This window comes from Hermetia illucens, chromosome 2 (assembly GCF_905115235.1).
Source record: "Hermetia illucens chromosome 2, iHerIll2.2.curated.20191125, whole genome shotgun sequence".
Lineage (NCBI taxonomy): Eukaryota > Metazoa > Arthropoda > Insecta > Diptera > Stratiomyidae > Hermetia > Hermetia illucens.
Window position 1 is genome coordinate 55,644,008 of NC_051850.1, and position 72,089 is coordinate 55,716,096.

At 42.3% G+C, this 72,089-nt stretch overlaps 1 protein-coding gene across 1 annotated transcript; it reads right to left on the reverse strand.

Annotated features, from left to right (window-relative positions):
* Positions 1–6,789: 6,789 nt before the first annotated feature.
* LOC119649522 (protein commissureless 2) lies at positions 6,790–42,234 on the reverse strand. The gene is made up of 2 exons (XM_038051706.1): positions 41,354–42,234; positions 6,790–7,651 (listed from the first exon to the last, which is right to left on the reverse strand). The coding sequence occupies exons 1-2, from the start codon at positions 41,781–41,783 to the stop codon at positions 7,245–7,247; spliced, it is 837 nt and encodes a 278-aa protein (XP_037907634.1). The 5' UTR covers positions 41,784–42,234; the 3' UTR covers positions 6,790–7,244.
* Positions 42,235–72,089: the final 29,855 nt, after the last annotated feature.

The window sequence follows — 72,089 nt, forward strand, 5'->3', positions numbered from 1 at the left end:
TCCACTTCATGGTATAGCCAGCAATGCAATTGTCGCCGCTTCTTACTATTTGACCTATCCACTGCCACTTCCGCCTTTCAATCACAGTGTGTTTGATTATCTGTGTGCCGACCGAGTTCATCGTTTGAGATAGTGTTAGGCCAACATACTCCGATAATACGACGCAGACAAGTGTTGGCGAGGGCTTGAAACTTTTAAATAACACTGGAGTTCAGTTTCCATGTGCTACTCCCATATAGCAACACAGAAAGAGCACTAAAACAGACCAGTCTCAATTCGATTTTAGTGTTTAGATAACTGCATTTCCAGATTTTAGACAGGGCAGCGCAACCTGGACTCGTTTTGTTAATGTGTCGAAAAACATCCAATTCGATGCTACCGTCGCGGTCAATGTAGGAATATCCGCAGCGGAAACTAGCTTGTTCTCTGTCGATCAAGCTTTCTTTGGGATCTTAACGATCGTCCTCTTCTTCCACTCTCTGGGAAGGGAATCGGATTCCCAAGATTTCTATATGAGTGGAAGTAGCAGATCTGGAGTAACTGCAGGTGCGGCGATAATTAACTTTAGCTTTAGCTTTTAGCTTTACTCCGGTTGATAACATTGATAACCGAAATGATTATTTTTCTGCTCTGAGGAACAGTCCGTATCCGCATATTACGGTGACTAGCCACTTCATCCGCAAGAAGCGGAACTTGACCGGATGCAGTACGGTTAAGAACCATTGTAAAGTGTTCTTTCTACCACTTCAGTTGCTCGTCATCGTGGATGAGAAGCTGACGTTGACGTGCTTTACAGGACCATTGAATAATTTGCGACGACATACAAGCTCTTCTGTGATGCGGTATACATTTCTGAAATCATTGCGTTCTGCAACATTTTCCGCTTCCCTGGCCAGTGCAATTGCAAATTCTCTCTTGGCACGGCATACCCTACACTGAACTTCTCGGGATTTTGCTTGCTATAGGAATTCGGCCGCCATCACGCACCACGGTCTATTTCCTTCAATCCTTTCCGTTTCTATGATTCTTTACTCGGTATATATGCAGTCCGCTCGGCAAGATAGCTCTCCCACTGTCGAGCGCGAGGGTTGGATTGTATAAGCAGTCGATGTTGAACTTGAGGGTTGCAGCGACACAACCCTGCGGAAAGTGGCGAACGTAAGACGTAAGTGAACATAAGCGACCATCAGATTGTGGTCCATTTCTAGGCAATGCGAGCACCTCTCTTGTTACGCGCATCCAGAAGGCAACTCCGAAATCTACTGCTGATCGCGAAGTGGTCGATCTGATTACTCGTACGGTGTCGGTTAGTTGAAACAAAGCTGACCTTATGGCAGGCTCTGTGCTCGAACAATGCTCCACCAATGACGAGGTGGTGGAAGTTGCTGAAATCCTCAAACCTACCACCATTATCGTTACGTTATGTCAGAGTCCACCTTGGCATTCAGATCACCCATCACCATCCCAATATTACCCATCATCATCCCAATATCCCAATATCACCTTGAGGAAACCTCCCCTGAAAGCATCCTTCTTCACTACGTTGGAAGTCTCCGCTGGTGCGTAGCATTGTACAATTGTGATGCTCCTTAACCGACCGGTATCTTGCAATTAGAAATCAGTTAGAACCTCGACTCGCGGATAAAGACACGATCAAGTTTTAGAAAGCCAGCATTCTGGGAACCCCCGCTATCGTCATCGAGAAGCGTGTCCACATTTCCACATTCCAGAAATTAATCATATTTAATTTTCGATAGCCAAATGCCGTGTACGTGAGATTAGTTCCTATTCGAGGTGTTTTTGATGTTTCGGTAGCACTAAAGTTTCAAAATTTACTAGTTGCTGGCCAACAAATTTCTACCCGTTTAGTAGCGGGTTACGACAAGCAGGGAAGACTTTGAGTCTATTCTTAGACCCCAACACACAGGGCCAGGGATTGGTTGGATGTTAAAAAATGTTACGAGCATCGGCCAATGATCGGAGCTTAGATTAAAGCGGGGTTGCGCAGATTGTTGGTTTCTTTGTGTATTTCCCTTTTGTGCCAACGTTGATGATATCAGATATTTTACGATGATCATTTGGCCAATAGGTTGGACGGTCGCTTGATAACATAGATTCACAGTTCGTCAATATGGTAGCCCCGAAAGCGAGATCAGTTCGGAGCTCCGGTATGTGTTTTAAGCTCTATTCATACGATTCAACAGGTAAAGTATTCAGCACGGGGCGTGTCCTGCGGAGGACAGATGAAAATATTTACAATATCCAGCAGCTAGCGTGTCCAGGACCTAAGGTGTCGGATACAAATGTTTAATGGGAATTCTAGAAACTCCATGACCTTTCCGATCAGGACGCTTTGTAAAACTGACTAAAATCTGTCTGAACTGTTCTTGAGTCGTCTATGTTAATCCTCATTTGTACTTTGGGACTCGATACTGACCTAATTCTTGGGTTTTCAACTGTTATTGGCGCTTGGTGCCGGTATACTTCAGCTTTTCAAGTTGTTATCGTGTTATAAGAGAAAAGTACTAAATTGGCTCCTTTCCTCCTCCTCCTTTCCTCTTCAGCTCTAGCTAGGACGGTCGACTGCACTCGCACTCGGTTTGTGCCCGAATCCATCTGCTCAGGACTAGCGATTCTGATTGGTCTATCTTTCGAAACAGGGACACTACAAGGTATTAAAGTTGCTATCTCCGCACGGTCAGTCACGCCACTTGATAAGGCTTCCTCTTTATTTGGGTGCCCCGGTGTCACATCGGGTGTGTCAGCCATCGCTGCCTCTTTCGCTGATTGCTGCGGTGAACAACGCATTGTTGTGTTGGGCCCAAACGCATTTAGCTCTTTCTCCTTCTTGCTGGAAAAACGCCATCTACTCCGGGTGATTTTAGTGGTTTGAAGATTCTCACTACCTTAATCTAGCTTCCAATCACGCCTCTTTCGCTAGTTTCCAATTCACCTTATTCCTCTTCTGTCCGTTGTTTGGGATATCAAGCAAAATGCTATTGCCTTCTGCCGTTGAGTAGGCCAGCAGATGTATCCTGTCGTCTCGGTAAATGCCTCATCTTCCGTGTTCAGACATACATGCCTTTGGTTATAGCATTATATAGCCTTCATGCTTCTGTTATTTGTTCTATTCCTTCACATAATTCCCTAAAGCTTTTTCGTGTTGCTTTCTGATCGCGTTACTATTCGCCGTCAGTGTCCTTTCATACCTCTGCCAATCCCCGGTTTGTTTCGCCCGCTTGAGGAGTTTTCACACTTCCTTTCTCATCCTGGCTAGGTTCCTGCTCGAACAGGGTACGTTCCTTGATGACTTGACTGTCTTTACCGGGCAGTTGACCTCATAGGCATCAATGCCGACTCTGTTGAGGCCTTCTACCAGTGTTTCTTGCTCTATTTCACTGCTGATGTCATCGCTAACCTGTGGATGAGTTATGTTGTCATTCAGATTTCTTGTATAGGAGTCCGAGTCTGTGCTCCCAGGATTCCTTATTATTCTATTTACTTCCGAGTTGCCCCAATGTCGAATCTGATTCTTCTGTGATCTGACATAGAAGGCTCATCCGACACCCTCATATTCTTTACAAAACTGCTCATCAGAGTGCTTCCTAGAGTTATATCTAGTACCTCTTGTCTCGTACTGGTCACAAATGTTCGTGAGTTCCCTACATAATATATTCCTAACTTATTACCGAGGACGAATTCCAGAAGATACTCCTTCCTTCCACCTCTTCGAGTGATGTTGCTGCTTCCCCAGACCTTATGGTGGGCCTTGGAATCCACAGAGCTTTGTCAGCCTAAAAACTAATTCCGGTGGGATCTGGGTGTCGTCTCCTGGAAAGTATCCTGATGCCACAACTGCCTCTTCAGTTCTTCCCCCGGCTTCCAATGAGGCAATCTGAAGGACCTATGCATCTTAAGTTTTTTTTTTTGAGAATGATGCAGTCCCTTAGATTATCACAACAGGAATCCCAAATTACCTGCATACTTCCTCCTTGCAGACAGCAAATCTGCCTTCAGTACACCCAGGGTTCTTGAGCCAGTATGTGTATGTCCAATGTTATCCTTGGAAGTTGCTATTGCAATTACTGCAGGTGCAGCTTTGTCATGGTTGAGGCTTACCTGGGCTATTTTAATACTTACCATCGGCTTCGTTAGTACTTGGAGCCCTTCTCCAATGTCGGATTCTCCTCCGACATGGCACTTCCTTGCGTTTCCCTATCCGACTTGAGCTCTAGAAGGCCTAAATTAAAGTCATACAGCTTCTCTTCTTCTGTAAGCAGCAGGTCCACTTCTCTGCTTGGTCCTACCCTTTCAGCATCTGTGGCTTCCGCGATTCTTTCAGGGACCACGATAGGTTTACCACCCGATTTGCTCTCCGAATTATTATTCCTTAGTTTCTCCTAGTGCACATGTATAGATATACTATTCCAAATCTGCAATTGATGAAGCAGTTACGACGTTTAATTGCCTCCGGCGATCGTGAGGAATTTGCTCCCGCCCTACTACCTGCTTCTGCGGAAGCCCTGCATACTGAGCACCGACCAGATGGACCACATTGTGCGGGCATTGTTCCCCAGTATGGATTGATGTAAATAGCGCGGAAAGCGTCGTGGATTGCCCCCTTTTCACAATGAAAGAGCTCGAAGAAGCGATTCTCACTATGAAAAAGAGGAAGGCCCCAGATCCTGATGGCATCCCGGCAGAAGTTTACAAACTGGTGTTCCGCCAACGGCCAGAATTGCTGCTTGAAGTGTTCAACGCATGCTTGAAGGAGGGCATTTTTCCTTGTCGCTGGAAAGTGGCCAGACTCTCGTTGATCAGTAAGGATAAAGGAAACCCGGAGCTCCCGTCTGCATACCGACCGCTGTGTATGCTTTACACGGCCGGAAAAGTGTTCGAGAAGCTCATCAGGGGTAGACTCGCTGAAGCGATCCGTGCTGCTGGGGACTTATCCGCAAGGCAGTTCGGGTTTAGAACAGGGAAATCTACAGTGGATGCTGTTATGGAGGTCGTAAATGCGTTTAATCGAGCCGGGGCACACAGCCGCCGATCTCGACGGATAGTGCTCCTCATAACGCTTGATGTCAGAAATGCCTTCAATTCCGTAAGATGGACAGATATGCTAGGCACACTAGAGAACTCCTTTCACGTGCCAAGCTATCTCTTGTGGATATTGAGGGATTATCTGAAAGACCGCTCCCGGCTCTCTGAGACACTAGAGGGCCAGAGGAGGATGGAAATCACGTCGGGAGTAGCACAGGGATCTATCCTAGGGCCGGGCCTCTGGAACGCTTCCTTCAAAAGTCTACTGAGACTCGATATGCCCGAAGAGTCGCGCCTGGTCGGTTATGCAGATGACGTTGCGGCACTTGTTGCCGGACGCACTGTTGAATAGGCGCAAAGCATATTAATGCGACGGGAAAGCGGATAGATGACTGCTCACGGTTTCAACCTAGCGCTGAAAAAAACCGAAGTAGTCATCCTGACCAGAAGGAGAATCCCGACCTTGCGTCCCATATCGATCGGCGAGTTGACTATAGAGTCAAAACCAGCGATTAAATACCTTGGTTTAATGCTCTACTCGAAGATGAGCTTCTTCGAGCAAATCAAAGCAGCAGCGGACAGGGCTGCAGCTGGAGTCGCGGCCTTGAGTCGGCTAATGGCGAATGTCGGGGGCACTATATCGACTAGGAGACGTCTGATGCCCTTGACAAGGAGGTGCATCGTAAACGCCTGGCTCAAGTCCAGAGGCGGAGAGCTTTGCGAGTGGCGCCTGCTTATCGCACCGTCTCCGAACCGGCTGTGATGGTAATTGCAGGAGTGATCGCCGTTGCCCTCCTTGCCAAGGAGCGCAAAGCTATCTATCGCCGTAAGGGCGAAAACTTAAGAGAAGTGGTTGCCCATGAAGAACGTCAACGCACCCTTGCCGAGTGGCAACTTTCTTGGCAAAATGAGCCAAGGGGCAAGTGGACTACGCGGCTCATCGACAAATTAGACCCATGGTTGAACAGAAAGCACGGTGAGATTGATTACTTCCTTACCCAACTTCTAAGTGGGAATGGAGGTTTTCAGTTTTACCTGCACAAGATTAGGAAGGTGCGATCTCGTGATTGTGTCTTCTGCTGAACACACCTTTTTCTCTTGCGAGAGGTGGGACGGCCTTCGCCACCAGCTTTATGCAGACGCAGGGGAGCTCTCTCCAGACAACATTGTCAGAGAGATGCTGAAGAGCGCTGGCAGCTGGAATCATATTGCGCGTTATGTTCGGGCTCTTCTTATTGCGAAGAAGATTGAACTCGACCGGCGGAGGGATCGGACGGTGAGGGATTCCCTGAACTAATAACAACTCCCTTCCTCCCCTCCCATCCCGTTGGTGAAAGGAATTCCCTGACTTGAAGGCTCCCAAAGCCGGGAGAGCGGGAGGGCTAGCCTGAAGTAATGTGTCAAACGGTTCCAGGCTAGTTCTCTGATGACAGGGAGATGTTTAGCTGGTTGTCCGATAGCGTGCTGTTGCGGGAGTCCAACACTCTGTGCGTAATCGCATTCACCTACCCTACTCCCAAAAAAAAAAATTGGGCGAAGTATATGAGATACGTAACCAACTAATCATGCAAAATTTCCACTGGCCGAGGGTGAACTTCCAGGTTAGTATCTGCCAAAATGTTCACTGCTCGGAAAGGCAGGAGGTACTTGGTTTTAAGAACTTGTCATTTTCGGTTAAATACTCACCTAGATTTCTCTGCATCGTTTATCTTTCCAATAATCCTTGCAAACTAAAGAAGCCTCGAATTAGTTTTAGTTTTTTCCATTTATTTCAAAAGATTCTTTGATTTCTTAGCATTTCGAATAACAGTGTCGAAATAATTAACCTAAAGTGTATAAATTAGGAACAGCTTTAACTAATACCGTATTTCTGTACAATATTTTTAATTTTAATTTTAAGAGAATATTTACGCACGACACGTAGTCAACAACAATCAGTCCGCACGAGCTTAAAGCTAGAGTTAGTTTCACAATATTTCTCATGAGCATACCTTGAGTAAGGATATTCGTCTAAACTAAAGAAGTTAATAAAATGATCACAGCTAGGTCACTCTATACTTAGTACAAAAGATCACAGGTGTCGAACTTTACAGTTTCTTCTCCTTTTGAGAAAAAACAGAAAACTTACAACGAGGAATTGACACAGAACTAAGACTAAATAGTGCCATCAGAAGTACGTCCATGACTACTTTCCGATAATCTCACGAAGTACTCCTAAGGTTACTAGGTAAGAGTGCTTCCTGATAACTGGGTGCTGCTGCCTCGTCACACTTGGCTTCACTCGATTTGGAGGTGGCTTCCTGGTAGCTGGGAACCACTGCCACCACAGTGTGGTACTGGTGCGGGGATGATGTTGTTGAATTGGCTTCATTCGATGAGGATACAACCGATCCTGGGAAGACGTCTTGCTTCTCGTTGGTCGTGAATATCTTAAATACGGACGGATACATTAGGAGGCAGGAATTGCTTGCTGAAGATCTCTGCAGTTGCTCCAAGGCTGCGTCGTAGCTAGGCAGACCGGAAACGAGTGTATAACTGGGCAAATCATCATCGTCTATACTGAGCTTCACAGACTCGATGTCGTTGCTTTGTTGTATATTGCGGTGATCTGGAAATAGATAGGAAAAGATATCTTTTAGTAAGGTCGCTCTACAAATAATTGATTCAAGCGTTACTAAGCGAACATTGTTCAAAGTTTTTCTAGAAAGAACTGCTTCGATTGTCACTGATTCCTCGCACATTGACCATGACCGACAATTTAAATGTTAATTCAATTTCGGTGGCTTTTGATTTAATAGTGGTCATTAGACCAGCAATAAAGTCAGTCATGGCACATCTCTACCTCATGATACACCGACTTGGAGCCAGCAGCGTTTAGATACACCGGCTTGAAAACCGGCGTTCAAAGCTCGTATTGACAAGTTGAGTGCATTGAAAGCTATTGGTCCGGACCCCTAATTGCATCTATGAAATAATCATTATCGCTAAGAGCAAAAATTAGAGGAATATCTTGCCTAGCGTAAATTTTCGGGTAATGTGGGTCATTGTTACACATGCTAAAAGTGCACTCATAACAGACAATTCTCTCGTGTTGACGAGATAAATGTTATTTGCTTAACAATGAATTACCAACAATTGTATGACATTGTTAAAATTTCAATTAAGGTCGCATTATTGTTTTTGCGTGAGTAAGTAGGTCTCCTGTTCAGATTTAAACGTGCATCTTCGATGTCAGTTTGCAACAAACGTGATTATTTTTATTTCGTGTTCATATCATGCATTGGGATGCAAACATGATTCTCTTACATAAATACGGAGTCGGAAATATACGAAGGCGTATACGTGCTATGCGTAGCTTAGGCCCCGTCATCCGCAAAGTGAATGATTACTCAGAATACTGTGGTCAATTAAAGTGTTATTTGAGCTCGTTATGCATCTGCTGTCACGTGCAAAGTGTGACTGTTGCAAATAAAACAATGTGATTTTTTGTTATTGATTGAATTCTATTAGTGATCAAATGTGGTTGGGGAAATTGATGATTTGGTTAAGAGTTCGTCTGGTAATTCAGTTAACTTTCAATCAGTTCGATTATAGCAACTGATCGATAAATGCTTTTGTTTTGTCAATGTTTCAAAATAGCGTGATCTCACGTGATATGGTTCCTAAAGGCATAAAAACTTCCCAACTTTTTAAAACTGAATATAAAGATGAATCAACGAGATACAGATGGAGGGTGAATTTGGGTGTTTTATAGAGGAGGAAGGTACGGCTCCCCCTCTGATACTAGCCTCCCTTGGAGAATTGATCCGTATCACGTGGGGACGACTGTGGTAAGATCATCATGTGAGCTAGGAGTTTCCAATCCTACCTACGCAGGGAATGGTATGAAAAGTATGCAGAAGGGTCTCTGCTCTACAATTTCGTAGAAAATTCGCGCTGCCAACCCCTTAAAAAGCTATAGTGTCCCAAAATATACATCCTCGGAGTGCGGGAGGTGGCCCTTATTATATCACGAAGTAATCTTTTTTTGATAAGCAGGGAGGAAGTAGTGAAAAAGATTTTTAAAACACTATTTCAGACAGTGAATTCATGGTTTCTTTTGATGTCAAGGCACTACTCCCTAGGCACCCAGTGAAAAATTCCTCGTGATATTTAGAAGTAAATTTTATTAAGTTCAATAAATATTCTTGACAATAAAGAGGGGAGGAGAGGTAATACATCACATTAGCAAATATTCGGATGAATGGGAGCTGCTTCACCTTTAGATGGAAGTACTGTCGAAGTAATATAAGAGTAGTTCAGAAGCGACAATGGAAAATTCCCTCTCACCTTTCATATGCGAGGGGTTAAAAAAGTGGGGGATCTTATACATAGACAACGTTTTCACCATTATAAAAATAGGCTGAGGAAATTAAACTTTGTGTAGAAAAACGTAGTGTTCCCCTTTCCAAATGGGGTTTAAGGAGTAACTTCTCCGAAACTATTATGAAAATTCATGCTACGAAGACGGGAAAGGTGATCTTTAGTGCTTGGCATCATGTTTTAAATATGGACCACACAGAATAATCTATACCAAGATGGAACGACGAAGAGGTATGAAGTTATACACCAATGAAAACAAAATAAATCACAGGGCCATTTTGGAAATATGACAACAGAACCGGCGAATTTGTTGAAAAGGGGAAGGACTGACTATGGTTCCTAAAAACGTGAGTGTAATACCAAAGTCCACTCCACCTCTAAAATTTTTCTTATAGAGGATCTAAAATTTTGAGGAATATATAAGAATTGGGAAGGTTATCTTGCACAGTAGGAGTTTTGACATTTCGGGTGAAACGGTTTTTGTAAGCTGAAATAAGCTCCTTCTGGAGACCAACAACTGCGTGCCGATCTCGTTATTATCGATAACGATTTCAATACGGTTGCGGCTGGTCATTTTAGCTGAGGCCAAGTTGAAAAGAATTTTTAATATGGTATCCCCTTGTCGTATATCATTATCTATCCTACACGTTGCTGTCATTTGGCATTGCACATTGATTACGGTCAGCCTAATTAATCTTCCTAGTTTTGCCGAGCTACCGAATTTTTCCCGACTATGCTATCATAGGGGGTCTGAAATTTTACGAAAGGATTGTGCACCTGATTGCCACACTCCAACAGCTTTCGGATCGACTGCTGCGAAGCCTACGCTATTCTGGCTGCATGGGACTTTTTAGGATAGCAAGATAACGAAGAATATCCAATCGATGATACTCAACTTGATACCTCCATAATTCCTGCGATGATGATCTCGCTGTCATAAACCTTGAAGTTGGTCAATTGATTGATGTAGTTGATCGCCTCCATATTTAATCAGTTTTGCTCTAAAATTTCCCTTTTCTTTTGCAAGATGAGAATCTTTGCAGGATCGCTTTATCCTGCTGACTTTTGGTATGACTTCCGCTTCTGGTGGAGTTTCTTCCTGCACTTCTTCTTATTTTCCCACGCTTTCCTCTTCTGAATTTGCTTCTCTGCCAGTCGGAGGTCTTGTAGCCTTTGCGCTTGCTTGCGTCCTTTAAGTTTCCTGCGTTGTCAGATATGTAGATATATCGTAGCTTATAACCGTTTTTTGAGCCAGTCATGCTAATTTTCTTACGACTGAGGCCAAATATGTTTGTGCCTATACCACTGATAACGTTCTTTAGATTGTTTTGAAGGTCTGCTGTCATTTTTTCCTCTTCAGTATATCTCATATCTGCGGTTACTGCGACATCGGCCCTGATGTTAGATGTTACGAAAGCTTAGTTATAGGTTATTTCAGTGTTCATTCTCACCTGGTTGTAAGGAGAAATACAGGTGTTCCTCCTGCTCAGAGCAGCATATTAACCAGATGTTAGTCCGAGTCTATATTAACCCCCTGATATTTATCAAGGTGGAGACATGATGACTAGCACATGGAAAATTTGGTTGCGAATAATTCCGGCAGAGAAACACTCAAGCGAGGGACTTCTAACGTACTATGTCCTTGTTCTTGCTTGCATATTAAGGTAGAATGAGATCCTTGTTAATTGCCACTAAAAGCCTATGAGTGAGTTAAAAATATTGCAAGATAGAGGGATCGCAAATGTTAAATGCTTATTTATATAATTCGCAAAACAAGACATGACTGCCCATTATATTGAGCGTACATCCGCCTATACTTTAGGTCACAGCTGAAATACTTTGTTTATGGATAAGGGGTCCTATTCCACCTTATGACGAATCGGGGGAGAGTAACTTAATCCCTCTTTGGTACGAAACCGTGCAGCCGTCTTCGCTTATTATTTTTGCCAGGAGCAACGACAATTGAAAAAAGGTTAGGAGATTGCGTCTCTCGGTCGGGGCTACTATCCTTCCTTAACTTGCCCCATTGAAAGGGTACAAGTGGGTCGACACAACTCAAATTGTATTCTAAAACTCGCCCGTAATCTAGTTAGGAGACAAGGGATATTTTCTTGGGTAGATCACCTTTAAACCATTGTCATTGGTGCCAACAGAGATAATATCTGGATTGAAGAGTGATGGGTTTGCGCTGTTAGAGCGACACGAGCTGGTGTTTCATCATATCGTCAAAAGGTTAACGCTGTGCAGCGTTGCGTGAACTTGGGTTGTTGTCAATTTTGTCCACCTGAATATCCATTGGGGTCGGACCAAATTGATTGATCAGGAATGATGCCAAAGGAGCCAGTTGAGATGGTCGTAGTAAACGTTAAAAAATACCATACTTGGGTCTTTCAGCTGCTGCGAAAGAAATCCCAAATTCCGTGCAGGAAATTTGTAAGCATGCGATTGCGTTCAACATGGAATCCCTCACAGCCTAACAACTTTAATCAAAATGATTCTAGTTCTTTGTAAATGAAATAAAATAAAAAAAAGAAAAAATAAAATGACATACAAATGACATACAAATAAAATCAAATACAAAGTCAAGGAACTAAGGTCAGTTAAATGTCGATTTAGCAAATACAGTATTGAATAAACTAATTGACAGTTCAATAATCCATTGCACGCGATAAACCATGAACCACTGAAGCCAGTTAGGAATAGTGGGAGGATATATAAAAGAAATTAGAGTACATTTTTTTGTATATCGACTGGGTTGAATTCAGATAAAAGACAATGAAAAATAAAATTTTTGAACGCTAAAGATAGCACACCGCCAGGGAGAAGCGACAAAATCCTAAGATCAAATTTGGCTTCCAGAGAGCAGTTTGAAACTTTTAATAAGGCGATCTGAATTTGATATAGGTTTCTAAAGAACAAATACCTACAAAATTTAATCTGGATGAATGCGACTATGTACACATGCATGTGGATGCACTAAGTGGTTTACGCAACAGATAAGTTCAGTTGGGATGGAAGTCAAAAAGCAAACCAAAACGTCGTGGTCAAAGTCTACGAAAGCGCTTCACTCACCCAAACCAGGCTCGAGTGTACACCCACCATGAATTTAATTCCAATATATCCTAAACCTAGTATACAGCGTCTACCAATGCCTATGCGCCATCGTTCCCAGTTCCATGGAATAGGCTTCAAATATCTTTAGGTCTTGCTGAAAAACCCAACCTCCTTGCCGTCATGTGATGCATTCATCGCCCTCTAATCAACGCATCGGGCGGGAATTGGCCCGCTCATCCACTAGGTTATGATTCGAACTTTTCTCCAGCCAAAGTACAATGAACTGCAAAGACAGGTGCTTCTTCGAAATGCCTATCCCACGCAGAGCCTCCAATTGTCGCACTCGAGATGAGTCCCCTTGACAATCATCCCTTTCTCTTCTCTTACTAAAAAATATCTAAGATTCCCCTTCGGGTAAAAAGCGGCTCTGTAGAGACTGTCGGACTAGCGATGAACAGTTCCGAGGGGAGATCTTCTTGTCCCATTCGATCGACTGTCAACGTGTAGTAAAAAGTTCCGATCACCTATTAAGCTGTTGGTACATGTAAATGGGAAATCCACTGTTAATGTCACAGAACCATCGAGTGACTTGCAACCACTTGCAAGTTATCTCGTGATGTGATAAAGGTTAGCGAATTATAATTATTTGTGGAAGCTTCTGCTTCTCTGACTACCGCAATAATCGATTTTCTTTTGGAGATAATGCCGACGCGATACGTAAGCATAGGCAGGCGACCATCAACTGACGGTCTTGTTCGAGGTCATTGTTAGCCCCATTCTTACTTCTCGCATCCAGAAGACACACATCAACTCTCATAGGAAGCCTCTTTCTCCTCTGCCCCGGAGGTACTTGATGATGCCAATATTGATTGAGTTTCTGTCTACATCGTCAGTTTTCAATAAACTTCAATGCTGTCTCATGGTCATAAGAATCCTTAGTAAGGGCTTACTTTCTAAAATTGACTTTTTGTTTCAGTTTCAGGTACTTTATTTCCCCGGTCGAAGTGATTGGCATGTTTGAAAGTCTCGACCCTGCATCCAGGATCCAAATCCAGGGCAAAACAAGATAAGGCTATAGACGTACCAAAGACCTAAATGCCTAAAAAACAATCTCTCTTTTTTTCTCAAAAGAAATCCACAATAGATATGTAATATGCAAACCCAAAAACATATAAGCAAACATACATTTATGATTCAAAACACTCGGAAATTCCCATCCTATTCTTTTCTTGTACGGTTTATACAGCATCTAAAACCATTTCTGTGGTATAGTGGACCTCAGAAGAAGACGGTGTCAAACTATCTTGGCTTAAATTAAGCTTTTTACTTCCACTACAATATAAATCGTGCCTCAAGCAATTTTTCGAAAATTACAACCCTCCCGAAGTACGAACACGGGTCGAGCGCCCTCGCCCTCGCCCTGCCAACTCCAGACGTCATACGACCAAAGGGCACACCTTAAATTTCATTGAAAATCCATCAGATCGAACAAATATGTACAATAAATCGATTTGATATGCGGTTGAGAACAAATCACCACCAACGCTGTGAGTCTGGAGGCATCAACGTATCTAAACTTTATTTCTCCTCACAAATATCAAATTTCGAGGCTAATCAGATTTCTAAGCTTATCTTTCCGCGACCATAATATTTTGCAATTTTTTCACGATTATCATGTTACCTAATAGCAAAAAACCGCGAAATCTTGTATTTGCGATATAAATGTCGCTTTCAATTTTGCTGCAATCTGCTCCGTTGTATAATCAGCGAAAACGGTCTCCTAGCTCCACTTACCCCGTCTATTTGCCAACCTACTTACAAGTTCACGTTTGTATGCAAATGAGCCGTTGTGATCTCATAATTAGATCACTTCACATCTCGATAAGCTGACAATGTCGGGCAGTGGTTCGAATCGGAGAGTTGGCCACTAATTAAGTCTCAATTAGAGCCAACTAGTAAATCACATCCAGCAAACAACAATGATGCGCCCAATTATTTAGGTTGAAGGTTAATGGCTTTTAATTTTTTCTATAATAGATATTCTGTACGGTCCGTTCCGCTTCGGGGGCAGAAACGAGCCATTTAAAGCGACAAAAATGTTAAAATTAAACAAATTGCATCCATGTGACATCCATTGAAACAGAACCAAATTTCTGGAGTACAATGAATGGAGATAACATCTGAAGTGGGATGAAAACTGGAGATGAAAAATTTTATCAGCACTTTGGGAGCGGTTTCCAAGACGACGTCGATTTGTCTCCGTATGGAAATTTAAAGTGTACCAGTACCGTTCATATGTACGACCATTTGTTCAAATACTTCCTCTTGCATCAAAGTATCTACTGCCATCCATCCTATCTTCACGTTTATGCTTTGTGGATATCTTTACGCTAAATACGTAGTTCACACATAAAATGGTTGTAGATGCAGATGGTCTAGTGAGGCGCTAATTACTTGAGCGCTTTCCACGCTAATGCAGCGATAATTTCCACTGATAAGGTACGCAAAGTGCAACGAGCTTAAAGGGACGTAGACAAAATTATCTGGGTCTTGAATCTTCCTATGAGAAAGTGTAGGCCAGCATGTCTTCTGAAAAGTTATTGTCTATGCTAGAGAACAATAATCCAGACACTACGACTGAAATTACTTGGAGATCAACGAATCTTTAATCTGACGTGAATGAAAGAATTAATCGCCGACGATTGTTTCACTTTTAAAAGTTTAAGAAAAAGGACGTTGACATATATTTATGGAGACATATAACGCATCAATCATTTTTTTTTCAGTAAAACTCTGCAGGTATATTTCCATCTGTGTTTTTGGTTTGTTTTGACGGTACGGTGGCCAAATTAATTGAGCCCCATATTCGAAACTTCGTTGCGTGTGAATAGTTACACAATTCAACCGAAACCTTTGGAAAAAATTATCGTGGAGCTTTCACATAAAATTAAGTCTTCAATATACACCTCCGATGAAATCTAGGCCTCAATTATATACCCAAAACTCTTCAAATGGATTTATAGGTTCCATTCTACTTTGTTGTGAAATTCTACTAAGAAGCCTCATAAAGTCTACTTTTATATTCTTGAAATCCAATCGTTCGTCTCTGTCTAATAAGATGGTAATCAATGGAATTTTTGGTGCAAAACACACTTTCCTCAGCAAAGTCACAGGAGGCTAAAAACTGCGCATTAGTTAAAAATTGGTAGCGGAAAAATAATACGCAATGGAAGAATGAAGTTCGAATAGATGATCAATATACCCAAAGATTGAATGTGATACTGGCATTGGTTGGTGCACCCACAAAAGAAGTATCTGCAAAGTTTACATAAGAAGACCACAAAACGTCTCATACCTGTTATCGCTAGCTTTCAGCCTCTGAAATGTCTTAAATATTCTGCATTATTTTAACAGAATGACAAGAAAGTAGACAATTGCCTTAATATCGAATTACTGTTTCCAAGGCTTCTGTCGACTAAACTTCACCACTTCCATGAACTACATGTTAGTGTCGGCCTTTTATGTGAAACCTGAGATTGCTCATCAAATTAGGTTATGATCGCTGATTTGTAAGTATTAATCAACTTACCTAGGTCCCATTTTTTAGGGTCTCAGTTTTGGTTTGTTCAAAAAAAATGTGCCCTATGGCAGAATTACGATTTGAATTAAAAGCGAATTCAATAAATTCCAGGGTATTTTTAGATAAGTTCAAGGACATCAGATTGGAACCAGAAAACTTGTTGGTAAGTCTTTGCAAGATTCTCTGCAAAACAAACCAAGCTTAGTATACGGACATTAATCTCCTCGGGTAAAGCGAAGTTAGTGGGATTAGTCGTTAATCCTATTTCGTTTCTTTTAAGAGAGCTTGATAAGCAGTGAATGGTATTGCGAGGGGTTGACCTATTTCCCCATTTAGCCAAACTTCCTATTTGGATACATTACATACTCTCTAGATGATGCATTCAAGAGGATATCGCCAATGTAGAGAAAAGTGCGAAGAAGATCCAAATTTATCGATTCGTCGTCGGTTGCAGGAATTGGGGAAAATTTTGCAGAAAGATCTTGGCCTACACCCATTTAGATCCAGCTGGTGACGCTCTTTCGCCGAATGGGTTTCAGAGCAGTTGGAAACTGATCCGATGTTTTATTGTAAAATTATGCCCACTCATGATGCTCATTTTTGGCTTCACGGGTTTGTGATTAAACAAAGTTACTTCATATGGAATGAAACCAATCGATAGCAGACCTGAGAGACTTCATTAGAAAAATGCGCGGTTTGGTACGGTTTGGGGCTACTAGCGGCATCACTTGATCTCATTTCTCCAAAAATGAAGCAGGAGATCATGTTACATTTAATGGAGATCGTTATGGCACCATGATAAATGGCCGTTTGTTTGAAAATATGGATGACATTTATCAACAGGATGGTGCTGCGTGACATACGGCGACCGCAATCATCCACTTATTGCAATCAAAATTTGGCGATAGTTATCTCAGGAAATAAACATTTGGCTTCCAAGGTTGTGCGATTTGATACCTCTCGTTTATTTTCTGTAGTGTCCCGTGTAGTCCCTGGTTTATAAACCACCAGTAATTGAGGCCTTGGTGACCAATGTTGGCTCATGTTTTTCCTAACATGTGACCATCACTGCTCGAAAAAGGGGCCCAAACTAAGCAAGGCAAATGTAATCCTCTATATTTGAAACGAAATCGAGGGTAAGATTGGTCTACGGTCAACAAACAGGACTGGACAGAAGGAAAGGAAGCAGAAAGAACGAAGTACTTTGTTTGCAGAATTTGATATGATTTCAGAATTTTAGATGAAATCAGAAGAAGAAGAAGATCCCGTCTGGCTAAGCATAAACCTCGCACTTTTAAGCTTGATTCTTCAGCATAACGAGGACATGCAATCGGTTAACATTACACAGTAGATTTAGAGAAAACGAGCTATGATGAATGGATACCAGCAACGAATTATACGGAAAGTGATAAAAAGTTGGTGCATCTTCTACATTATATTTTCTCGATTAAATCAATAAGTCAAACCGGAGACATCATTTGGTCATCAAAATGACCAGATCACACCTTAATGGTTTTCATTTTATCTGAGTACCATGAAAGAAAGTTGTTCAAGAAGTAACCAAAATTGTGCCATCAACTCTTCAGCGCCATTGGTTCGATAGAAAATGAGGGGAAGCTGTTCGTCGTCGAAAAAGACTTCAGCTTAGCCTAATAAATATCTAGTATCTTCAAATGCAGTATCTAAGTTTGATAAAAATTCCCGAATACTCCTATATCCTTGCATGTACGTTCTTTTGGTAGTAGAAATCATTAAATCTCAACTTTTGAAATTCGATAATTTGTACTTTGTAAGTTTATTTTTCGCTTTCTTTTCGAAAAAAATTGGCGCACGCGATTTCCATTCAATTATCAGAAGAATCTTAGTTTTAAAAACGTTATATTTCACGTTCACTAGTGATTTATATCACGTGATGTTTCGAGGTAACACCTCCAAGGTATCTGAAGTCTAAAGCAAATTCAGATGTACCCGAAGGGAATGGAGCCTCAAATGGACTGCGCCATCTTTCCTCAAACGTCTCAACTCACAGGTCTCTTTCTCATCGAGAATTACAAGGGAAGCGGCAAGAGGGACTTTTTATTGATGGGCATCTGGGATATCTGGGACTCGTTGTTTTTACTGGCGATGCCATCGAACTCGAAGAGAATACCTGACAGACCCTGTCTCAGAGGGAGCGATGGCGTAGGCTAGGATACCAGACAGCTGTTAGTGATATCAAATTGGTGGATCTTGCTGTAAAATCGGTATACCTCGAATTCCTTACTAAGGCAAGCTAGACCGGACCCCGGCTGTTACACCGTTGATGACAATGACATCGTGCATTAACAAATACACACAGAAGACCAAATAACCTTTTGTTGTTTCGGGGGAGCACCCACGTTGGGCGCCATTTATTTAAACCGGAAAATATTTAAGTAGCCACAAACTCTACCCTCTTGGTTGAAAAAAGTGAACTTGTAATGACTTTTCGGACATTCTCACCGGTTTAGGCGGCCGTTAAAACCTTCTCTGAAATCAGATTCACTGCCCAAATCGTTATAAATAGTGAAATAATCAGACTTTCCTCAGCATTTAATGATTCCTACAAGGCGTGTGTACCATAAATCCCGTCTTGATCACTTTTTTTTGTAAAATATCTTAAATATGGAATAAGCACACTCCAATCTATTCTTCTGCTCAACAATATACCTGCCATTCAAGAATAGAGAATTGAATTGTGAAACACATCACTTGATAAGTGGTTGTAAAAGATTATGGACCCAGATATTGTTGAAATTAGATAAGGGTTGGCGTTAGCAAACACTTAATTCAGTAATGTAGTTATCCCTTCACAGCTTTCAGAATTAATACATAGCATTTTCTCAAAAAGCCGTATTCAAACATAGAAAATCAAGAGTAGATATACCTGTTATCGTCCATTCCATTTCACTGCCTAATAAAGGTATTCGAGAAACCCTAGAAACCTGGTTAGTTTCTATCAGCTCATATCAGTGAGATTTATTCCACTTTTTAATAACTTAATTGAGGAATATGATAATGTTTGGAACACTTTTGTAGTCAAGATAGCTGAGAATTTGTTCCAGTTCGATCAAGTATAAGGAATAAATTAAAATTACTAACATTGATTTAATTAAATAAATATAAATATACAAAATATAAAAATACTAAGATTTTATTACTGATATCAGTGTTTATAATTATTAAAATATTATATCCACGAGAAGCTCTGGTAAAGTCTAAAAAGGACTCATGTCCAAAATTGGTAAAGAGAAGTTTATAGATAAGCCAAAGCTCACAATCTATGATAGTATCTAGAATATAAAGGTGATGTGGACTCTACGATTGGAGAGTGTCACTAAGATCGGAGTTAACGATAATCTCACGTTGCGAAGCTATCATTCTACGACCCACACATCAAAACTTTCCAGCCAGGGTCTTCCAACTTTTGGCAAGTCATCTAAGATGTGTTGGTTTGCCTTGGCACGATATAACACAACACTTTCCCTGTCGATCAATTCTGACCACTTTTCTTCCTTCAATCGCATTAGTTGCTGATGGTATACATTCCAATCAATCACTTAACCGCGGGGAAATTTGTAGTTTATGATTAATGAGCCCCTTCCAATCTCACCAAACACACAACATTCCTTGCCATCAATCCTCAGCTTGCTAGCGTATATGAAACATTTTCATCTTTCTTCAACCAAGGCCGTCGCATTGTCGCATGTGACCCATTTTTAATCGCTACAAAAGTAACTCGATTTTATTTCATTTTCACAATTTGTATATAGAAATCCGGCCTCGTAAACTTTATTTACTTAGGTTGTGAGGCACGTAAACATAAAGATTCTTTCCATAACTATGTAATTAGCAATTTGTTTTTAATGGTTTGAAACTGCTTGGTAAACGACTTTAAGTTCCGTTTCTATAATTTCGTTTCTTCGAATGTGATTTCGTTCTGTACCGCGGGACTCTTCTTTATTTGACTTCGAATTATAATTTTATAATAAGTACCTCTGGCAACCCTCTTTTGTATTTGACAGGTAGCAAATTAGCTGATCATTGATGATCACTTTTATTGGGATAGGGGCGTTGTATATATAAGATATTCTCCGCCATCTTGCTAGGCCGGATAGCGCCATACGCCCAGAACATCATTGACCCATACCAAGGAGGCTTCACTCCAGGCAAATCAGCGACAGATCAGATTTTCTCTCTGCGGCAAGCGATGGAAAAACTGTTGGAATATGGACATCAGTTGCACCATCTCTTCATCGCCTTTAAAGCCGCCTATGATAGCATAGCCAGGGTAAAACTGTACACGGTCTTGAGAGAATTTGATATCCTGACGAAATCAATAAGACTGACTAGGCTGACCCTAACCAATGTGCGAGGCCAGATAAAAGCATCAGGATGCCCTATCATGCGTCCTCTTTAACCTGGCCCTCGAGAAAGTGATCCGTGATCCTGAGGTAAATGCAAGAGGTACGATCCTCTTTAAATCCACCCAAATACTGGCCTACGCTGACGGTACCGAGATCATGGGAAGAACGGCCCGAGACGTACAAACTGCCTTCATCCAGATCGAGCAGGCGGCACGAGATCTTGGGCTGCACATCAATGAAGGCAAGACAAAGTATATGGTGGCAACGTCAGCACCGAAAATCAACCAATCAACAACATCGAACCGCACTGCTCAAACACGCACGGTTGTTGTGAGCCAACAGAGCCTATTTCAGCTTACAAAAACTGTTCCGCTCGAAACGTCTCACCATAGGGTTCAAAGCTCTTACTGTACAACACAATGATATTGCTAGTCCTCATGTATTCCTCGGAGACTTGGGTTCTTAGCTAGAAGAATTGCGAACTCTTGGTCGCGTTCGAGAGAAGAATCCTCCGAAGAAGTTTTGGCCTACATAACGGCGAAATCATATGAGCGATACCATGACAGTCAGGTTGTGGATAAAATCTGGCTCGATAGGTTACGGTGGGCGGGTCACTTAATCCGTATAGATGAGGATTATCCAGCCCGGAAAGTCTAAAAGGGCAATATCTATGGTAGAAAAACAAGACGAGGCAGACCCTGCCTAAGATGGAGCGACGGCGTAGGTCAGGACGCCAGACAGCTTTTAGAGATATCGAGTTGGTGGACCTCCGCGCAAAACCGGGATGTCTGGAATGCCTTATTAAGGCAGGCCTAGACTGGATACCGGTTATTGCGCCGTTGATGATGGTGATGAGGGGCGTTGTATCAAAATTTACTTCAAAATGAAAATGAAATTGAATTTCTGAGAATATTTTGAGAAAATTTTGCTATCAGGAAAGTAGCAATGCCTTGCAGCGGTGTAAAGAGATTCATTGGAAAATTATTGCCAAGAAATGGTTTGGATTCTTTCGCTTCTTGAATTTTGTAAATAGAAAATGCCCATCATTTTCATACTGGCATATTATCAAGTCATCAATCTAGCCATGGAAATATGGAGGGTATTCCACGGCCAGTAAACACCAGTATATTTCCTTCGAAATGACAAACGGCTTCTCCCAATGTCCGAAATATATCTTCCAGACTGAATATCAGGAAAATCGACGTTGACAAAGCACTCTGAAAAGAAGTAAACGAGCCACACAACCCGGAAGCGGATAGAAGAACTACGACTAAATTGTTAATAAACACAACACCAAACCTTATCATCGCGGTTGTGATGTATCGGCGCCCTAAAGAAGACTCCGTCGCGGTGCGTTGTTCAAAAGCTGAAAAGGACAATATACGAAGTAACTGCCTCAGACATTAGCGGATTGCACAGCGCACAAAATGCCAAGATAAGCTAACTCTTTTATCCGCGGAACACCAGATAGCGAAAGAACTCCGTCATGATATCAATAGGCAAAGAAACGCACTGTTAGGGGGAGCTAGTCAGTGATATTAACACAAAATTATACACATAAACATGTTTTCAATTATAGGCCGGTCCTGCTATTTATCACGTTCAGCGCATGTTTGGCAGTGCATATTTTTCCCTCCGGCTGGGAGTTTCCGAGACTCCTGCTGATAAACAAAGGCAAAAGCCACCCCAAGGTACCTTCAGAGTACTGTCCTTTCAGAATTTTGGAGACAGGAGGGAATTTGCTAGAAAAACTCACCAAGCCAAGAATAGCTGACACAATACCTGCTGCAGAAGACTTCTTACCGAAGCAATACGGTTTTACAACGGGACAACCCACAATTGATACGACTGAGGAAATGGTCCGAGCGATGGGACTGCCTGAGACATATAGTCGCCACTCTTGACGAGTGGTGCTCCCTGACGCCAGATATAAGAAATGCCTCTAATTCTGGCAGACGGTGCGACATGTACAAGTCATTGTACCGGCAAGCTGCGGATATTAAGGGACTACGAGGTCGAAGAAACAAAGCAATCAGCAGGTCTAGTCTCGGTTCGTACTTCTGGAACACTCTATGCGATAGTCTAGCCTAATGAATAGCATCTGGTCGGAAACGCGGATGATGTTCCAGCACTGGTCGTCACAAACAAGGTCGAATAAACTCATCGCATATAGAGAGTGATGATGCGGCGAATCGCAAATAGATGACTGAACCTGGATTCTCCCTAGCTATGGAGAACACCAAAGTTGTAGTCCTGGGCAACGAGAGGTTTCCCATAGTTCTTTTTATTCTGTTTAGCGAAACCATGGTCTTGTGGAAGCCGACAGTGAGATTTCTCAGCAGCTCGATAGATACGGAGATCAGCTTCTTTGAGCAGATTCAGAATACCTCAAGCGCGACTGCAGCTAAAATGTTTACGATTTGTCAGCTGATGGCCAATGCTTGATGTCCTTTATTTAGTAGGCGTCGTGTGTCCCTATTAGGCCCGATTGAGAAAATGTAAGTAGCTTAAAGATTTTTAATATGTAGAATAAGAGATATATGAGGAAATTAGAACTTCCTTCATAATAATGAGATAATAAACAAACAAAGACGAGCATACATGATTGCCCTACATTATAGTCTAGAAAGGAGGATGCAAGAGATGCGAATATCTGCTATTGTTACTTAATTTGCCATTTATAATTATCAAGGTCATAAAATTTAACTCTCAGAGGAACATACGAGTAGTGTAGGGTAACATATATAGAAATAGAATCATAAAACGTTTACGTGTGCGTCATTGAAAATCCGCATCTCTAATCTTTGTTGATGAAGTGAATAGTGAGGAAGAGCGAAGAAAAGCAATTCCGAACCAGATTCTAAATGCTTGTTGCGTTTGTCATAAAATGCTTAATTGCATTAAAAAATACAACGAACCAACAATGTGACTGGAATCTAATGAAGCTGCCAAACTAGAATCTCAAAAAGATCTTTATCTCTAATAGTACATCTTTAACCCTGTTTCTCGTATTCTGTGGTGTAATGATGGATTCCAGTTACATTAAACTACTACAGAAATTACAGTTTCCATCTGAGGTTTGTCATGAGCCAAAGTGATCCGCATGGGGGCCAGCGTGGAGATTTAGATTGAGACCTAGATATCATCTGAACTGCATAGCTTCAGCACATGCGATCAAAACTGCAAAAATTTAAAAAATTAAAAAATCTGAAAGGGATCATTGCGAAAAGCATAGAATTAACCATTAACCAGTTGAACCCTTGCACCGAAGTCGAAACGGTCAAACTTAAGTTTCGAACTGCATCTTAATCCGAAAAGATTGGAAATTGGACAATGGGGGTTATAAGGATCAGCCGTGGCGTATTAGATATATTAGATCTATGGTGCCGGATTAAGCTACTATGCTAATCAAATGCCAACTAACCAGTTCGGAGTTAAATGCACCTGCGATTTCGTATCTATGGTAATTCCTATGGTCGAAAACGTATTAAAAATCTATACTCATGAATTATTCATACATTTCTATATTTAAATTGTGAACTTGAGTTTCTGGTATGTCATAATTCACTAAGCCATTCATGGAAAGGGAAAAACAGTTTGCAATTGCTTTGTTAAGTGTAACTCCACTGGATGAGTACTTGGGCTGCATACATAGTTATCACTGTTACTTGCATCACAACTCGACCTCCAACTTTCCATTTGATTTTCGCAAGCATGCGTAAAAGTAATAACATTACCTAACAAAGTAACTCAAAGTGGACAGAGCTACGCTGGTGATTTACGTGTTTGTCCAATGAATTAAAAACAAACAAACAAACAATAATTACTAAACAATAATAAACAATAACATTTCAAAAAATTTCATGGTGACCGCCAGGTGTTGGAATAATTTACAAATTAATCTTCAATAATAAAATTGATGAAACCCAAGCGCAACTTGAAGTTCACAGAGAAGTGAAATGAAAATATTCCTTTGAAGCTACCACGGTCGCTCGTGGCCTATAGTATCTATAAATTTTCCTGACATCGGATTGACTACGCCGGAAAATTGCTAGAGCGAATGCAACAATCTGTGTTTGCATTCGATGCTATTATTAAATCTAATGACGCGAGGATTATACGTACATTTAGATTGAGATCGTGAAGCATGTTAGCATCACAAAAACGCAATTTACATACGTACATATGACACATGATTAGGTATTCTACACGTGTCGGGCAAAACAATAGTTGGGGATGACAGCATGCTACTGGTGCTTTCAGTTTTAGAATTCCGAACGAATTTCTCGAAGGTCAACGGAATGTAAAAGGCCGTTAATCTCAGGTAAGTAGAGGAATTATTCTAAAGTGCCCTTGAGTTTCCATGAAATATTCCATTCGTGTGGCATACATCACATTTACTGTGAAAATAGATTCTTTGAAGAATTGTTCTAGACTTACATTTTCATTTAGTGGAGATTTATTGTTTCCTTATAAAATACGGTGAAATCGGCTTAGTGGGCATATATTAAAATCGGTTACTTAGAATGAGCCAATATTATTTCTGAACTATCCCTATTATTATTCTTTTAAGGGAAAGTCGCACCGCGTCCTTAACGAACTATTATGCCTCTTCTACTGATTATAGTGTACCTATTGATCATAGTATCTAAAGCAGGCCAATAACCATCAAGAACTTTAGTATGTTCCCTACTTCCAGATGTTTCAGCTTTGCATCTGGTATTAAGTGTTCTCCCAGATGTCTCGACCTACTTTGCAGAAGTACCGCACACTGACCCAGGACGCATATAGAGGTTTCGTCATACTACTCACAGAACCTGCAGACAGTGTCCGTAGATATCCCTAGCTTCCCTAGGTGATAGTTCAGCCGATAATGACCAGTGAGAATTCCCACTATGATTCGGATTTGGTGAGGTTTAAGCAATTCTTTGTGCGCATGAGTTTGTATCTCCCAATAAGCACCCTGGACTGCTCCATCCCTGGTAGGCCCGCCCAGTATAGTTCCCTCAACCGTTCCTCTATATTTACTAGAGTCAAAGCCATGAAACCGTGTCCGATTCCACAGAATGGTTCTGACCCCTGCGTCCCTGCTCCCTTCTTGGTTCGCCCGCTGCCTCGTTGCCTTTGAACCCAGCATGGCCTGGAACCCAAAGTAACCAAACCTTGTTGGACGAACCGAGTGTATTAAGTCTCTCAAGGCATTCCCACACTAGTTTAAAGTTCACCTGGTTGGACCTAAGTGCCTTGATCGCTGCGTGGCCATCGGTGAGAATAGTTATGTTCTGCCCCCTGTAGTCCCTTTTTAAATTAAAGAAGGCACACTGGTCTATGGCGTATACTTCCATCCGGAATATGCTAGTGTACCTGCCCATTAGCTCAAAGTACATTTCACTTGGACCAATGACACCGGGACCCGCTCCCTCTACTATGAGGGATCTGTCAGTGTACCAAGTAATCAGTTGCTGGTTTCTGAACACTAAGTAAAGTTCCTTTTATCCTGATGCGAATAAATATTTTGACCAGATGCATATGCATATGGGTTCCTGGTCATAAAAACATAGAGGGTAATGAGCAAGTCGACGGATTAACCAAACGAGGCATAACCTGTGTTTCACGCGTGACTGTGAAGGGTAGAGTCTATTCACAATACTTATGTCGCGAAGGCGCTAATTCAAAACGCATCTGGCTAAGTCAAGGAGGCTCTGGTCCTCCTACAACAAGACCCAATCCCGAGAGCTTTTAAGCATAAGGCATTCATTGGCAATATCGTCAGACTCGGCATACCCTACAATTCGTATTGTAAAAAATGCGGAAAAAAGGGAAAAATTCAAGTGCAACTCTAGTTAGGGTCTTGGTAAAGGCTATGGTCTGGCTCTTAAAATTTTAGTCGGCTACATTCTGCTACCTGTGCCTTCGCCACAGCAGCCTTGGTCTCTGGAGTTGGGGGCGTCAAAACGGTAGATCACGTTAATTAGGCTTCTCGGAGCAGCCACTGCTATCTATGTGTCTAACTCAACATCCATAGCGCCAATAAGCCAAACATGTACTACTCTTACATCCAAGAGCTTAACTACTGGACAACAGCGGCTAAAAAAGCGTGAAGGATGAACTCTCTATTCTGCAAAACAAGTCTTTCAGATCAACTGCTATGACAGAGCCTGAAATCCCATTCATAAGGGAATGACCGTAATAGAAACAGAAATTAAATTTCGGATCGGATAGGATAAATACAACGACGAGAAAAATAGAATGTGGACTATGAATTTGAAACCTGGAATTTGCGTTCTTTGTTCAAAATTGGCGCTCCCTATTCCAAATTGGTCAATTCACCCATCAACAGCTCGGAAAATACAGGATCAGTGACTAGGCGATCCAAGAAACGGAACTACTAGGCAACATTACATTTGACGTTTAATCGCAAGGGTGGCTTAAAAGAATGTGGGGCCGTTTTAGCTAATCACAAAAATTTCACCGCAATGTCACAATAAGATGATAATCAAAGAATTGAAATAAAAAATTTCAATGTTTGCCTACTCAGTATGCCACATATGCTCCAAAGGAATACAAAGCTTACGCGCGTATCCTGTATTTGCTTTGAAGAAATACTTGATAACCTAACTTCGAAAGATGTAAAAATAGCTTCAAAAATAGGTCTGAAAGAGCTAGGCTGCCTTGGAACTACTGGGAACAATAGCCCCCGATAACTTTTGTAGGTTTATAGAATTCGTATACGGCAGATACCTAGTCATTTCAGCAAAATAATTCACTGCTCGAGAAGTTCATCACAGAACGTGGGTTTAGTCCAGTGGATGTGGGTCCAAGTAATAACACAGAAAAGCGAGTGGTCTCTAGTTTCCTCGAAGCGAGGGAAATTTTAATAGCGACTACTATTACGTCAAACCGAGATATTAACGTGTCCGATGGCAAACAATGGGAATAGAAGATTTGCGCCAGGTTGCAAATTTGATTTTGAATAGCTTCACAAGCCATGAATTACATAGTAGCATTCGAACAGCAAATTCTCCAGATTTCAAAGAAGCGATAATTGGTTGCTGGATTCAATACATTACTAAGAAAGGAATAGAAGAAACATCATCATCATCAACACCGAAACAACTGGTATCCGGTCTAGGCCTGCCTTAATAAGGAACTCCAGACAGGCCGAGGTCCACTAATTCGATATCCCTAAAAGCTGTCTGGCATGGTGACCTACGCCATCGCTCCATCTCAAGGAGAGTCTGCCTCGTTTTCTTTTCCTACCATAGACATTACCTTTATAGACTTTCCGGGTTGGATCATTCTCATCCATACGGATTAAGTGACCCGCCCACCGTAACCTATTGACCCGAATTTTATCCACAGCTTGACGATCATAGTATCGCTCTTTCGTCGTTATGAAGGCTACGGAATCGTCCATCCTAATGTAGGGGGCCAAAAATTCTTCGGAGGATTCTTCTCTGGAACGTGGCCAAGAGTTCGCATTTCTTCTTGCTAAGAACCCAAGTCTCCGAGGAATACATGAGGACTGGCAAGATGATTGTCTTGTACAGTAAGAGCTTTGACCCTATGGTGAGACGTTTCGAGCGGAACAGTTTTTGCAAGCTGAAATAGGCTCTGTTGGCTGATAACAACCGTGCGCGGATTCATCATCGTAGCTGTTATCGGTTGTGATTTTCGACCCTAGAGAGGATAAATTGTCAACGGTCTCAAAGTTGTATTCTCTTATCTTTATTCTTCCCGTTTGACCAGTGCGGTTTGATATTGTTGGTTGGTTGGTTTTCGGTGCTGACGTTGCCACCATATATATTGTCTTGTCTTCATTGATGTGCAGCTCAAGATGATGAACGTGGATGAAGGCAGTTTGTACGTCTGGGGTGGTTCTTCCCCTGATTAGCGACCCATTTGGTGAATGATAATCGTAAACGGTACAATTCACGATGCATTTATTATGCAATTAGCAGGATTCAAAGGTAAAATTGCATTGAATGGCACAATATTTTAAGGAAATATTAAGCATCCTCTCTAATGGTACTAGAAGAGACCATCCTTATTGCTACCTTCTCTTAAAAAAGTCGAGGATGTATTGAACATACTAAAACCGCTGAGTGTAGACTGAATACCGGTAGAATTTCTCAAAACCGGGAGTGCATTTCAATATGGACTGAAACATCTATTTCAAAACAGAGTTTCACCAGTTATTTTTCAATATAGATTGTTCGGTTTCATGTTCTTGGCAAGGTGATGTACCTCAAGTACCTTTCAAAAGTACTGAGATGTGTAGCACTATCTGAAACTTTGCTGTGATGGTGATCGGGGAGTGATCCCTTTGATCTTCCTTGCTAAGGAACGTAAAGCCATCTACAAGCGCAAGGGTGAAGAATCAAAGGAGTTGGTTGCTCGTGAAAAACGTTGAACTACATTAAGTAAGTGGCAACTGTCTTGGCAAGATTAGTCAAGGAGCAAATTGACTGTGCGTGGTTAACTCCTTGAGTCAATTAAAAGCGTGATGAAATTGATTTCCTTAACTACCTTCTAAGCGGGCATAAAAGTGTTCAGTCTTACATATACAAAATGAAAAGGCACGATTCCCAGACTGTTTGTTTTACAACAGATGATGGCGGTTGACGATGACGATCACACTCTGTTTTCTTGTTGAACGTGGAATGGCATACGTCAACACATTTATGCACAGGGGAGCTTTCTTCGGACAATATTATCAGAGAGATACAGCCGCGCCGAACATCCTCCAGACTCCTATTCTCAAGAACCACATAGCACCAGGTTCCATCAACTTACAGTTTTTCTCTCACCGGTTCAGGTTCGATCACTCCAGTGAGTAGGTCAGGCGTAGCGAAAGGATCGAGCAAGGAGAATGAAGGAGGGGACTTTCGAAGATAAAGGATCAACTTTGGGTCATCGGAAAAAAAGAGAACGTGTATCAGAAATAATTTGACGAATAGACGACGTACTACATAGGCAGAATAATTTTTGTACCCTATTTTTCTCGGCAAGAGGCATAGTTTTAGGCTAGGCTATCAATTGATAGGACAGGAATTTTAAACATCGAGCAAAGTACTCAATTTACTGAGCTTATTGTACGCGTCGTTGCCGCAGGAATGTATAAAAAAAACCCACAGGATAAGATGTCTTTAAAATTAAAAGCAGAGCATTTTCAATCTTACGAATTGTGAAAAGATAGTAACATTTCCAAACTAATAGAAGTCTACAATTTCTTTTTCACATAAAAAGTCTGTATGAAATCCGAATGTGCCGGTAGAGAGATTTGAGCGTTAACTTCATCCTATCCAGAGAGGGAGGTAATGATGTATTATCATCAAAAGTAAAAATAAAAAATTGCAGAAGTTTAAGTGGTTGAAATTGGCAACACGGTAGTGCTTAAACACATTGGGACCTTGACTAAGTTTTCAGTGTCTGCCTGTGAAAGTGCATGCTTTATTGTCCAGCCTTCCCTATCTTCTTGGCAGATTGTAATTCCCTTTGGTGAAAAACATCTTGTTTTTTACGGTTATTCGAGAGTCAAGTCTTTTTTTTTGGCAACCTCGTAAGAATGGAAGTGTATCTCAGGCTAGTCAGTGCCAGTGATTGTCTGTTCCTACCAATGGGCTTTAAATGTCTCCATAATTTCTGAAGTAGTTTGTACTCATCCTCCAAGCAGTTGTAGAAGAGCCACTCGTTGACCATCCGGAGATAATGGGATCCGTTGTATGGTTTAATGTTGACCTATCCACGGCCCCTTCCATTTTGTAATCAACACCACCATCCTCCAAAGAAGTAGCATGGGCACTGGATGGGTGCTTCCACTACTTCACCCAATTCTGTTGTTCATTAGAAAACAGTAGACGTTATTACTATGATAATGAGGCTGGGCTGCTGCTCCTGGATGACGAGGCTGTTTATCTTCTTTTTTGGGAAGTTCTAAAACTTCGCAACGGCAGACGATTGCTGCTAACTTTAATATTACAAGTTCAGTGAAAATCGGTGCATCAATGATGAGTATCTCAGATCGGTCACGAATGGGGTTGTAGCAAAGAAATGGCTTTTGAAATTTCCTTCATAACGTTGATATTTCCACCTCTATAACCTCAGTTTTTTGTACTGCTCCATTAACTTCGACGTCAGTAAAATAGCAGGAACGATAAAGATTTTTTCGTTTTCCCCATCCCCATCGCTAACAAAGGTTTAGGATAGTGCGACTCCGATATTAGGTCATTTCGGGGCAGGGTAAGATCGAGTAGAAACCCCCCAAACTGGGGCTCTGGTAATTTGTAAGTTTGCGACTCGACCTTTGGACAATGATGCAAATCTATATTCATTTTATTGACATTTCTGTGCAGTTACATACTAGTCGACCTGATAGATAGATTTTTCGTCACCAACCTAATGTTTTTCGATGAGTCTTCGTCTTTAGCCTTTGTCCCGTTCAGAAGCACGGTCGGCTCGCTTCGATTGATTGCATCATTTCGCTCGGCCATATGCATGATTTGGATTTCTCTTAAATGTTATCAACAAACCCCTGCTAGACTTTTAATCATTTCTGTGCGTTACAAATGATCGCAACGTTTTCATTTAAGTTCACAGAGTTAGCCAGGAAAAAAGCAAGCGTTCCAGAAACCTCAAAAATTCCATTCATATTTTATGTCTATTCCAAAACGAGACTCAACAAAAATTATTCTGAATAAAGTTGAGGGAAAGGAGCAAAAATTAGAAAGACGAAACAAAATCGGTGGCGTGGAACACTTCTATCAAAAGTTTTCCAAAAATAGAAAAAAAAGACTGTTTTATTGATATGAAATAATAGAATAGATTCTTTATTAGGTCAATAAAGAGAAAAAGCATTTGCAGATAACAAGCGGCTTGTTTTGAGTAATTGTGCAGAAATTAGTGATTAAGCAATTAACAAAGAAAAGAGAAATTGCTGATAGTAAGTCATCCAGAGTGATCAATTAGAAAACAAGGCAAAAATTGAAGTTTCTACTTATTGAAGGGTTTATAGTGTTCTTAAAAAAAAGAAAAGATGTTTGATATTGAAATTTGGGTCAATGAAAATCGCAAATAAATAATTTAAGATAGAATATCAGGATAGGAAGTATTGTAATGACTTATGGGTCATTTCGAAAATTAACTCCGCTATATACAGCATGCCGCTTCCAAGCTCAGGCGGAAGAGAGAATTTGAAGCAAGAAATCTGGTACTAGGAGACATGCCCAGGAAGTAAGTGTACTCAATTTGTGTAGATTTAATAAAACTGAATGGTTACATTTGTACATATGTAAGCAGTTTTCCCACTTAGTCGCTATTCCTTTCAATGCCAGTGGTGGTGCAGAATATCAACTGTTTGATGCCTGTTCGAAAAAGTCAGCCCCAGTGCCTTCTTCCGCTTCTTCACCTCCTTTTTCAGCTCCTCATCCGTTAAAAATCTTTTTCTTTCTATTTATGGTCTAATCACGGATGCCGTGATTTTTTTCGCAGGTATAACGCCCTTGTCTGTTGGTTTCAGGCGTATAGCGGACAACCCAAGTTTCATCTCCAGTAACAAAGAAGTGGAGAAAATTATCACTTTCAAGTTTATGGCGCTCAAAACCCTGTTTGAAAGTATTCATTAGATTTAACTTGTGTTGTTTTGTCATCTGTTTTGGAACCCATATTGAGGTCAGCTTCAGAAATTCAGGGGTTTCTGTATGATTATTTCCTGCAGCAGGCCGTTTTTAAACTCGCGTCATCACTTGTACACACTAAGATTCTTAATTCTGTCACCATAAACAGTTTTAACCTCATTAAAAATCTCACTGCAGTTTCCTTCCATAACAAGGTAGCGAAGGCGACGCGGATTTGGCACTTGAAGGGAGGTTGGGTAAACATTTTTGCAATAGATGATCCTGGGTCGAGAGTTTTTAATATGCTAACCTCGAATTGGCCTCTTTTGAAGGTTGGCAGACAGTGTTTCATCATGCAGAAAAACCATTCCCTACGAAATTAAAAGCCCTACTATACTTAGTTTCTGGGCGTGGCCGTATAATCAGTCAAATATACAATGATCAGAAGATAAAGAAAGTTACAGTGGAAGCATGGTTCGGATAAATTCCCTATACCTGTCCTACCTGTCAAAAACCTGGTCCTTGTGGTTGGAAGTTGATCGTTGGGTGAACAACAAACAATAGTTGTTCAGAAACCTGCTATAAAGCTTCGCATTGGATCGACTCAAAGCCAACGACCACAGAAGCGAAACCGGAATTATTCTGTTAATACTCAGTCACGACTCTATATCTTCAGGTGTGGAAATTTAAATTAAATCCCATGGCAGTTCAAGAAGCAAAGTTTAAAGACCAAAACTCACTGAGGAAGGGGACAACTCCTCGGGGTCCTTGAATTATCGCTATATGAAAAATTAAAAGAAAAACTTCCGCAGTCTAGGACAATTTTATCTTTTTATTTTGGTTATCTAGCATTGCAAAAGCAAAAGGAAACCTAGCCATAATGTGCTGAAATTAGCAGCAGTGTATGGAGTTTATACTTCCGCTTCATCCGACCTTCATCGACGTTGACAAGGCCGTGTCAAAAAGGCGTGTAGGAGACTTCAATGTACACCTTTCGCACACCTTCACTCTTTTGAATCAAATCTGAAAATGCAGATACCGCCGCACAAGCATCAAGTTGAAGTTGGGGTTCTCTGGCCCAACACAATCTCGAACAAAGCACTTGGTTAGCATGCGGACCGCATGGCGGTTGATTAAAGGTGAAAATGGCAACGGACTGTTTAAATGTTAGCCATGTCAAGCAGTGGAATCCACTATCCCAGAGTTGTCAAGGAGTAGACTGTCCTAAAAACAAATGGCTTAGAACCGCAGAAGAGAAGTCTAAGTTTCTCAGGAATGTCTGCTGAGAGCTAAATCCACATCAGTGAACCTTTGTTCATCAGCGCGATAGAAAAATACTTTCTCCATCCATGGCCATCGAAACTTTGAAGTTGAACGTACGTAAACGTTAAACGCCCCGTAATGTTCATAATAGTTTCACGTCGGGGTCACCAATTTGGGAAGTTTTGCTATTAGAAACATCGGCGAACTTGAACGTTAGCCAGAAACTGGTATGACAATACAACAAAGGCATTTTATTATTGTCCACTTCCCAAAGAGCATTCACCAACATTTGGAGAAGAGGTTATGATTGCGTCTTTAGAGCTAGACCATCTTTAACAGACCATATTTTTCCAGTTAAACAAGCCTTAGAGAAATGATGAGAGTATAATGTTGCCATCTATCAAATATTTGTAGACTTCAGTTAGGCTTACAGTTCTCTCCATTCTAAATTAAAAATATGTCTACAAGAACAGGAAGCTGAGCATCTACGAAATAATCTTAGACCTAGAAGAAACCTGCAGGTTTTTTTCAGGAGTATGACGAAACCTCTATACACGTCCTGGGACAGTGTCCAGCACTTGTGCAAAGTAAGTGGAGGCATCTGGGAGAACACTTAATACCAGATGCAAAGCTGAAAGATCTGGACGGTTATAGGCCTGCTTGAGATACTATGATCAATAGGTACACTATAACCAGTAAAAGGGGCACAATAGTTCTTTACGGACGCACAACAGTGTGCATTAAGTATCTGAAGGAAATTAGTAAATGTCCACTAATGGAAGCCTCCACTACATGGGTTTAATTTTATATGGTTGCAAAACGTTTCGTGTTATCAGTTGCGGAAAATCAAATATTCAGAATCGTGTATATCTTATTTGTTTATGGAGAAATCTTATAGAGCCCAGCAATAAGATAGTGTTAACGCGTGTTAATAACTCACTACCGAGAAGAACTTGATTTTCTAATAAAATCCATAGTGGTCTGCAGACATGTAGATAAGTTATATTCGTTTCAAATGATATTGACCTTTACCTGGTTTATTGTTATTGAAAAAATTAGCGAAATCGATGTTCACATAAACAAAACATTCGGAAATATCTCTAAATATATTCATTAAGAAAGTAGATATCGCCTTAATACATAACAATCGCTAGACAACCCTTATCTATAGATACTTCTCAATACTTTATTTTGATCGAAGATAGCAAGTATAAAAGAAATTTCAATTTAGCTTGTTTACTCCTCCTAATGCTATAGATAGATAGTTGATGGCATAACATCAACCGAAGTATTGTTTAGGGATATTTATTATCAAATAAAACTCTTTAAATCCCAAATTGGTATTCCTAGTGGTTCGGCTTATCTGAGTAGTTCCTTCAATTTATTGATGTGTAAAATTAAGTCAATAATGAAGTCATTGTTTGGCTGATATCTTTTATTTGGCAAAAAGTTAATAAGGTAAACAAAACCGCCGCCAAAACATATATCTATAGTTCAATAAATGTATAAATATACATAGAAATATGATAATGACTTCCACTTGGATTAACAAAGATGTTCAGAAACTTTTGAAGTGTTGGCGAAATTGATGGTGACAATTTGCGAATTTTGCGCAGTTTGTAATATGTATGTATATATATTGTGCATCTGGCTTATTTTTAGAATGCTTTTTTAAAGAAAGCTTGATTTAGATTATTAATCAACTTGTTGCTTAATTTTAAAAGATTCAGATTTCACTGGAAATCTCATAGTGATGCCTGACAAAAGATGACAGTACTTCCTAAAATCCGGTCGGCACTGGTATGAACGCTTTATACCAAGCAACCGTGTTATGCTGATATAGACTGTTCCTCCAAATAGAAAACAATAGAGACGAAATTATTTCTGCCATCAGCGTGTACAAATTAAGTAAAGCCAGTGACCTTGAGGGTTTCCCTGGCAAGCTTTTCCAGGTAACCCCTGCCATCCCTGTAGAGTGTAATTCAATCTTCCATTAGTCCTCGCAATCTGAGATTTCTCTCGATCAGATTTCCGGAATCCGCTGGTATTAACCAAATTAACATCCTCCGAATATGCCATATTTTTTCAAAAACCACGTCTGTGATGGTGACATTGGCTTGCTCTCACGCCGAGTGATTGACTTTGGCTAAATGATTCCAAATTCGAAAGAAGAGGCAAGTAGAGAGGGTGAAACTGAAGATAAAATAAAAAAAAATCAAAGTCATCGGTCTAACTGATTGGTCATTGCAATCTTCACCTTGCATTAGTGAATAAAACATTGAAAGCGTCGAGCGATTTGCATATCTAGCAATCGAATTTGCTGTCGCTCGACATATGAAAGCGCCAAATCCTTGTTTTGTTAGACACCAGAACTACGTGGCATAGAACAGTGGAGCAGGAGTACAGACTTCTCGGAACATTGTGAAAGGAGTTGAAACGCATTGGCGAGAACCATAAGTGTGGTTGACCTATCCCCAACATAGCGGGCTATGGCAACCACATATATAAGACACATTGACAGTATCCCATTGACGTGAATAGTTGGACATACTCAAAGTAGAAACACTCCCAGCTATGTATAAATGGAATCATCACGCCAAATATTCTATTTTTTTAATAAATAGTAATTCCTTTCATATTTGAATCATCGAGCTTCCGGTTTTCGACTTGTAGATATTATATGTACCATTTCGAAAGTGATGATGTCCTGGATTTTCCTAGAGACGTTGTTATACCAGAAGACCCAGAATATGCGCAGTTCGATTGCCCTGTATTTAAAGTATAGAAAGAGACCGCTGAAGGCAGACATGTCCCTAGAGAACATAGTCCCCTATGATTGAATCAGAGGGAAACTACCTAGTTATTTGTGCAAACATAAAAATTCAATAAGAACTGTTAAAGGAATCAACAGCGAGGATAACTCGAAGACACTAACTGAATGCCATGAATTAGGGAGGGAGGGGGGATGCTGTTAGAGAATCTCACATGCCGGCCATTTTAGTTCGAATGGCTTTTGAAATTTAAAATTTATTTATTTTGCGTCACAAAAAAGTGACACCATTTCCGTATACTGTATTTTTATAGTACCAGTTCTATGTATGAATATAAGAAAGCACATTGTTATTTCAAATCGAATAATCGAATCTTTTCGGGACGATATACAAAGGTACATCAATTTTTAACACAAATCGTTCATCATTGACGCATGGAGAGCAATGAGGAACGTATGTGACCCGTAGTAAATATTTAGACAATTATTTTGCCTCTTAGTTGGTCCTGAGTCCCCAACTATGTAATTGATGGCGGAGAAGCAACTGGCTTCCACATTTTAGTGCACGAACAATTGGTTTTGGGTAAGTACCCACTATTTTAAAATTAAAAAAACAGCTGATTTTGTCGCAGGATAGAGGTAACTCTTTATGTGTTACCTCATCTCGTCGTCTCACGTTATGAAAAAAAAACATCTAAGTTGACTGTATGCACAACCATCTCAGAGCTATCAAACCACCTGAAAATATTGCAAATTTTCGGGTTTATGTCTATTAGAGCACGTAAGTACAGTTCCACCAAAGTGCTCAGTGGCAGGCGCTTGCTCTTTGCTAGTCACTTGATACACATTAAGGATACTAAACAAAGAAATCAAAATGGATGATGTGCGTATACACAACTTTCACGTTGCTCTGCCGACCAGCAATTATACAACATTACATCCACAATCCATTTGAATGTCAGTATGACAAAACATAGCATAACAATGGCAAATGAAAATGAATAAATTATCTTTTTTATTAAAGCTAGAAGACAAATGGGTTTAGGCGGTAGTAAAAGGAGAGCAGGACTATTAGGAATTTGACATAATGGAAACTAGAAAAATGTTTAGCTTTAGAGAAAGAAGGGGATGAAGAGAAGTGTGGTGTTTCAGGGAACACTGAATACCGATTCAACGTCCACGGCACCAAAGGCACGAACGAAATGTTCCAACATAGTGAGGAGCAGACTTTGGAATATGTACATCATGCAGGAATTTCACAACACCTTTTTTCTAAATGAGGACTTGAAGTTAAAAAACCACTAGCTGTTATCTCTGACAATGCACCAAATTGGAAAGGCCTTCCAAATACCAGTGTTGACACAAGACAAACATTTTGATTCAATAAAGGAGGTTTCGCTTTTAGCATTACCTTATAATCTAAATTCGAGGTTCGAGAAAATGTTGCTTATTTACAAGGCCTTGACAAAAAAGGCCATGTTCACTTTTTACCTATCGACTCGGAAAGTGACCATTCCATTTCAGAAAAAGTTAGCCTTGAGAACGTCACCAGAAAACATTCGGCATTTGTTGATAATGGTTGAAACACGTTCAGTGGTTCCTTCAATTACTTTCAGATAGTTACGGCTGTTTCGACATTGTCCCTCTCAAAGCAGGCCAAATTTTAAAGGAGCAAAGAAGCCGATTGACCACCAATCCGGCAAACAAATTCTTTATTTTCGAAAGGACTGGTTACTAACTTTTAGCGTTAACTTACAACATTACACAATTACAACTCTGATGATATTTGTTTGTTCTCCCATCGGGTCATGGACCTTGGCCAAATGGCTCTAGATTTGGAATGAAAGACACGTAGATTTTGAACGAAGATAAATTCAAAGAAAACCAAGGTTCTCAGTCTGACGGGTGACCGCACCTTCCCTGTCTCAATTACTCAATGTCTCCAAACTTTCGTGAAAACCTGTTTGCGTTGTATCATTGGAGTACGCTGGCCTGATATTATCTCCAACGAAGAACTTGATCGACCCACAGGCCTGTCGCCCGTACGTTCTGTGACCAGCAGGTGGAAGAGGAAGGGGATGGATCGCACATTAAGAGGGGCGACAAGTGCATTGCAGGGTACTCCATGCAACAGAATCCACTCTCCCAGGATGGCTGATGGGTTGGTCGCCTCAAAGGTACGTGGCGCGGAACAGCAGAGAAGGAGCTCAGGCATCTCAGGAAAATGAGCTGAAGAACATTTTAGGTAACCGCGAAAGGTGCCGTGTAGGTGTGGTTAACGCATTACACCCCACCAAACAGTAAATGGTAACCATGTATAATATATATACGATTATTTTAACTACATTCATTCTGCTTTCTGATGAGGTTTCCTGAACCATTCTCTGACCTCCGATAGGTCAATGAAAAATTCCGTGAAATTTATTTCGAAGGAATTTATCAGCCATATAATATCTGCTTGGTTGGGAGAGATAGAGGGAATATCTATGGTACAAAAAGAAGACAAACAATGACAGACACTGCCTAAAATGGAACAAGCGTCCAGGACGCCAGATAGCTCGTGACGTGAGTTGAGGCCTGGACGGAACTCTGGTTGTTGCGTAGCTGGTGATGATGAAATTTGTTTTAAGCCGTTGATTGGTTGATGTTTTCAGTAACAATTAATCAATGTCACAGTCATCTGAGTTGCTTCAAATAAAAAAAAGAAAACGAAATATATTGTATAGAAGAGGACCTAGAGTTATAAAACGTCCACGAGCCGCCAAAGCGCTCGAAATGGACTGAGGCAGTTACGTTTCAGGATCCATATATCTACGAAGGAAAGCATATTTCATATCCTTCATATGGCGTATTTTTGAAAATATCACGATTCGAAGTATGCAAAACAGAAAACTCGATCTGTTGAAACCGCGGAAATAAGCAATGACCTCAAACTCTGAGATATGATCCAACAAAAACAACAGACGTGGAACTCATCTAGCAAACAGTCTGTGATATCTTAAGTTCACTGGCATTGTCTGCGAAGCATTCTTTTCATTGGAACTGAGTTCCTCAGCGGCTCCTCACAGAGCTATGTTACCACTTTCCTTCATGAGATTTTAGAGCATCACAATGTTAATGTCGATCTCACGCGTCGGTAGGTCGTAGGCGTGGCTCTGATTCTTTGTGGAAAGCAAAGAGACCGATTTTTGACTTTGTCCCTGATCCTAATCAATGCAGAATTCCAATAGATTGATCATTCCTGGGCTAAAAATTTATTATAATCCTTTGCTCCAGGCAGAATTGTATGTAATTCGCCCCTATGATTTCTGTAATATGGAAGGAACCTGAGTGAATTAAAGCCGGTCGCACTCTCTTGATGGCAAATTAATCCATTCCATCGATATGTGCTCTGGAGAATAACTATCTAAAAATCTGTTTAGATTTGATACACCCTCATAAGATGAACATAAAATGTATGAATCCACAGCTACCCGACAAGACAGGCTGTTGGGACCTTGCCTCTAACATCGGTTGAATGAGACTCCTTTGGAACTAATATTACCTTTTTTATAGATAAGCTTTGTCAAACGTTTACCTGGAAATTAATGCGCCTTGGGAATGATATACCTGGTTTCACGGGGACTGTAACTGGCACTCCAGAATCAGCTGAGTAAACTTTGCAAAGAAATTTCAAAACAACAAAGTAAGTCCGATTTTCGTGGAAGAAACCCCAAACGCTCATTACGTACCTCGTTGAGGTTCAGATAGACAAATCCCGATTCAGATAGAGAGGTGTTGACAGAATAAGTACTACCTTATTACTTTCTGTTTGTGTACATCGTGAATTGAGCCATTAAATCCAGTCATGTCTACATTTATTTGTTCAGTAATTTGGACTATGTAGCAAGTCGATGAACATGAATGGAATGGAAACCATTCCAAGAGTACGGCAAATTGCACCATTTTGCATTAAAAATTGCTAAGACTGCTATCCACAAATAGAGGTTCGTCTTAGAAAGAAAAGCGTCGCGTTTTGAGCGTGTTTCTAATTTTCTAATAGACGGAAATACACAGCGAACGTGCTCAGCGGACAGGTTGATTATGCACGCCATATACCTTGTGATAGGTTTCAATGAACAAACGAAAGCTTCCTCTCCCAGCGCAGTGGGTCAAAACGGCTAATGAACTTTATCGATCGATTTCCACAATAACTGGTTTCTCTAGAAATTTCCTTCACTTGGCATTATTACATGATAACCAGTCATTCCGCACAGGAGCCTGTTTTTCCAGCAAAACTGTTGCAAGTCTCGACAGAGGTGTCTGCTTTTCCCATACTATCAGCCAACAGAGTAACCAGTTTTGCATTATCAATGAAGCTGGAGCCAAATCACTGACGCACAAGATGCCCGATAAGGGGTCATCTCGATCAAAAACTTTAATGTTTGGGTCCAATTACGGATTTTTAATTTTGAATAGATTATTTTAATTTTGAGTTGTTTTCGCAACAGCGACGATTATGCTCGGTATGTGCTAGTAATTCGCGGACACTTGATAACTGGGAGCCTTTGCTTATGTATGGACGCATAACAAGGCCAAATACTTGATAATTGAAATCCTCTAGCCAATACCACCCCCGCCCCATGTTTAGCTCCTTATTTGACTTGCTGCGGAGTAAACACCAGCAATGAAAAAATACGAGGAAAATATTTTAAAATGATAATATGGCACTCGCCGAGTTGACTTGTTGACAAACCAAAATACAGAAAAAAACTGCAAAATGCCAGAAATGTGTTTTCCTCGTTTTTTTAATGATTTTTTCGTTTAGAGTCAAAAGCTGGTCTCTGTGGCCCGATAAGATATTGGGTCACAACAAATGAAAAAATCGCCTCCATAAATAGATTTAGCTGGATTTTATCAGTTCCTTGAAAGTATTAACTTAGCAATTTGGGGCAAAAATAGTTGGCACAAATTTCTGGTTTTTGCGATGCCGATCATATCTTTGCTGGGAGCAGTAAGTTTTGGTGAAAGCTAAAAGTTTCAAGGGGTTTTCGGTAGTGAATGTTTTGAGTCTCGGTAAATCCGAGGAAATCCCTAAACTAGTTCATGGCTGGAATAGCACTAACTTGGTCACAGGAACCTGGTGTGTTCCGATCTCTATCGTTCTACGTTATCAAATTATCGGTCATGAGTACTCCCATTCTAGAACTTAACAATCAGCTAATGACATCGTTCCAGAACTGACTACTTCGATTCGCTTATTAGCTACCTGCAAGCAATCTAAACAGAGTTCATTACTTACAATTATTTTTCCACTGGCGGAACTGATGGTACAGAAAGCACGAACAAATGCAGAACACCATCGAAATAACAATGAGCGTTAACACGATCCCAATCCATATTTCATTCATGAACTTATCGTATTCCGCCTGACGGATCCAGTCCTCATTGGGAAACTCGCCACTCCCATCGTCACTCAAACTCACCCCGGTACCATTCAAAACAACCTGATTACGGATGAGGTTCAATGGATTATCACTACCACCTGCTGCACTGCTCAATCCCCGTCCGATTTTCTCACTGAGTCTACGTAAAAAATTTTCAGTAGCAATTGAATCGACCGAAACGTTATGCTTCCCGCTTGCAACCGGTAGCGGGAAAGCGGAGAAAGTATCGAAATTCAAATTAGGCGAAGGCAAATCGAACGCTAAATCCGGTGCGAACCGTTCCATTTTTGCTTCTAATTAGTCAAAATAATGTCACACAATCACTAGAAGGTCAGTTTGTCGCGAAGAAATGGGTGGCCTTAATTAATGTTCAAGCTCTTGAGCACTTTCTCGCTAATTAAACTATTTCTCTGTAGCACGATTTTCGAACCATCGACGATCACTACCAATATCAATGAAAGCTCACTCGAGGAATCCGCAGCGAAACTCAAGAGCGACTTAATCAAAGATCGAGCAACGTCTTCGTTTAACGGAAGATCAACAAGTACTGGAACTGTGCAGATACAGTCGACCAACTGACTGACTTTCCCCTAGAAAACTGCCTTCTTTAAACGGTTCCTTATCGCACTTTTGTCACATTCGTACACGATCTCTGCGAGTGCCGGCGACAAATGCGATCTTCACAGCCCCAGCACGATCTCTCCTACCTGAATCATCACGGCCAGGTAAACGAAGGTGTGCTGCTTGCAAGTATCTACTCCGAATAAGCTAAACGGGGCCGGAACACAAATGCACGTACTTTCCTAAGCCGGCCAGAGTGGGTTTCGATGGGAGTTGCGGTTGAGCGTGCGGTCGTGATACGATCAACGTTCGAAGCAGCCAAATCTCAGCTGATCCAGCAAAGCAAAGCTGGGCTCGACCCGGCCTATTGTGTTTGCTAACAAACAAGATTCAGATATGCTTCGAAGAAGCAACTCAGATAGCTGATAAGCAGGATTAGCTAAGCGCGAAAAGTAAGTTACGCTGGCTCAACTTTGGTCATGGACAGCAAAAATTAATTCTTAGCGAAGCTGGAGGAGTAGATCGAGAACAGGCACATTGCCTTATCGGATATTCACTCATCTGACTCATAACATTCCTAAAAAGATTGTCACCTACGTCACTAAATTACTTCTAGCGCGAAATCACTCAAGCTGCATCTTGATATGGTCGTCCGCAATAAAGTGCTGACAGCACGGTTCACTGCGTCTGGTGAGTCAGAATCTGCGTAATAAGGTAAATAGCAGAATTTACAACCAGCTAACCTCTACGGCGACTTGTAAAGATAAACACGGTAGAAGGAAGCGTTCAGAACCAGACTAATCGATTAGTTGACCTTACTTCGTATTGCGTTCGGCATAAATATGAGGATTAATTGCGTGTTTGCGTATTTTGACTGAAGAGTCCACCTTGAAATGCATTTTGGGACATGTGGACAGATGGTAACGTTCTTTGTATTTTTTCCGGAAGCTGCGCGCTCAATTTTATCGGGAAAATTATATGATTGCTATCTATCACTCCCACTTGATAGAGTGAGTCATAGTTCGGAAGTATTTTAGGATGATTTTCGTCATGAGATTTTAGTTTGCGCAACAATGATTTTTTTTTTTGCAAAAAAAAGTCCCCCCATAGGCAAGAATTGCCTAAAATAAGAAAAATCTGACGCCACGCTCCAGACAAGGTAACTTCAGTGGGTGGAAAAGTCGAACTTCAATCATAAGTCACAGCAAACTCGTCAAACTGGTGTATCTTCCGCTGCTTTCACTACCCACAACTGACCCCATCCTTATTTCGACTTATCCTGGAAACTCCATCTAATAATCTACATCCTCTTTTTCCCCTACTGTATGACGTTTTCAAGGTTACCTTTACCCCATATTCTTCTATTCCCTAACAGAATACAGAATTATTAAAATTAATTCTTTCTTAAATATTCTATTTCAAAATGAATACTCATACTAACCCTATTTTTGCCAGTCGCTACCACCGACTGGGCTAGGGGGCTTATAGTATTCCCAGCTATCGTGAAAGGCGACTCAGAGATATAGAAAGCCGTGGGCTACAAAACTATAGTGATCCATGGGTGGAGTGGTATGTCTCCTCCGTCCAACGTCCAGCGACCTACACACGGCTTTACAAGTATATAGAAAAGTGTTTCATAGTAAAACTAATCTCGGGCAACTTGTCCTAAAATGGAATGATCGCCTCATGCAACAAGGACTTGCATTGCATCTAAATAAAACATTTTTCTTGACAACGGATCCTAACGAAACAGGCACTATCAATTTCAATGGGTGCGACCTGCCCTGTACTAGGCGATTTAAATATCTCGGATCAATGCTATCTGCCAATGATGGACCTGGATGAAGTGGCGCCCCACAATTGGCGTTCTTTGTGATCGACATATCAACAAATGTCTCATATCCAAAATTTACCTTGTCGTCCTCTATGGTTCTGAGTGTGTCTGGCCGATTATAAAAGACAATGAACGGCGCCTCGCGGTAATGGCACGAAGATGGTTCGTCGTTTGTGATAGTGACATAAGACGCCATGGTTACATCCGAAATGAGGGGTAGAGGGGCGATCGATATGGGGTTAAACCGATGGCGGGACAATTGCCAGAGAGACGTCTTCGAAGGTATGGCCAAGTCAGGGGTCAAACTATGCAGTGCAGGATAGACTGACGAGCCTTGGGGCCAACCTGTCTCTCTTTGAGGGTGAATTGTCTCTCTTCGATGGTGATATGTGGCTCTCCAGGCGACAAGTCTGTCGTCTACGAAGAAGAGAGAGTTAGTGAGTGATGAGCTACAGCCTGTACAAGGTGAATCTATTGTTAACGGATCTCCACTGGGGAGCCAAAAAACACCTCTCCCAAACCAGGGTGTCATGCGCGGACCGTGCAGATTGGATAGTTTACATTTGGGGGGGGGGGACTATCTGACGTCGCCTCAGTGAGTAAATTTGACCTTACTGTGCTGTGGCGCAGCAGGGTTAGCAACATTCGAAATTTATAAATAATGTTATAAATAATTCTTCAGGGATGATTTTGGACCAGTTGGTGAATAACATCCGAAAAAAAAATACGTTGGAACGTCGCATGGAAGACTAGTGCTCACAAGGAACTTTCCCTTTGCAACCTGAAATTGAAAATAATAGGTAAATTCCTAAAGGGCTATGGCTCGGCGGACCATACATATAACTCCCATACTCATGGGAATCAAATGAATACACGAAAAAAAACAAGATGAACTGACACCAAACAAGCGAGACCTCATAATGCACATAGAATGACCAAACAGGCGGAGGCACACCTTGGAAGCACTGAAAGCTAGATGATTATACACAAAAAGGAAGAAGTTGGGACGTCAAGCAGTGGTCCCAAGGTCAACATTGCCATACTGCGAGGATTACAACCGACAAGGACTACTGCTCAAAAAGCAGGGACAAGCAAAACAATGTCTGATATCAGTAGCAGCACCACCAGAGATGCAAGATTCCGTAGGCCCCATAATTGCTCAGAATATAGAGAGTCTTCAGAAGCAAGATGGAGGGCAAGGGTATACTTCTCACGACTGGAGTGGATGACCGGTCAATTATAGATTTGGAAGCATAATAATAATAATCGTTGGCACAACAATGCAATTGAATCGGGGACGTGCAGTGTGTTAGAGCACTTCATTCAAGACCGTAACGGTCACTACAGGATTACAGTACCCTATAAGTGGCAATGTAGTCAGCATTGCGCTCGCCCGAGAACCGCGACTTTCGTACGACAACCTTGTGCTCTAACCACTCAGCTATCTGGAGGAAATCGGATCGGACATCGGGTGGAAAACGTATCGAGGTCCCCGAAGAAATCTCGGCGGAAAGGACGAGAATAATCAATGTAGATCTGCTGCCTAGTGAAGAGCAGAAGCTGGATGACCTAGACCTAGGTCTTCTAGAGTTTTGGGTGAACAGTAACCCGCAGGAAAGCGCCATGTCGGAGGAGTAGGTGATACACCGACAGTGGGAAAAAGCTTCAAATAATAATGAATCCAATGACCAGCACTAAGATAGCGCAGATAGACCTCCAACATGCTAAAGGCGAATCTGCGGTAATTGCAAGAGCAATGGGATTGAACAAATCACAGAAGCAACCAGGCTGTACAAAGCTATAGTCGAAGTAAGGCAATATCTTCTGTTTGTCAGAAGAAGGAGGATGGGACATTTACCGAGAATGAGGAGAACAGAGTACACCTGCTTCTCAGAACTAATTTCCGCGGGTGCTACCACACGGCTAAGGCGACAATTCTGCCTGAGAATTGGAAACTAGCAAAAGAGTTATGCGCGGAAGCTACGCTCGACAGTGAGAAATTTTTAACCACTAAAATCAACCGGAATTGATGACATCTCCCCGGCACTACTTCAGAGAGGCCTAGATATCATCTTAGAGTTTCATATAAGCGCATGCAGACAGGCAATAGTGGTTTTTATTCCGAAAGTGGGCAAAAAGTACCCTTTTCAGCCTAAATCTTTCAGGATAATTTGCCTAATATCGTTCGTACACAAAAGGTCTAGACAGTCATAGACAACTACATTAGAGCAAACGTTCTAATGAGTAATCCCCTACCTCAGTCTCAACACGCTTACCGAGCAGGACGGTCAACTGAAACTGCCCTATATCAGCTGATGGATGTATTGCGGGATGGCATAGAAACAGAAGAAACATATCGCACACAGAGATACAAGATCACTGATCTGCAAAGGAATGAACAACACCCAGGCTTTCTGCATGGGCAGAATATTAGAGAGTTGACAAATAGAAATATCCACAGGTATAAATTCTACTGTCATACTACTCAAGGTTGTTCACAGGGCGCCATACTATCACCGCTTATGTGGACTATGGTAGTCGATGAATTTCTGGACGAGCTAACAAATACTGGAACACAAATCCAGGGTTACGCCGACGACATTGTTTTAATCTGTAAGGGCAATTATGAGGATACCTTATGTGATAGAATCCAAAGTGGATTAAGGTCAGGACTCAATGATGCCTTAAAGACTCAATTCGGGCTAGACTCTTGAGTCCATTGATCAGGCTACGTAATGCATATGGCGGCACTCAGAAGGCCACAATAGCGCCCCCATTCAAAGCAACAAAAAAAGCTATAGCAGTTGCAAAATTCGCGTCGGCAGGGTTAGTTGTGGATTGCGAGAACAAATATAGCCAAAGAGGTGCAAAATGAAGCAAAATACTTGCGCCTTTTGCCAAATTAAGCACCCTCAAATATCTGGTGCGCATAATCATAGAATTCCTCCGGTAGAGGCCATTATTTTACGAATGCGGATAATAATGTATAACGGAATTTCGAAGTTACGACTGCCCAAGAAAACGGCAGGCTTTGGCTAGTACTAGAAACCAAAGAACCAACAGCATCAAATGGCACAATTTTGAGACCGTGGATGATTTGTCGTATCTAAGGTCGAAAACCACAACCGATAACAGTTATGACGATGAAATCCGCGCACCGTTTTTGGTAGCCGACGGAGCATTTTTCAGCTTACAAAAACTGTTCCACCCGAAATGTCTCACCATAGGGTCCAAGCTCTTACTGTACAAGGCACTGATCTTGTCAGTCCTCATGTATTCCTCGGAGACCTGGGCTTGCGAACTCTTAGTCGCGTTCAAGAGAAGAATCCTTCGAAGAATTTTTGACATTAGGATGGATGATTCCGTAACCTATATATTGATGAAATTTATAAGCGATACACCGGCCGGTGCTCACTTAATTCGTATGGGGGAGGATGATCCAGCCCAGAAATTCTATAAAGGCAATATCTATGATATGAAAAGAAGACGTTCCACACCTTTTCTGAGATGAAGGCATGGCCTAGGGCAGGATGGCAGACAACTTTTAGGGATATCAATTTAGTTGACCTGTTCCGAAAATCGGGATGTTTGCAGGTCCGTATTAAGGCAGGCCGAGATCGGATACCAGTTATTGTTCCGTTGATAATGATGATGAAAATAGTTTGGGAAATTCCGAATTTAGTTTGGAAAATTCTGAATTAGATTTGCTGCCCGTGAAACGATACGTGTATATCAAACTGAGTATTGCAGAATATTCATTGATTTTATCAGCATTTTGTCTAAACTGCAAAATGATAACATATGTAGTCCTGCATTGTAATTTAAGTTATTTAGTTTCTAATCCAACCAATTGAAGTAATTACTTAGTTGTAAGCCAGCTTCTCATCAGTCGATTTGGTTTAATGAACGCTTGATGCCAAGCAAATCATTTCATTAGCAGCCATTAATTGTAATGGCAATAGCTTCAATGCTTACATTAGAGCTAATCGAGATGAGAGACATAAGCGACATATTCGCTATGTAGTTGACAGCAACGCTTGCAGTCGAATTAACTTGACTCAACCAGATGGGCGATGCCCCAATACATGGCTTACAAGGACGAACTGTATTGATATGGAGATAAGATGTGGGGAATATCATAAGATGGAGTCTGCACATATGCTGACCGTATATTCTGTTGGATTTGTCCTCCCTGAAAAAATTCGATAATGGTGAAAATGTCTGGATATTCGCGCAGGAGCGGTATTCAGTTCAATTCGGGCTAGATTGAAATTAACGCGGGTGCTGACTCGAAATTCTGCTGAGGCTCTAATAACCGAGAGAGCCGTGAGAAGAGATTCAATTCAAAAGAAAAAGCGGAAACCTCATAAGCGCATAGCACCAAAGCAGAGAGGGAAATGATGATTTCACACCAATTGGCATTTGCGATTAACCGCCGCGGCGAACCGCCGGATGCCGTTGAGTGCCGCAACTAGCCGGCATGGTCCCCTATGGGCCAATATCGGTGCAAATCGCCATAATCTTGTACCTATGCATTTATCTGGTACATGACCTCTTGCGACTGAATTTTGTTATAGGCGAGCCAAGTCGTCCTTGACTTGCTATAAGTGGTGAGCCTTCGCCATCTCAAGTCAGCGGTCGCTAAGTAGTATGAGCAGATTCCACTTTTTAACAGTCGCCAACGGGAAACAGACCTTGCCAACCAAAAGGCCAAATGATCAGTCCATCATCCAGCTCATTCCTCTCTATGTTTCTATGACCGGGAACCCTGGAGATTGTGGCCTTGAGCGTGTCGCCCATAGAGTTCAACAAGACACCCTTTATGGCTGCTTGGCTGTCGGTCAGAATGGCGTTGTTACGCTTGGGGCTCAGATCATGCTCCAGCCGTCGACAGGCTTCCAATATCGCGAGTACTTCCAATTGGAGTATATATATTCTGGGAGAACGTACGACGGATACACTCCAAAGTACTTCATCTCTAATGTTCCTATGGCGGTAAGGCTGCGCCGTCTAACATCCGGATTCCCGCCGTCAATTACAATGAGAGTATCTGCTAGGCGGGACTGCGCAGCCTCGATAGCACTGCACACGCCGTTTATTAAATCCTATGAAGCGTCGTTCTATTTTACTTTTTGCTCAGCGCCTGTAACCACAGAATAGAACTGTACGTTAGGATGAAACGTACCCTCGGCTGTGTACATCCAGACAACCATCCTTGGCCAGACACCCCATTTTCTTACAAAGGTCCTCTTGCTAGCACAGAAAGCTATGTATGATCTTCTTAACCATCAGTTCTGTAGTCAAACTCCAATTTAGCTTCGGATCATTACATTAGAGGAAACACCCATCTTTGTTCATTTAACCGCGGAAGGTGAAATTCGGGTACCTTTGTATTGGTGCTGAATAGCATTAGCTCTGTTTTGGTTGGATTTATAACGACCAACAGGCACACGTTTCCCAAAGCTCCTTCCCTGATATCACTCATAACGGAGGAAAACATCTCAAACACCAATATTACGCTCCTGTCCAATATGCGTAGAACTTCGTCCATCACTATCAGTCACCCAGTCTACCAGTGGACTTGGAGGCAGACACTCCTTCCTAATAGTCCAGAACGTGAACTAGGGTTGAAGACTCACGAAAGAAGTGAAGCTGTGTGGTCGAAAGTTCTTCGCAGCCTCATGGTCGCGCTTATCCGCTTTCAATATGAAAAACACGCGCCCGTCTCCAAGAGTATGGTACGCATGCCAAAGAAATATAGTTCCGGTAAATCTCGACAAGTGACGGCACAATCCTTTTTTGCTGCTTCTGTAGCATGACTGGAATTGTGCCATTTGCCCCGGTAATTAGCGATTTAATAGTCTCACGCGACTGGGACTGCATACCTTCCAAGCAAGGCTCTGATTCGCAGTCCTGTTCCTTGTAGAGATTCTTACTGAGTCTCGCAGATTCCCTAGGGTTCAATGTTTGGATAATAGTCCAACCAGGCAGTCTTGATGGCCAGCTGGTCCTTCTTCAAGCAGTTCTTGTATGGCTGCTAGTATTTGTGACAGAAGTTGAAGATCAGCTTTCCTAAGGCTGTATTTAGCATCTGAGCCCCGATCTTTGACTGCACCTCTTATGTCGTGCCAATCTTACTACTTTGCGCACCGAGGAGTTTGTCCTTGATAACTTGACCAAACATCCTCTAGTGATATTCCTGAGGTCACTGAAAGGGTTGCAGACCTCTGCAGCAATATCTAGACTGAAAAGTATCCAACTGTGATCTGAGAAGAATCACTCTCCAGTTTTCCACCCTAAGAATCCCATCGTCGGTTAGTAGGGTGATATCATGGACCTCTTCCAACCGTCACAGTTCTCCGAACTCAGAAAATGCAAGGTTGGTACACTAATTTGTCTTGTAATACAATCAATGAATGACTTACTTCTTTCGTCGATTTCTGAGCAGCCGCTTGGCTATGCCTTGCACTGGCGTCGTCGTAACCGATCAAAAGTTTGTCCTTCTTTGCTGCAATGGTAGATATCAAATGTTGCAGTTGTTCTGGCGAAAGGAAGAGTCGTTGCCTGTAACCACCCTTCATGTTTTTCGAAATAAGCGTAGTCTTGTGATGAAAAGCAGTTAGAAAAGTCAACCTCGGTCAGTGTTAATCTCACTGGGGATTACCCTCATATTTTTCCACAAAAGACGCAGTTACATACATTCGATTGCTCTGCAAATTTCTGCATTCGGAGGTGTATTAATGCCTACAGGCCGCAAGGAGTCTGTTCTTTTCGGGCAAAAGATTATGAAGGTTAGTTAATACGATACCGCTAATATTCCACAATGGATGGATACATACACGCTGCAATCGAAATTCCATTGCAAATGCCCAGCTGTGATGGTGCTCCTCAAAGAAATTTGGGACCCTAGATGATACTAGCGGAATTCTGGCATTGAATAGTCAGTAAAAAGATGGCTTGTATGCTAGCGGGACTCTGGGAGTGCTCTAGTCTAAACCGAGCAAGAGATGGTGTTAGAAGGTATGCTACTGGGCAAGTGAGCGAATGTCCAGAATTTCTTGTACCTTGGGTACTTTGTCCAAGTTCACCAAAGTTGACCTTCCTTTGCTTCCTCATGCCACGGTAATACTTTTACACTGCGGTTTTATGGAGTACTTATATTGTCTGGGGTACTTCGCGATTAATATAGGGCAGAATCAGCGCAAAACTAAAAATATTTGAACTCCTTAAAAATTCAGAATTTCCCCTAATAAAAGTTTATTCTGTTAAAGTATTCTAAGTAAATATTCATTTTTGAATGCTAAGTCCGTCTCCATCGTGAGCAAACATTGAAAATTGAGATGACTTTTGACTGCTTAAGATCCCATAAAACTGCTGGAACGCATAGAAAATATACAAACGGAATATTGTATTGCAAACATATCAGGTGAGGCTCGTTCTTTTCTTTGGCAAATAACAAAAATTAAAAATAAACCATTGGACTTAGCACCAAGACCGTCTCAGCGTTGTGTTTTCTTCAGCCTAATGGAAAGCAAATAGTGAATCTGTCAATAGACAAAGCTCAGCAATAAGATACGTATCAATTTTCTCAAGAGATCTTTACGTGGTTTCTGTCTGGAGGCGATAGGTGGTTGCTTGATTACAGCTCACCCAGCGACACTAGGTGTGGTGATACGTCTGTATCCGCGCAGATACAGATGCATACCGTAAGTACCTGTCTAGATATTGGTGAAAAAAAGATTCATCTTGATACTACTAACTTTATTATGTGCTGAATGTGTTAATAGGGAATTGAACAATGTACCCGAATCGATGAGATTCCATTAGCACCGGTTCCGAGAACAAGGTTGAACCTCGCATCGCCGGTAATAGCAAAATATAAACAAAATTGGAAGCTGCAGCTTCGCCTTAGCGAGAACAGGTTGGCATTGGGTGGGTAGGTTGAATGGGTAACTGACCTAACTTACTCGTATTCACACCGGCGCATGAATAAAAACGTAAACTTTCCAGTTATTTCTTTTTTTGATCAGAAACCCAGTGAATAATAGTGGACTCAAGTGACGAGAGACAATATCAAGGTTTTGTTTGTTGTTCTAGCCTCGAACTCGTCCGAAGGTTGCCATCGGTTATACGTACGAGAAAACTTGGGAGGAAATGCTATTGAATTCGATGCGATTAACGATCATTTTTCCTCATGCGACATTTCTCAAGACAACAAGATATCATTGGCACTGATGGAATGATATGTTGATTGCATTGCATAAATTTGTATTGTTTTAACCTTTTTGATAAATCGAGTGTGGGCTTACAATTTGTCAACTAACGCGCGAGTCGAATTAATAAGATTACAAGGATGATTGGATGCGAATCAAGTAAATGAATGAATGCCAAAAGGAAATAACTAAAAGGGGACGGAAAAACTTCTTCCGGAATCTATCCGAATGAATCCACGATCCCACACAACCTAGTGGAGAAGCTACGTTCATGTCCTCATTCACAAGGTGGTTTATCTTCTTCCTCAGTGCTTTCTTCTGCTGTCGGTTTGGAGCTTTCCCAGGTTCACAGTTTCAGGGCCGCTTAGCGCCATTTTCACATACCGGCGTTAAACCAGTCGTGGCTACGTCGTTTCGCTTTCTTCCGCTCTTCCTGATAATTGTGACGGAAAAGGTTCTGACAGGCAGAATTCAACCTGTAATCCCTCCTCCTTAGTGGCCGAGGATCCCTTCTGCCGAACTTACGGGTAAATCTGGGCTGTAGTACCGGGAACGGGCCGGCCGCAGACGGATTTCCAGTTTCTCCCGAGCTGAGAGTTGCCATACTTTCATTTCTTGCTGGCTTCGCCGTAGGCACTAAATGCAACGGCGCAACAACCGGTATCCGGTCTAGGCCTGCCTTACAAGGAAAGGCATTTTATCCACAACCGGACGGTCATGGTATCGCTCATAGATTTCGTCATTGTGGAAGCTACGGAATCGTCCATCCTCATGTAAGAGGCCGAAAACTCTTTGGGGGATTCTTCTCTCGAACGCGGCCAAGAGTTCGCAATTTTCCTTGCTAAGAACCCAAGTTTCCGAGGAATACATGAGGACTGGCAAGGTCATAGTCTTGTACAGTAAGAGCTTTGACCCTATGGTGAGACGTTTCGAGCGGAACGGTTTTTGTAAGCTGAAATAGGCTCTATTGGCTGACAACAACCGTGCGGTCTCAAAGTTGTATTCTCCTATCCTTATTCTTCCTGTTTGACCAGTGCGGTTTGATGTTGTTGGTTGGTTCGTCTTCAGCGCTGACGTTGCCACCATATATTTTGTCTTGCCTTTGTAGCGGAGCTATTCAAATTTCCTAATTTCACCACTATCGAAACGAAGCGCTGCAGTCTACAAGAGGAGATCGATCTGTCAATTTTTTAAAAAAATCCTCTCGAATCTTCGCGGCGTCACGAAAGAATGTAAAAATACAGACTCTTGAATTTTAAGTATTATAACGTTTAAATAAAATAATAAATATTATATTTGGACTACAGACAAACGTGTTCTTTTTGAATTTTAACCCCAAATTGGTGACCATTGCATGCATTTCAATTTTTCGCAGTGCGCGTACGCATTTTTGGAGCGGAAGCATTGTGTTTGTACTCACATTCGCAGTATTCGGACAGACACGCGCAAAAACTTTAGTGCAAGTAGACATCATGTCGACAAACGATTCGAAAAGCAACAATTCACTTCCCAAGCCAAGTAATACAGTGGAGCCCGAAGTCTTTAGTGACGCATTGTGCATCCAGGCTGCGCGTATCGTTAAATTTCCGGCATTTTATAAACCAGACCCGTCATTTTGGTTCGAACAAGTCGAAGCCGCATTTCACACGCACGGCATTATTGCGGACGAAACCAAATTCAGGTATGTCATCCTACACGCGGACCAAGAGGTACTTCCACATGTCATTTCCATACCCCGAAATCCTCCAGATTCCAACAAATACGAGGCGGTTAAGCAGCGTATTCTTTCTGCTTTCGAAGAATCGCAAGAGTCGAGACTAAGACGAGTGCTACAAGGTCAAAGTATAGGCTACAGTAAACCATCACATTACATGCAGCACATTAGAAACACCGGTGGAACACAAGTTACAGACGCCATTCTTCGAACATTGCTTCTCGAGCAACTCCCCGAGCAAATACGAGTGGTTCTCGGTATTTCTTCGGAAACCGACGTTGAAAAACTGGCTAAAATGGCCGACATGATGTTGGACTTACAACAACCAGCCAGCTTGTCTACGGTTAAGCAATCAACTACAACCGATAAGCCCAACGATCCATTAGTAGAAATTACTAATCGTCTTAATAAGATAGAGATGCGATTACACACGCGATCTCGTTCAGGATCACGCTCGCGGAAAAATTCGCTTAATCGACGCACAGTATCGAACAACAGAGATAGTTTTTGTTATTACCACAAACGCTTTGGTAAAAACGCCGAAAACTGTCGATCACCGTGCCAGTGGAAGCAGCCTGCTACGCAGCAGGAAAACTAATACCGTCGTCTCGAGTTCAAGCGGCCGAAGGCGACGATCCACAAAAAGTCCGCTTACTTATTAGAGATAGGAAATCGGGAATACCTTTTCTCGTGGATACCGGTGCCGACATTTCGGTACTTCCTCGCAATCTGGCAGGACAATCTTCAGCACCATCCAAACTCAAACTGTTTGCCGCTAACAATTCAGTCATAAATACGTATGGTCAAAAACTTCTTAATTTAAATTTTGGACTCAGACGTTCCTTTCTTTGGAATTTCGTTATTGCCGACGTAGCTCAACCGATAATAGGAGCTGATTTTTTGCAGCATTTTGGTTTGCTGGTAGATTTGCGAGGCAAAAACATCAGTGACCAAACAACTAATTTATCTCAAAGCGGTAAACTCGTAAACGTCACAACGCAGTCAATATCAACGATTTGTCATACGATATATAACGATATTCTGAGCGAATACAAGGACATTACGATACTAACCGGTATTAAAAAGCTGGCGCAACATAACGTCTTCCATCATATCCTCACTGAAGGACCGCCAGTAGCTCAGCGTGCAAGGAGACTATCACCGGAAAAACTGCAAGAGGCAAAGAACGAATTTAATTTTATGATCCAAAAAGGGATTTGCCAACCATCCAGTAGTCAGTGGGCCAGTCCACTACACATGGTTCCCAAAAAGAACGGACAGTGGAGATTTTGTGACGACTACAGTCGACTGAACGCCGTTACTATCCCGGATAGATACCCTATCGCTTTCTTGCAAGACTTTGCACACCAGCTACACGGAAAGAAAGTTTTCTTGAAGATAGACTTGATCCGAGCGTATTACCAAATACCAGTCGCACCTGGAGACGTTCCTAAAACCGCAGTCATTGCCCCATTCGGATTATTCGAATTTAACGTTATGACTTTCGGATTACGCAACGCTGCGCCTACATTTCAGCGTTACATCGATACAGCTTTACGCGGATTGGAATTTTGTTTTGCTCTCATTGACGACATCTTGATCGCATCGAAAGATCACGAAGAGCATCGACAGCACTTAAGGATCATTTTCGAAAGACTACGGAAACATGGCTTATGTATCAATGTTTCAAAATGTGTTTTTGGTGTACCATCAGTCCAGTACCTTGGATACCAGATTGATGAGAACGGCTCGAAGCCAATGCCCGATCGAATTTTGGCGTTGGCAAATTACACCAAACCTTCAACCATAGCCGAACTCAGAAGATTCTTAGGCGCTATTAATTTCTATAGGAAATCACTCAGGAATGCAGCCGAGGTTCAAGCACCTCTGCACGAACTCCTCACTGGATCTACTAAGCGAGACAAACGACCAGTTAAGTGGAATCCACGAGCGGAAAGAGCGTTTGAAGAGTGCAAAAACCAAATTGCAAATGCAACTTTACTACGACATCCAATTCCAAACGCGACTCTTTCGATACAAAGCGATGCATCAGACACAGCCATGGGTGGAGTTTTAGAACAGTTTCACAACGGAAACTGGGAACCCCTTGGATATTTTTCCAGGAAATTTACCAATGCCCAACAAAAGTACAGCACGTACGATCGCGAACTTCAAGCGATTTACAGTTGCATCAAATTCTTCCAGCATATGGTCGAGGGTAGAACTCTCATTATCAAAACCAACCATAAGCCACTAACGTTTGCTTTTGAGCAAAAAGTCGAGAAAGCCTCTCCTAGGCAACTTCGACAGTTAGACTACATAGGTCAATTTACAACCAACATAGTCTACATCTTGGGAGACAATAACATTGTTGCCGACGCATTTTCCCGTATTGGAAATGTAAACTTACCTAGGACTTTCATCACGGAAGAACTAGCTCGTGCTCAGAAAGATGACGATGAACTTCAGGACATCCTACGTTCTAATACATCATTGGACTTACGTAAACTTCGCATAGACGATACCGAAACTTTTGTTTTCTGCGACATTTCTACAAAAGAAATCTGTCCATACAACTAAAATTAATAACACTGGATGTTATTAAAAAAAATATATTTTATTGATCTTTATGATCCTAATACTAGTACAGTTCCAGCTAGACTCCTTATTTCTAATACTTAATGCTATCTTAACACCTACGATGCTCGCTCCATTGTTTACTTTTCCCATGATCTATTGGTTTGTGCATCCGTTATGCAGGTGCACTCAATAATGTTTATGATTCTATTGAAATGATTCATGTTTACAATGTTTGGCTTAATAATTCTCATGGGAATTAACTGTAAATGGAAGATAAGCTTGGCGACCCAAGCGGATATTTAACCTACATACCCAAAACACTCAGAAAGAAAATTTTCGATACGACCCATCGACTATCGCATCCCAGTGGTCGAGCCACGAAGAAGGCGATACAACGGAAATTCGTTTGGCCGTCGATGGCTAAAGACATCACCGAATGGTCACGTACTTGTCTAGCATGTCAACGAAGCAAAATCGCTAGACACGCCAAACCCTCTCATGAACACATACAAGTTCCAGACACACGATTTAGTCACGTACACATCGATATTGTAGGACCTTTGACGCAGTCGAAAGGATATTCTTATGTGCTTACGATGATCGACCGGTTCACACAGTGGCCGGAAGCAGCTCCACTTAAGAGTATCACTGCAGATGCCATTGCTGACGCATTTTACACTACATGGATTTCAAGATTTGGAGCACCTACAGTCTTAACATCAGACCAAGGAACCCAATTCGAATCGATGTTATTCAAATCGTTATCGCATTTGGTAGGTTGTGAAAAGATCCGAACTACAGCATATCATCCAGCCGCTAATGCAATGATTGAGCGCTGGCACCGCTCATTCAAAGCTTCGATTATGTGTCACAACAACGCCGAATGGATAGACAGTTTGCCTACAGTTTTATTAGGACTCCGTACTAGCGTTAAAGAAGACATAGGTTCATCAGCAGCGGAACTCGTTTATGGTACCACACTTCGATTACCCGGAGAATTTTTCTTCAACGAAGACATGCCGCCAGATCCTAAATTCTTCGTAGAAAAATTTCGTGAAATCGTCGTGAAATTTCGTCCTACTCCTACGAAACATCACGGAAAGCCGAAAATTTTCATCCACAAGGACATGTTCACTTGTACACACGTCTTCATTCGAGTAGATCGAGTTAAGAAACCACTTGAACATCCGTATGAAGGACCATTCCGAGTGCTCGAAAGAACTTCAGACAACGTTTTCGTTATCGACGTAAAAGGGAAAGCAACCAGCATCAACATCGAAAGGCTTAAACCGGCGTTTATCGAAGCTGAACCAATCAACCCATCTTCAACTATAACACAGCCCAACCCAGCTACACCTACACTCAAGACGTATCCCGGACCTGGAAAGAAGACAACGAAAACGAAATCCGTAACTTTCGCAGCATAAATATTTTTTTGTATTTTTTTCAGAAATTTCATAGTTCACGCAATGTTTACACACGCAACGATCGCAACTTGACATTTGACATTTGCCAAGTCACTCGGAGGGGAGTGATGTAGCGGAGCTATTCAAATTTCCTAATTTCACCACTATCGAAACGAAGCGCTGCAGTCTACAAGAGGAGATCGATATGTCAATTTTTTAAAAAAATCCTCTCGAATCTTCGCGGCGTCACGAAAGAATGTAAAAATACAGACTCTTGAATTTTAAGTATTATAACGTTTAAATAAAATAATAAATATTATATTTGGACTACACACAAACGTGTTCTTTTTGAATTTTAACGCCAAACCTTCATTGACGTGCAGCTACCTAGTTTTATTTTTATTATGTTGTCCATATTCCAACTGTTTTTGCATCGCTTGCCGTAGAGAGAAAATCTGATCTGTTGCTGATTTGCCTTGAGTGAAGCCTCTTTGGTATGGGCCAATGATGTTCTGGGCGTATGGGGCTATCCGGCCTAGCAAGATAGCGGAGAATATCTTATCGATGGTACCCAGAAACGTGATATTTCTATAATTGCTGCACTGGGTGATATCTCCCTTTTTATGTATGAAACAGATAATGCCTCTTTCAGTCGTCAGGAAATTAATTTCTTCATCATCCGCTCCTACTACGAAATAAGGACGGGCGAAGGTACAACATCTTACCAACCTCTTTGTTACACCAGAGATTGGTCGAGCGTTACCTGCAGTATGCACACTTGACTCTGCAGTGGGTCGCAGGCCAATACCGCTTCATTACTCGCATCGATACAATCCCGGCCAGTAACAGAGTGTTGAACTTGAGGTTATCACGGAAACTGGCGACCAAGCATCGATGGGGGCATAGGCGACGGCATCAACAACACCACGCCGCACTGCAGGCAACAGTTTCAGTATTCGATGAAGCATTCTACTTCACCGTCCAGTTGAAGTCTCCGCTGTGGTTCGGGACGAATTTCAAAGCGCGTGTATAGAATTTTCAGAAATAGATCAATTGGATACACCCCATGTATTCTCAGGCTCTATACATCTCCAGCAACTCCGAGAATTATATTTCAAATCAATGATGATATTGCATCTTGGGTGTTTGCCCATATGCCGTTCCTGGAACTATAATCACTTGTGTATTATGACGTAACTGCACCACAATACACTGTTCGCTTACACGGTCAGAAGATTCACTTTCGCGCGTTTGAGTGACTGAAGAAATCCACCATGGAAAATTCGTCTGCAACGTCGACGGGACTCACTAAGGCAGGACATTGCTAGGCTGAGTCAAATCAACTCTAGCATCGTCAGTAGACAGATGAAGAATAAAGTGCACTAAAGCAGTAGCTTTCTAGCATGTGTAGTCGGTTACAGCGGTATGGCGAAAGACACTTCACACGTGTCCAGAATGCAACATACCAGCCAAGCTTTTTCAGATCATTCAACGAATCCCATCAGAGCCTCCAAACAGTACAGTTTTCGGTAACGGAAGTTGAAGAATTTTGGAATAGACTTTGGTGGTCACCCGCCTATCATGGTGAGTGGATCACCACCGAATGCACCCCCAACTACATCGAGCATGAATTTTGCAGATGTTACATAGGAGGAAGTTCGACAAGCCATAAACAGCTCGAAGAACTGAAAGAGTCCTGGATCGCGTGCAGAATTTCTGGTATAAAAAAATTACCAGTATACACAGTCGGTTGCCACATTGCATAAATCAGGTGCTACTCCTCACTGCGGGAATCACCTGCCTTGTCCCTAAAAAGGACACGGTATAGGACCCCGCGAACACAAGAACGGTTACTAGCTTGCCAACTCTCTACAAATCCATAACGTCCATTATTAATGGAAAGGTCAATGCGTACCTCGAGATCAACAACATTCTGTTCGACGAGCAGAAGGGCTGCCGAATTGGGTCAAGAGATTTCAAAGAGCAACTCATTATCATGATTTGTCAGCAGTTGCAGGACAAGCAACTACAGGCCCAAGAAACCTCTTTAGTTGCTATATCGATTATGACTAACTGATGTCCTACGTCTGTATCGCATTGATCCCAAACTAATAAAGTTCTTGGCGACAGTTATGGAAGGGTGGCATACCACCTTATCAGTGCGTTCACTTGAGGGTACCAATACCTCAGAGCCTATCCATATATGGATAAACATCTTCCTGGGGGATTCGTTGAGTCCCCTCTGGTTTTGCATGACGCCGAACCCCCTTCCATGGCTACTGAATCATGCTAGAGGGCATGGTTTTGCAATAAAATACGGCCTACGTGCGAGCTGATACACTTGATAGCTGACATCAAGCTGTATGCTGGTATTGACAACCCCCTTAGAAGTCTGTTGCGAATAGTAGACATATTCAGCCGTGATATTCGTACGGGATTTGGATTAGTTAAGTGTTGAATTCAAACCATCCGCAAAGGTCATCACGAACCGCACGCCAGACATAGAATTGGTGACCTCCACATTCAAGCTATGACTTTTAAGTAATCCAATTAAGTAATTATGATTACTTATTATTTTTATTGAAATATTTAAGCGAACTCAATGCGAATTTTATACAGCAAACTCAACGCGAATTCTATACAGTAAACTCAACTCAAATTCTATTTTCAAAAAAAGGACTTCCATATTCTTTAGCAATTTTCAACTTAATAATTAAATTCAGTGACAGGTCTGAAAAAACATAATTACTGCGATCTTCCACTCCCTTGGTGTGCCACGCAAAGTGGATAGATCCGCGCCATCTATTCGCTCGCAACATTCGAAATAAATTTCGAATGCTGCGAATCCTGCCGCGCCACATCACTCCGCCCCCAGATGAAACCTAGGGGGTTTCAGCGACTGATCCCCGAACTTCGTTCGCCGTTAATCCACAAAGCGGACACGACGTTGCTTCGGGGCGCACGCGGGTTTCAGCCTGGACAAAGAGACCGCCTTTTTGTGACCACCGATCTCGAGCTGGAAGAAATGTTCTCCCCGCTCGAGAACGCGGTACGGGCCCTCATATGGAGGCTGCAGCGGCTTCCGGACGGCATCCGTCCTGATCAGCACATGCGTGCATGTGTCCAGTTCCTTGGGCGAACAAGCAGGTATGGACGAGTGTCGAGTGGGTGGTGTCGCCTTGATGCGCCGGAGATTGTCCCTCAGCAGACGCACCAACCCCGACTCCGTGAGACCCGATCTCTTGTCGAAGACCGGATCGCTTGGGAGTCTTGGGTTCTCCCCGTAAATCAGCTTCGCGGGGCTGGCAGCAAATTCCTCTCGGCGGGTTGTACGAAGGCCGAGTAGGACGAGAGGCAAGACTTGCGTCCAGGACGGGTCGTCGCGTGCCATAATGGCGGCTTTCAGCGTCCGGTGCCAACGTTCCAACATCCCATTGGATTGTGGGTGGTATGCCGTAGTCCGCTGGCGTTTAAAACCAAGGAGTTTGCCTAACTCGGAGAAAAGGGTGGACTCAAATTGCATTCCCTGGTCAGTGATGACCACTGCAGGGACGCCAAAGCGAGGTATCCACTCTCGACAGAGGGCTTCAGCACATGATTGCGCCGTGATGTCTTTCAGAGGTATTGCCTCAGGCCACCGCGTGAACCTGTCGATGATTGTGAGGCAATACTTATAACCATGCGAGTCTCGCAAAGGCCCTATAATGTCGAGGTGTATGGTGTGGAAACGCTTGGTAGTGCGGGGGAATGAGCCCACTTCTTTCCTAACATGCCTGGAGACCTTACATTTTTGGCATGCGATGCACTCTCTGGCCCAGGAATTAATATCCTTGTTCATGGAGGGCCAGAAGTATTTTCCGGTGACTAACCGGTTTGTTGTCCTGATGCCGGGGTGCGCCAAGTCGTGAACTGCGTGGAACACTTCCTTGCGAAATGTGGCCGGAATGTATGGCCGAGGTCCCTTTTCCGAGTCTTCGCAGCAGAGCGAGAGGTTTGAGCCGAAGATGGGCAACTCCCGAAATTTGTATTTGGGGTTGGACTTGAGGCTCTGAAGTGCTGCGTCATCCACTTGCGCCTTGGCAATAGCCGAGAAATCGAGTGAGGCGGGGATGTTAACTTCGGAGACACGAGACAAAGCGTCAGCAACAATGTTGTCCTTCCCGGACACGTGCTGGATGTCCGACGTAAACTGGCTTATGAAGCTCAGGTGTCGAAGCTGACGAGGGGACGCTTTGTCGGGCTTCTGTTTCAAAGCGAACGTGAGAGGCTTATGGTCCGTGAACACTGTGAACGGCCTGCCTTCTAGGGAGAAACGGAAGTATTTGATGGACAGGTATGCGGCGAGCAGTTCGCGATCGTAGGTGCTGTAGTTCCGTTGAGCGGGATTCAACTGTTTCGAGAAGAAGCTCAACGGCTGCCAAACTTGGTCCACCTTTTGGTGAAGGGCAGCACCTACTGCGATGTCAGAGGCATCAACAAAAACGGCTAGGGGTGCATCTTGCAGAGGGAATGCCAAGAGTGTAGCGTCAGCCAGTTGTTGACGAGATTTGTCAAACGCGCAGATAGCCTCTTCAGACCACACGATCTCTCGTGTGTCCTTAGTTTTGGGGCCAGACAAGTACGCGTTCAAAATGGACTGGAGATGGGCGGCCTTGTGCAGGAAACGACGGTAGAAGTTTAGCATGCCCAAGAACCTCCTCAACTCCCTCACTGTCTTTGGACGCGGGAAGCTTGTGATTGCTTGCACCTTGTCTGGGTCGGGCTGTATTCCTTCAGGGGAAATGAAATGGCCGAGGAATCTCACCTGTTGTTGAAGAAATTTGCATTTCTCAACGTTTAGGACTAAACCGGCCTCAAGGAGACGTTGAAAAATGCACTCGAGATGGGCTAAGTGCTCAGACTCAGTGGAAGAAGCGACCAAAACATCATCCAAATATACGAAACAGAATTCGAGGTTTCGCAGGACTGAGTGAATGAACCTTTGAAAGGTTTGCGCCGCGTTGCACAATCCGAAAGTCATCCGGGTGAACTCGAAGAGTCCAAAGGGTGTGCATATTGCCGTCTTTGGAATGTCTTCAGGAGCTACTGGAATTTGGTGATAAGCCTTGGTTAAGTCCAAGGTCGAAAAGATGCGGCAATTCGCGAGGTGATGCGCAAAGTCGTGGATGAGTGGAATTGGATATCGGTCAGGAACAGTCTGTGCATTTAGCCTTCTGTAATCCCCACATGGGCGCCATTCGCCGTTTGGCTTAGGGACCATATGCAGTGGGGAAGACCAACAGCTGTTTGAGGGCCTGCAGATACCCTGTTGAACGAGTTGTTCAAACTCTTTCCGTGCAATTGCCAGTTTCTGAGATGGTAGAGGACGCACCTTCGAGAAGATCGGGGAACCAGTCTGGGGACGTCCGTTTGTTGCCGTTGTTGATCGTTGTGGCAATGATGACTAGTTCGGTGCGTGAAAGGTGTTGTGCAGGAGGGCGTGCGTACGGGAAGTCGCGTGAAAATCCACTTCTGGTGAGGGTCCGACGTGTGTCGCGCAGTACACTGTGTAGAGAAGGTTTTCTCGCGTTTTTCTTTCTTGCCTCTGCTCCGACTCGGGATGTGGAGATGTGACACGTTTTCGTGATGTTTACCACGGCACTCCACACTCAACTGTAGATGCGAACGCGTGAAAATCGCTTGCCGTACGGTCTACTGATGTTTTGGAAGGATTTCTCAGTCCTTGGAAGTTCTATTTCTGCCGTGTTGTTCGGACGAATTTTTGTCGTTAATAGAACTTCACCAATGTCGGCGATGGTGGAGTTGAGTGCGGCGGCGAAAGTGGCTGCGGCAGCGATGGCGGCTGCGGCTGCGGAACTCTTATTTATCTCCAATCGGTTGTTGCGGCTGCCTGCTGGGCGATTGTGCTTGCGCAGACTGCGATTTGTTGATGGGGATGATGATGTGCTTGAGTTTTTCAATTTTGCAGGTTCTGGGAATTCGGGATCCTAGTTGTTGATGCTGTTGGTGCGAGTTCCGGGGTCACCAATTAAGTAATCCAATTAAGTAATTATGATTACTTATTATTTTTATTGAAATATTTAAGCGAACTCAATGCGAATTTTATACAGCAAACTCAACGCGAATTCTATACAGTAAACTTAACTCAAATTCTATTTTCAAAAAAAGGACTTCCATATTCTTTAGCAATTTTCAACTTAATAATTAAATTCAGTGACAGGTCTGAAAAAACATAATTACTGCGATCTTCCACTCCCTTGGTGTGCCACGCAAAGTGGATAGATCCGCGCCATCTATTCGCTCGCAACATTCGAAATAAATTTCGAATGCTGCGAATCCTGCCGCGCCACAACTTCTACAAATTCCTATGACCTGTGGCTTATGCAGTCGGAATATTGTTGTGGACGAAAACCGAAAACATGTAGCGGCGGTTACGGACTACCATGTGCAAATTCCGGAGCGATTAATGGAAGTCGAAAGCAATACACGATAGATGGCGGGCTTTATGTGTGCATTCAGAATGGCGTGGTTACCACTAGAGCTTGTGAAAAACTCATAATTAAAGAGCGGGTAAAGAACGACCAGTGCAGTGTGTGGTTTGGCGTTAGAGGCGTTGGACCATCTAATTTCTGGCAGCACCGCAATCGCACCAGTGTAATAGACGAACAGGGACAATGCTGTATGTAAGGTGATTCACCAAAACCTTGAATACAAGCATGGGCTGATCACGAGAACATGCCCGGCCTCCCCATATGAGCCGCACGCATTACTTGATAGTTATGCTTACAGCATATATTGCGACTGGCAACTTCTGATTGTCGCATGCTGCACAGTAATCCTGGCGTGCTGCTTGTTGACAAGATGGGTCTCTTCGTGTATATTATTGATATTGCTATCCCTCATAATCGCAACATTGAACGATACATGGAGGAGAAGGTTAACTATGAGCCATTGGCTCGGGAAATCGAAGAAATTTGGTGTCTCGGGAAAGTCGGGAAAGTGGTTGCAGTTCCCATAATATTGTAAGCTACAGATATTGTGCCTAAATACCTCACGGCTTTCTTTGATCTGCTGATAGTCTTACACAGTCTGATTCAAACTATGATATTTCCTTACCTGGCTTATAAACGAGCATGGTGGTTTTCAGTCTCACCTGCACAAGATTGAGAAGGCACGATTTCCTGAATGTGTATTTTACAATGTGGTTGGGGACGACGCCGATCACACCTCTTTTTCTTGTGGAGGATGGGGCAGGATTCGTCAACAATGTTATGCGAAGCTGAACGAGGTCTCTCCGAACAACACTTTCACAGAGATACTGCGAAACGCTGACTGAAAGAGCCGTGTTGCACATTACGCTCGGATTCTTCTTCGCAAGAGAGACTCGACAAGTGGAGGGGCCGGATGGCAGGGAATTTTTGAACTAGCAATTCTCTTCCTTCTTTCCCCTCCCGTTGATGAAAAGAATTCTCTAATTCGATACTTTTTTTCTCCAGCAATGCAACCGTTTTTCGGCAATACGACCGTATCCTTCCTTAATTAGTTGGTAGTTATTTGAACCTATTGATCTACGAATTGATATTCAAGCATACCTAATTGAATATCGTATATTGAAACCCACCCCTTTGAGCTCCCAAATATTATTTTTAGATGCACAACTTCAATAGTTAAAGTAGTACAAAATCTTTCTGGATATCTGAGAAAGTGTAGAATTTGAATCAGGCGAAAATTTTTAAAAAAACAATTATCCTGATTAACGAGCTATAATTAAAAATCAATAATTCTGGCTTTCTAGTACTGTAATTATTTTTCTTTTAGAGATACCTAAATCCAAACAATTGCAACACATTTTCACTGAGGAAGGAAAGCTAATTTGCTAAATGCAGTGCTATATTAACATCTTTCAAGAAAGTAAAATCTTCGTCTTTCCGCAGACCCTTGTTTGAATCTGCAACAGAGACATCCTTCAAATGTCACCCCTTAATTCCTCTAATATGTTAAAAATATCCCGCAATGCCACTGCTACTCCCATCGTCTGCAAATTGTCCTTACCGAATCGAACAATAGAAGGCTTTTGAAATTGCACGATGGCTCTATTACGAGCCCACATTGATGGAGGGTTCTGTCGCCTGAAACTACTGATAGCATCCTAAACTGCATCTTTTGTTCACCTCACGACATACATTTTTCTTAAGCAGCCATTTAAGGGAAGGTCTCTACTTTTCAAATCATGCAACGAACATAAATCACACAAGCATGTCCCTGAATCGTCTGAAACATAATGAGGGCCTGCATACAGCCAACATCGACGATCATCAGTAAAAAACGGATCACATGGTAACTGGTTTGCCGGGAGGTCCTGCTGTTTTTACAGCGAACCTTCGTATGTCACGGTCATGATGATTCGTACATGTTTTCAGTGTCAGCTTGCAAAGGATCAATTTCGTGGAAGGATCAATGGACATTGGAGAAACACAATCTGAAAATATGTTTTCGATAATGTTCTAAGCGAGCGTGACTAAGTCGTGGCGTCCGAAGATCATTTTTCAAAGCGGACTCATACCGACATTGCTCTGAACTTGTATCTTGAATATTAAACATGTTATCGACAGATAGATCCTACGCACTGCTATCAAAATATTCAATCTTTGTTGAGTATCAGATTCATTTGAAAAGTCCCCTAATGGTAGTAGTTTTGAACGTGTTAACGAGCCAAATGCGATTGGAAGTATAGATAAAAACTTGTAAAACATTCGATTATAAATTAATGAGAAACGATGGTGGAAATTCAAGTATTTTCTGGGAAATTTGGTGATGGTGCAGAACTGCATGTATGTATGTGTCTAACGGAAGTACTTACCCCTCAGCATAACGTTTCCATGGATTTGAATGATTAGTTTTTGTATCCACTGGTATTATTCTTTGTTCTTTTTCCATCAAGTAAGCCGCACTGTATGCATTATAACTAGGCCGAATAATGAAGGAAACTAAGTGAAATTTAATAGCGAGAAAAAGCAGGAAACTAATAAATAATGTATCCTTTTTTTGTTCGTACACGGAGGCGCAAAAATCTTAGAAAGAAACGCTCGCTACTAGAGTGGGCACGTGTGGGATTCGCACCTACTAAAAGCCAAACCGGGTCTTTACCGCCCTAGCCTCGAGGTACCACTATTTCGGTATTACTTCGCTGGGTGGTGTTTTTACGCACCCGTGCTTTTGTTTCTTTCTGCTTTGCTCCTCCGTGCTTGCTTCAGCAGCTCGTTCTATAATTTTACAATTGCGAAGGATACCGTTAGGCAGTTCCCCTTCGACCTCATCATTTCCGCAATTATATTTTTCGTCCTTCCCAGCACTAAGGTGAGGTTCCTTCTTCAATCACGGAGAGAAACATCACATGCTCTGTATTGCTGCTTTTCGAGGAATCGTCCAATTCAATGCAATGCAGTTACTGCTGTGAGGAACTAGGTAATGTTGTAGTTGGTCTCTCCATCCTTCCGTTCAAGCCACATCATTATGTAGGGAATGAGCCTATGCGTACACCAACCGTTCGTAGGCTCGTCCCATTTGTGTTGTAAAAGATGATACGACTTCGCATTCCCGCGTTATGTGCGCCCCTACATGTACGCCTTGCCAGATACAGCACTCTTATTTCTTTCGCCAGGATGTCGGATGGGATAATGCCCAATACTATCAGTACTGCCTCATCTGATGTGGTTCTAAAAATGGCGTAAACCATTAGAGCCATCAGTCGGTAAACCGAATTCACCTGCTTTCTTCTCTGAGAGGTTTCAAAAGCCTCCGCCCACACAGGTGATGTGTAAAGCAGAATAGATTGCACTTCTCCCGCTAGAAGCAATTTCCGACAGTGTTTCGGCCCGCCAGTATTCGGCAACACTTTTGCAAGTGCCGCGGTGGCATTAGCTGCGCGTTCACATGCGTACTCCAGGTGCTTCTAATGGCTCAGTTTGCCATCAATTATCACCCTCAGGTATTTGATAGGCAGCTTCGAGACGACCGCATGTCTATCGTCTTCCACTTTCACAATGTTCTCCTTTCTATGGTTTGCCCTTAAAATTGCTCCTGCTTTCTTATCCGTCAAGGTCAGCCCGGCTTTTTCTAGGCAGGACTTAACCGCGCCGTACTTGTTAAGGCTATCATTCACCCCGTACCAAAAGGTCTGCTCTCAGAGGTAATTTTCGAGCAGACTTGCTAAATATACGGGAACACTTATGTAAGCCAACGCCCCTTCAATTTGATTCTAGTCGACTAAGTTGAATGCATTTTCGACATCTGATACCAACAAGCCACAGCAGCCGCCTGAACCGAACGCGTCTTTTGCATCCACCGTAGACTGGGCGCGCCGAAACCAGCGCCTCGGCATATTGGGTTTGGGCAGCAACATCTACTTGTGCTTTGCGCTTCGTAGGTGTTAGCGAAAAGGTCGGGCCTAGGCTTTACTGCAAGCTTCAAAGCTCTTTTAGAGATGTCATCCAAATTTGCGACCTTGTTGCCGAAAAGGTACTGACGGTGCTGGGGGGTTTAACATGAGTAGATATAATCCCATGGTACTCTTCAGATACAGAATGACCTGGAGACCACAATCACAGCCCTGCCATGACTGGCATAGCGGTACTTGTTTATACTGAGTGCAGGTGAGGCCAATCTAACACCATTGCCGCAACTAAGGAGTACGGCGCCCGAGTTGTACAGCGCAACAGCACGTTGTGTTTTCGTTGTGCAGAAACAGAAAAAGCAATCTCTTTCAAAAGACGCGGAAAGTCATCTGAGATAATCTTCGCAGTCTTTTCATAACCATCCTGTAGGCCTCACACGAAGGATTTATATCGGCATGGTACCACAGCTGTTTGAGGCAGTTCTTTTTATTCCTCCGAATGCCTCTTTCAAGCGCAGTTCCCTGTGTATCTCCTCTTGACTGTGGCTACCGGGTTTTCCCCTAAGTCTCTAGCAAAGCTCCATTGCATAGAAACATGTGATTTGTAAAGTTGCCATTTCGTTGCTCCGCCAGTAGTTAGGTTGGCTACTGGGGTGCAGTCATCCAGAAATATTTCTGGCTTGAGCGCCGTGGAAAACGTGTCTCCCTTAAAGTCCACCTGGGCAAATCAACCGGCATTCTGCGGGAGCTCTTGTTCGAGTTCGATTCGCCCTTCATTTCCATGCAGATTGCCTGGTGGTCATGGTAAACTAATTGATTGATTGACTAACTCACTGATTTGCCAAGTAACTGTGCTAGCTAAAATGGCGTTCACATATGTCAGGTCCACTATAGATCGAAGGCTTCTACTTCTATAGGTGTGTTTTCGAAGAGAACACATCCTCTTACATTCGTTGTCCCGCTGTCCCATTCAAAAGTCCACGGATAAAAATACCTTGTTATGTTATGTTATTGTTAGCTAACATCCTCTTGCGTCTAGAACCAGAGCTTAGCATTTGCTCGTACGCGGCAAGTGTTGCGCTGGGATGAGCAGAGCAGTTATATATGTGGATTCATCTCACTTTTGGTCAGACGAATCCATCGTTTGGATGCTCCATTATTTGGCTGGTTCCCAGTAAGCCAGTATCGCTGCTTGGCCCGTAGTACTTGCGTCGCCTCGCAGTAGTTGATGAAGATTTGCATCAACTTCATTTGCGATCTACATTGGGGGCTGTCTTGTATTCCGGGCACCTGCTGCTGCTTACAAGCCCAATGTGGTCAACACTCTCCTTTTGCACATGAGGACTGTCGAACGGAATGCCACCATTCAGCATCACTTGCATTGCTTTGAACTTTCATCCGCAGAGGTACATGTCTTTGCAATGTGACCGAAGTCAAGTCATCTAAAACACCACTGAAGTGCAATCTACTCCCTAAGCCGAAACATAACCCAGCCCTTTCTTACCTTCTCTGCTGCCAACAGTTGGAGTGTCGCCTCCATCCAGCATTTCTGTCGTTGATTCTTGTAGTCTGATAAAGTTGAATTGCTTTTCCCTGGCCTCTCGTACCCTCCGGGGTCTGCATTGACTCTCCTGAGAATGTTGGCACATGACCCTTCCTCTACTTTGGAGATAATAGTAGCGTCATATTTTCCTTCGATCTATCCTTTTCTCGAAACCTTCATAACCTCCTTGTGAGATCCACTCCCTTTTTTCAAAACTGCGGCTGATCTCGCCGGCAGCTTCAGCCGTCCTCTTTATCTGTTCATTTTTTTTTGGAGTTAAGCTTTCTTTCCCGTTGGAGGTTCGCTGCCCTGTTGATTTGTTCCATCTTTCGCGCCGCCTCTTCCCCTGTTTTTCCTCTTTCGTGTTTGAACGTGCGTCATTTGTGCCGACTGGATCATTTTTTCACTCAAAGCCTTCATTGGTCTTTCATCCTGTGCCTTGCTGTATGCTAACCAGATCCTCTTATCATGACCAGAATGTAAGGTGAATATTCCTGCGTTTCTTCACAAAACTCCCCAATTTTGCTATCCAGTGCAATAAAGGCGGCTCTCAATTGATTGCTGCTGTGGCTTGGTGTCAAGGTTTTTTCTTTCGTGTATACTCCCGCTACCCATTCTCCACAGGAGGTTCTAGTGTGTGAAGGGTTTTAAACGCATCCGTGAGAAATACATTCGTGCATCCTTAATGCAAACCAAATCAGAATTCATACACTCCTCAGGTAGTACACGCTGGTCGATTGCTCATAGGGACACATTGTGGGAAGTCTCCTTCTCCCTACGTTGCATTCTTGGATCTAGACAACGCGTTTTACCGTGTACCACACAAACTTATTTTAGATGTGTTGTGACAACACCTTGTACTAGAGGAGTTCACGCGGAAGTAAATTGTTCTATCGCCATGCAAAGCGTAAAGTTGGATTGTAGCAAGTACATCAAATCATTTCATGATGGTTTAGTAGCGCTCTGCGAAACCGGATGACGATCTGGGTCCAGTCGATGCCGTCAAAGCCTGTTGGAGGAAATGAAGATTGACGGGGACTAACGAAATTGGAGCAGGTGGGAGCGTAGAAGCCTGTGAAGAATTGTGACAGTTGGGAGAAGGTCCTTGATATTACCATACTAACCAAGAATGGGATTTTTAGGCTAGAAAACTGAAGAACTGGCCAAATATCCACCCAAGATCACAGTTAGACAGTTTTCAGTCTAGACCTTTTCACACTTTCTGAGACCCCAAGAGCATGGACTGGAGGAAGTTTTGTCACGTTATCAAGAACAAACTCTCCAGAGCACCCACCCACTCCAAACAGCATTGACACAACAGACTAGCTGGAACCAAAAGTCGAGACTTTATAAAAGACTTTAATATCTCATGACCCATTAAATACAGCAAGAAGATATTGCTCCCGTGGTGGAATGAAGATCTGCCCATGCTCCAGACGCTGTCCAGGGAGGTGTTCAACATCTGCTACAGGCACAAATTCTGTGAGTCATACAAGGATTAACTAAAAAGGTGCAAGCTAGCCATTAAAACTGCCAGGAAGGGGTCCTAGTTAGACTACTGTCTGAAGATTGAAAGCACCAGCGAACTTGCGAGACTCACTACCATTCTGGCCCATCCTTTCTTAAACTGTGGTGAGCTAGCGGACCTAGCAATACAAAAAGATACTCTCCTTATAAATCTGATCAATAACTAGCCGATACCCTACCCCAATATTAGATTGTCGTAGGAGAAGCGATGGATGGGGAAGGGTTTTCTGAAGAAGAGCCATTACACCATATATTGAAACGACTATTCGGGACCGCTGGTTCGATGATGATGATAAGCTATGAACGGAGGAGATAAATTTCGGGAAATATAGCAATCCCTGGCTTACCTTGACCAATGTACAAGATCAGATAAAAGCAGCAGAATCACTCACGGGAGTTTTCAGCATCAGCAACCCCCAAAGCATCCCTTTTAACAGAACAATCCGGAATGCACAAACTGCCTTCAACTAGATTGAGCAGGCGGTAGGAGATTTTAGGTTGTATATTAATGAAAGCGAGGCAAAGTACATGGTGATATCTTTCAGCATCGAAAACATAATGAACAACATCAAATAACACTGATCAACTGAAAACAATGATGATAGCAGAATATAAGCTTCAAAGTTTTTCTCCTAACTAGAGTCAAACATTACAATAGATAACAACAAATGGCAACCGAATCCTTCCACGGTGGTTGGAGGCCAACAGAGCCTCTTTTAGCTTATAAAAACTGTTTCACCCGAAGCATCTTATCATAGGGTCTACTGGACAAGGCAATGATCTTGCCAGTCCTATATTTATTTGTTGGAGATGTGAGTTC

Coding starts and splice junctions, on each gene's coding strand:
- LOC119649522 (XM_038051706.1), bottom strand. CDS start 41,783: ATGGAACGGTTCGCACCGGATTTAGCGTTCGATTTGCCTTCGCCTAAT. Junction 7,652..41,353: donor CCGCCAGTGGAAAAATAATT/GTAAGTAATGAA, acceptor ATCTATTTCCAG/ATCACCGCAATATACAACAA.